Raw genomic sequence first — 72,089 nt, forward strand, 5'->3', positions numbered from 1 at the left:
ATTTCAGTTAGTTATGTCAAAAGTTTTAATAAAAAAAAAAACTATTAATTATTACTCATTAAATTTTTTAGTTTATATAAATTAGCCAATTTGCATAAAAAATTCGCTTATTTTGGGCTTTTGCAAAATGGGGCCACCTTTTTCATTTTTGCAGATTCGGTCCGCTTTTTTCGCCCCCTGACCAAAATGCCCCTCGTATACAGTAGCCTCCTGCGTATTTCTTGACATACGTATACTACCCTGTCCTACGGTCTGGCGCGCATTACATGCGCCGCTTCCGCCTTACGCAACCTCGCTCATTTTTCGAAATCCGGACCACATCCGCCCCTCTATTCGCCGGCCCCGCTGTTTGCCGTTCGGTTTTAAGACTTTAAGACAATTTCTCAAGCTAAATGACAAAAACTGCACGCTCCGCAACAGGGATTTACAAACAAAGGCGGGGGATAACCTTATTTATGACCTCCATACTTAGATCGAGATATTGGACATAGAATGCCAATCTTTAAAATGTTAGTGCAACGCCAAGGAGCAACGCTAGGAAAAATGGTGCAACCGACCTTCTAACAGTGCATCGCTAGGCTCGCTCCAGTGCAACCTCGCCATAACCAGTCAAAATTTTACTTTCTCTAGTTCATAATATAATCTGAAGTTAAAAGTGCAAATGCAAGGCGTCCCCTCCAAATGCAGGCGAAGCGTCGGCGGCGCAAGACGGTCAGCTGCGGGGCAGGACGGTTGACGATGTGCGAGATAACTGCTAAACGATTGAAGATAATAAGAGTCGGCATCCAAGGAAGCTCGGCAGCGGGGCAGGACGATCACCGACGGGGTCCGGAGTTCGAGAGGCTCGACATAACGGTTAAACGATTGTGTAAAGTTTTCTCATAAAAGATCACGCGTTCTTTTAACTAGATAATAAGTCCACAGTTAAACGCGAATAATAGTGCAAGATAGTGTTAATAACAGAACAATAGTTTACAAAAGAGTGCAACGAAGCTTGTAAGAGTGCAATACGGAATTAATAACAGTGTAATGAATTTAAAAACGAGTGCAACGAAGCTTGTAAGAGTACAATACGGTAGTAATACCAGTGTAATGGTTTGAAAAAGATTGATACTAAGCTTTTAACGTGGCGTTCGAAAGGTGCAACATAACGCCTGATTTTTTAAAGAAGATAATAGTCAGACATCTCTTTAAAATCATACTTCCTTGTACAACATTAAACGACAATTATAGTGCAACGCAAGGTGGGGTAAAAGAGCGAACGTAATAATAGTGCAATTGTTTGAAGGAAATTATGCAACGATTAGTCTAGCAGTGTAAATTTCGACTCTCAATTGGTGATAACATTATATTAAGAGTAAAAGAAGACTGTAAGTGATGCACTTTTTGATCAAAATAGTGCAAGATTCTTAAATAAAACATGTAACAAAAAAATAGTAGTGAAAATTTTTCTCAGTATTTAGTGATAACATCAACATAATTGTATAAATACGTCCCAAATTGATATTACACTATCATAAAAACAGTGCTACATTGTTTGAAAAATAGTATAACAAATTCGCAAGTAGCCCATTAGTCTGGGATCAAGTATTACATTTCTTTTGATGCAAATTACACGATTTTAAATGGTAGCAGACTGTTTGGATTCATTAATTGAAAGTCTGGTGGAGGAAAAAGGAAGGGTCATGATTAATTAATTGGAGATAGAGAGATGAGAATTATAGATGATAGTTGGATCATATAGATGCATTAATTGGAAGTTTGGTGGAGGGATGCGAAAGAGCTAAATGCTGGTGACGGGGAAGGAGAACTTACTACGCAAAAAAAAAAAAAAAAAAAAAAAAAAAAGGGGATTTATATAAGTTAGATGGCATGTCTTGCCTTTCCTCAATTATTTTCTGAAAAACCATATTATGGAAGATTTTGAAATACTCTTTCAAATGACAATTTCAACTAATAAATAGAATTGGTATTGCATATTGCATATGCTATTTAGTTGCCACAACATGAGTAAAATATGGTGGGTACAATTTGGAACGATATCTATCCATTTGTCCCATTAAATGCTCCTATATTTCTATATCTATATTTTATAAGGAGGCAAAGTATAGATTTTTAAATAACAGGAAAGGGAAGTGAAAAATCAGGTTTTGACATGGGGGTTTTATGTAATTTAGCCATAGATAAATTCAAGTGTAAACTATTGTCGCATTTTTCAATTTTGCAGATTCGGTCCGAATTTTCAACAAACTGACCAAAATACCTTTATTTCTTTTTCTCTCTTCTTTTTTTCTCATTTTTTTTTCTCTTCGAAGAAGCAGTGGAGGCGAAGGCGGCGCCTTTGCCCCGCGCACTCTCACCCTCGACTGCGCCCGCACCCCCCGCCCTCCTCGCCTCCGACCCTGCCGAGGCCACAACGCTACTTTCTTTTTTTTTCTCTCCGACCCCCTTCCACCGCCTCCGCGGCCCTTCGCAATGGTAACGAAGACGGCAACACGTTTTCTTCCTCTACCTTCGCCCTTCATCTCTACTGCAGCAGATTTTGCACCCACCAAACCCACTTCTGAGAACCCGCCGTCCACACTATCACCGCTGATGACAAAGAGGAAGCGTTTCTCGTCGCCAAAAAGGTCGCCAGTGAGGGAGGGGGCACGCGGCCCACCCGCCTACCCCAGAGGGCGGTGGCGAATGCGGCTGCAACGATGTAGGAGGCAAGGAGGGCGAGAAGTGCACAGGAGCATCTCTAGATTAGCACTTTTGTTTGTTTAAAACAAAAAAAAAAATAACTAAAGGCCAAAAACTAGAGATAATGAAAAATCAGAGAAGAAGGAAGCAAAAGATAAAGTAACACTGTTAAGATAAAATTGCACTGTTTTAAAAGAACGTTACACTATTATGGACGTAAGTTGCACTATTTGAGATGTACCTTTTAATATGAAAGTTACACTCTTTAAATGAAAATTGCATTCTTTGGGAGATATTTATACTGTTTCTCTTCTTATTGCACTCTTTGAGATGCAAATTGCGTACTTTAAGATAAAAGTTACACTCTTTAAACAAAAATTATATTCTTTGAGAGATATTTATACTATTTCTCCTCTTAAAGGGTACAATTTATATCTCAAAGAGTGCAACAAGAGGAGAAACAGTATAAATATTTCTCAAATATGCAACTTTCATTTAAAGAGTATAACTTTCATCTTAAAGGATACAGTTTATATTTCAAAAAGTACAACTTTCGTCCATAATAGTACAACGTTCTTTTAAAACAGTATAATTTAATCTTAACAGTGCAACTTTATCTTCTTCTTCCTTTTTCTCTGATTTTCTTCATTATTCTCTAGCTTTGGCCTTTTTTTTGTTTTAAACAAACAAAGGTGCTAATCCAGAGATGCTCCTGTGCGGTCCTCGTCCTCTTCGCCTCCGACACCGCCGAGGCCGTGCTTGCCGCCGCCCTCTGGGGTAGGCGGGTGGGCCGCGTGCCCTCTCCCTCGCTGGCGAGCTTTTTGTAGCCGAGAAGTGCTTCCTCTTTATCGTCGATGGCGGTGGTTGGGATGCAGGTTCCCAGAAGTGGATTTGGTGAGTGCAAAATCTGCTGCAGTAAGGTGGAGGGCGAAGCTGGAGGAAGAGCACGCGTTGCCATCCCTTTTACCATCGGGAAGGGCCGCGGAGGTGGTGGAGGGTCGGAGAAAAAAAAAAAAAAAGGTAGCGACGCGGCCTAGGCAGGGTTGGAGGCGAGGAGAGCGGGGGGTGCAGGTGCAGTCGAGGGCAAGGGTGCGCAGGGCAGAGGCAAGGCGGCCACCTCCACCTCCGTAGCCTCTTCGGATAAAAGGCCCCCTCCACCTCCGATGCCTCTTCAGATAAAAAAAAAAAAAAGAACGAGAGAAAAAAAACGGAGAGAGAAAAAGGAATAAGGATGTTTCAGTCAGTTTGCTGAAAATTCGGACCTAATCTACAAAATCGAAAAATGTGGCCCAATTTTGCAAAAGCTCAAAATTTTGGATTTTTTATGCAAATTGGCCTAATATTTTTGCAATTTTCTTCACCGTCGGCAAGTAGTCTCTTTCTTGATATTGTCCTATTTTTTAATTAGGGAAAACTTCAAATACCACCCCTGTAGTTTCGCACTTTTTCACTTTAATTAGTACCCTGCGGTTTAAAGTGTATCAATTAAGTACCCTGTGGTTTCTCACTTTCTCACTTTAGTACCATGTGGTGTAAAGTGCGTCAATTTAGTACCCTGTGGTTTCATTTTTCTCTTTTTGTCGGCTTCTCTGTTAATATTCCGTTAAATTATATACAAAAAAACTTCAGATAACCTACCTAGGTTTATTAAATATTTAATTTAGTACCCTTTAGTTTTAACTTTGTCACTGATTTTTGTTCCTCCATTAATATTTTGATAAATTATATACAAAAAACTTCAAATACCCTACCTAGGTTTATCGAATATTCACTTTGGTACCCTTTAATTTTAACTCTGTCACTGATTTAACGAAAAATTTTAGTGAAATGGAAAATAAAAAGAGAAAAATGAAATCACAAGGTACTAACTTGATATATACTTTAAACCACAAGGTACTAAAGTGAGAAAGTGCGAAACCACAGGGGCTAACTTCATACACTTTAAACCATAGAATACTAAAATGAAAAGTGTAAAACCACGGGAAGGGTATTTGAAGTTAACCTTTTTAATTATACCACCTTCGCTATCTACTATCATTTTTCTAAATAGGATTTGATTCATTACGTGCAATGTGGATTTTTAGTAATTGATTGATATTTAATATAGGGTATTTGAAGTTTACCTTTTTAATTATACCACCTTTGCTATCTACTATCATTTTTCTAAATAGGATTTGATTCATTACGTGCAATGTGGATTTTTAGTAATGGATTTTTAGTAATTGATTGATATTTAATAGAAACGAGAAGTAAAGGTAACTTTTATTTCAAGGTAAATTCTTATGCATCAACTATGTCTTAGTTACAATATTTTCGATCCTTGCCTTTCACTCTACTAAAATAAATTTTAATATTCATATATAGAGCAAGGCTGTTGTATTCTTAGGAGCCGTTTTTGGTGATAAAAATTTTTGAATCGACGATCAGTTTCGTTAGATTTGATTTAACATATTTGAAGTATCTAGAGAATATATTTTGTTATTTTTTGATATCAATTACCTAATGATCCAAAAGGTTCAAAATCAACGGCTTAAAATAAAATTCTAAAAAAAAAATAGTGATATAGCACTAAAATTTTGGATCAGAGATATTGAACTTACTATAGATAGTATAAAGAATCTTTTGTCAAAATTTCATCTGATTTAGATATTTCTATACCGTTAAACTTAGAAACGACATACACCAACCAATAAAAATTATTGATTTCAAACTCACTCAATCGTTAGGTAAATGATATCGAAAAATCATAAAAATTATTTTCTTGGTACTTCAAATATGCTAGATTAAGTCTAATGGTGCCAATTATTGATTCGAAAATTCTATCATCGAAAACGGTTTAGGAGCATGGAGGCCTCTGTGCTCCTAAGAGCACACGGCCCTACTCTTCATGAGCACGGCTGTTGTACTCTTAGGAGCACGGAAGCCTCTGTGCTCCAAAGCCTTTTTGGTGATGAAATTTTCGAATCGACGATCGGCTCCGTTAGACTTAATCTAACATATATGAAGTATCTATAGAAAAATTTTGTGATTTTCGATATCAATTATCTAGCGATCCAAAGGGCTCAAAATCAATGGCTGAAAATAAAAAATTCACAAAAAATAGTGATATAACACTAAAATTTATAATCAGAGATATTGATCTTACTGTAGATAGTACAAAAAATTTCTATCAAAATTTTATCTAATTTAAATACTTCTATATCGTTAAACTTGGAAGCAGCAGACACCAACCATTAATAATTGATTGATACTAAAAAATAAAGTTAAATTTAATACAGGAATATTTGTAGGTTATAGTTAATAATTGCTTCATATAGAGTAGTGGAATGAATTTGCTTATAGATTCTTTCTAAAATAAAAAAGGAAAAAGATAAAAGTACTGTTTTAAATAGCGGATGTTACGGCCGCTATAGTGGTTTTAATTAGGGATGCTACTGGGACGGATCTGGGGGGTAAATCCAGAGACGGAAGGGGCTTCCCACCTCCCACCCTCTTTTCTTGGTGGGCCGGGAAAGATTTGAGATGGATTGGATTTTGTTATATTTTTTACCCCTCACTTACCACTCCATTCGCGACATGTTAGGGTGGAGCAAGTTTTTGCCAATTTTTGACAAATTAGAACGAATCAAAAGAAAAAAAAGAATCCCCCCGCCTCCCATTCTATTTCTTAGCAAATCAGGGCGGATTCAAGGTAGATTATCTTTTTATTTTCTTTAGCACCCACTTACCGGCCCATTCAGAGCAAATCGAGCCAAGATCTCCACCAAGCCTGTTCCGTTTGCATCCCTAATTTTTGTTAAAAATAAAATATAGTGGAATGGGATCATAGCTATTGCAGGAAAAAAAAAAGAAGGTGGGGGGGGGGGGGTCCAATTTAGACCTCAATCCTCAATTTTCCAAAAATTTTGATAGGTTTTTTTAAATTCTAAAATTGCTAAAATCTTAAAAAATTGTCTTAATAGAAGAAATAAGTACTATCGGAGGAATTATTCAATCCTGTTTCTTACAGAGAAATAATAAAATAACAATTTTATTCATCTATGGAGAAAAGCAACATTATGACAATACAGGTTTATTTGTGTCCATTAAAGATCACTGCGGCTATGAAGGATCACAATAGTAATGAGAAACACTACTTGGAATATATGAATATAGAGAAATTGAAATGGTTAGTTTTTCCATAATAACTAATATCTTATTATTATTATCATCTTAAATACAAATGCAGCTATGAATATAACCATTTAAATAAATTATTATGAATCCCGCTATGGGTTCATAGCCGCAACTACATTTCCACAAAAACTGTGAAAAAGAAACTTTGAAAAACATATGTATCAGATACATCTGGCTCAGATGCATCCATAATTGCTAGAAATCACTAAACTTGCTTTTAGATTTGAACTAACTGATATCTAACGGTGACAAAGAGTAAGATGCATCACATAGATTTTTTTTTTCTTTTCTTTTCTCAAACTCACTACTTAATAGAGCTATAGTGGTAATAATAAGGATAGCTATATGTAACTCAGAAGTCACAAAATTGTCAAATTTTGCCGGGCTTTTTTATAGAGTAATCTTTTAAAATTTTATTATTTACAAAATAACCTTGTCAAAATTATATTTAAAAAATTAATCTCTTAACAAAGACGGTGAATGATTCACCGCTTTCATAAAGAGTCTAATTTCTCAAAAAAAATGGCGAATCATTCACTACCTTTCCTCTTTCTATAATCCAAACAATCACATAAATATTTCAACAAATCACATATAATCTTAACAACCTTAAATTTCTAATAATCTATTCATACAATCCTAACAATCAAAAAGATCCTAATAATCTATCCATACAATCGTAATAATCAAACATCACATATAATCTTAACAAATTGAAAATCCTAATAATATATCCATATAATCCTAACAATCAAAAAAATTTTACTAATCAATCCATACAATCCTAACAATCAAAAAAATTTTACTAATCAATCCATACAATTCTAACAATCAAACAAAAATTCTAATATTCCACACACAATCCTACCAATCTCGCTTTTTTTATTTCCCGTATAATCTACGTACAATTTTAACAATCTCATTTTTTTTTTCTCTTTCTCAAAAAATTATGAAGAAGGCGGTGAATCATTCACCGCCTTTAAAAAACCTTAGAGACTTTCAGAATGCAGTGAATGATTCACCACGTTTTGAAAGTTAATTTGCCAAATACAAATCTGATAGAATTATTTCACAAATTATAAAATTTTAGATGGTTATTTTGTAAAAAAGTCCAATTTTGCCATACACTTGATCGCAACACTGCCTTCGGAGTAACTCACTTACGACAAAAGAGGAAAGCATAACAATCACCTCAGCTGGCAAGATATATCCAATATTACTTCGTTCAATAGATAAAAAATTTATAGACAAGGCATGAGAGATCAAGATCAAGATCAAGCTTCCTATGTGCAAATTCAATTACAAAACATGTCTTAGCGACAAAAGTTAATTCTGCAAGTCTACACCATTCTCTACAATTTGAATAAGACATGCCTGGTTCAAGTATCACCATCACTATCAAAAGAAAAAAAAGGAAAAAACATGTCAGGATTGAATTCTGCTCTTTGGACTAAAACCTGACTACTCTTTCATTTTAAACAGCCAAGCAGCATAGTACAGGGACGGTAATTTCTTGCAATCATGATTTCTTACAATGGAATGGCTTATGTTCTCTCTTGTATGTTACAATCAGTCTCCTATCCACAAGAATAGCTACATTGCCATTGATGAGGCTGGAAATAGCCTATCCAACAGGGTATAAATTCCTCCACCCAGTAAGAGCGCCCCGCTGCAAAAGAAAAGCAGTGTGAACCCATGCTTTTTCAGCAACTAAACATTCATAGAAAAATTGATAGGTAGAGAAAAATAGGAAAAAGAACTATTAGCTAATAGGCTGCAAATTGCATCAAAGAACTCTGACGATTTTTCACTTCATCTGGATGGTAATACAGTAAATTTATATGCGGGTTAAAAAATTTCTTCGCCTGAGTGCAATCTGACAGGTTCCTAAGGTTAAAGCTATCAAAGGTCAAATAAACAATTAATGTAAATAACTAAGCTCTTTTAAAAGCACCAAGTCATTGGTGCTTGTAGGTTTTTAGCCCTTGGATTAAGAAATGTGCGGTTAGGATGATAGTAGTGCCCTAGGGTTGAGTAAGTGGTTAGTTGAATAATATGATCTAACAAATGGAAATAGCTAAAGGAGTAGATCTAACGGCAAAAAAGTTACAAGCACCCAAGTGCTTTGTGCTTCTAAAAGCACCATACCCGGACTCTTGATGTAAACTGTGTATATGAGCAACAGGGCCATGGTAACGCAATATTCTTCATTCCAAATACTGTAATTTTGGTTGCAGAGTACAATTATTTTGGCTAAATGAAAGGACCAAAATATGTCTAGAGTCATATTCAGTTAATCTTCTCAGCATTGCACTTCTAGAATAATCCATCATGTAGAATCTGCAATTTCAGTTCAATTAAACCAAAAGCTTTGTACAATCAAACGTCTTTAGAATATATCCAAGCAAAGATGTTAAAAGTATACAGCACAATTTTACTAGCGCCCAGAGATAAAATTTAGTGAAACATAATGATGGACATGCACGCCAAACTTCAGTTAAAGGTTCTACCATAAAGCAGAATATGGCAATAAATATTCTATCACAAGATAAAACAGCATGTGACTCAAAACTTGTACTACAAGAATTCATGATGTTGGAGTTTTGTCTTGCAAATGCGATCTCAAACTCATTACCTAATCAAAAAAGGGAAAAATACGCTCAATCTATGTTTTCTCTTCTCCTATGTTGACTATGCACCCTTAACAGAGCTTAATTTGTCTTTTCATGAAATTTTCGGTTTCAAATCTGGATTTAAATGCATTGTAGCCCCTAAACCCAAGATTAAGTTGATTTACTTTTTCGCTAGTCCGACTTTGGTTTTTGAATCCATAACTGAGAATTTGATGACGAGAGATTACAGTCATGCATATACTCCTGCTATATAACGTATATATCACGTCCGTCATTGTTAAGCTTTTAAAGCCCAAAAATGAAACCAAATAAACAGTCAATAAGTAAGACTGATATATAATGTTCGAAGCAAGATTATGTAATTGTTTGAATTTTATTACCTTATAGGGTTTATCCAAGCTGAAAATCTTCGAAAGGAAAGCAAGCTCTGCATAAGACAAGAACATCATAAATGATAACACAAGAATGTAAGCAACTTTTTCAATAGTATAATGTTAATTTAATATTAAGTTCACTATTTCCAATCCTTCCAATTAGGTTAAATTATAGTTGTTAAAAAGCTTTCTGGGGATCTAAACCTGCAATGCACCAGCAAAAGATGCTGCAACCAGAAGAGGCGCGACATATCCAGTTGTATATGTCAACAACAAGCTTCCTCCAACAACTGGATCCTGACAAAATATTTTCAATTAAAATAACATTTTTAACAAAGAGAATCCTGTCTAACGAAATGAAAGAAAATATAAAGCTGTAACTGTTTAATCTTGTTTCAAGAACCATAAGTATGTCAAAAAAAAAACATGTACATAAACAAATAGAAATCAAGAGGAATCATGGCATAGAATAGTAGCTCGTCAAAAATGAAAAATATAGTTACATGAGTAGTAAGCAAATTATGCTGCAACAACCTACTTACATAAAGCTTATCAATTACTCACAAACTGTAGATATTAGTACAGCCTTTTAGTTTTTGGTATAAGTTTATATTTTGTAATTTGCATGGGGCAGTTAGCAGTCAATGGTTTAAATTCATCTCCATTCTTAGGAGAGCCTATATTCAATTCTTCCTTAGCTTCATCCAATCTCTGTTATGAATTCATGAAGTTACTAGAATTAACAGATGATAGAGGTTAACAAAAAGAACAATATTAGAATAGACAGAAGACAAGGGCACATGAAAAACATAGATAATTACACATGCAGCAAAAATAAAATAACAACCATAGGCCAGAGAATAACATGACAAAGAACCTGAGTATATGATGTTCTTAGGATGAAATGATAGAAATAAAAGCATATTTCTGCTGTCTACTAATATTGTACTCCTTATTAATATTAAAGGAATTCCACCATAACAAAGATAAAGATTCAAAACATAGAAAAGATGACAATGATTTATCATTTATATTTTCATACCCTTGAAGTTGCCACATATCCGAGAAGAGTAGCAAGAACGGGTGTACTACAAGGCGATGCTGCTAATGCAAATGTAAGTCCAGCCAGATATGCTTGCACACCTGAGTCAAGTTCTCACAATAAAATAGTATAACATATATAAAGAAAAACTGCATTCATAAGGAAAGCTATGATATTGTATTGTCAGAAGAACTAGAGGAGAATTTCATTACTTGAAGGGAAGTTAGCTGCAGCTGCACGTGGGTCATAATTGTTGAAGAATGACGGGAGTTGTAATTCAATTATCTGAAGATTAAATCATCACGACCATTAGCTTCCTTTGTAATTTTTCATTTGTACCCCATATAGTCATCATATTTGGTCCGGTGTTCGCGGTAATGCTAACCATGCCAGTTATAAATTATTGTCTTGTACAGGTTATATCCAGTATGGCAAAATCTTGAACCTCTGTTAACCAGATTTTTTATTACCCAAATTTTCAGTTTCAATTATCGGTTCAAATCAGTTCGGGTTTCGGTTAGCTAGTTTTAAGTACAATCAGACTATTGTCATACTCCTAATCTAATTATGTAAATAAAATGTAATATCACAAAATATTCACATTAAAACTACAAAGCATCAACACTAACATTCTAATAAAATAAAAATATAAATCAAATCAAACTAACTAATATGTATGAGAAATTATAAAGGATTATTTTATTATTTTGGATGCGTGCTTGTATCCAAAATAACAAGATGTATATTCGATTCGGTTCGGTTTACCAGTTTTTTTTTCTTTTTTGGAAAGGCCAAAACCGTAACCATATCAGAAAATCGGTTTTTCAAAATCAGTGAACTGTATATTGGTTTTTCAGTTCAGTCAAACAATTTTTCGGTACAGTTTTTTGCCGGTAAAATTTGGTATTCAGTTTCGTAGGTAGAAATGGACACCTCTCTAATCATCCTAATTGATGTAGTCTCATACGCTGCTAGCTGTATTAAGGCAGCAGAATTACTGTGCCGATGCACGAAGAAATATAGTTAGCAAAAGGCGATAGAGAAGGTTCAAAGCGAAGTTGCTAGCTATTTTCATTTGAAGAACTGTGTAGGGAAGAGGCTGGGCTTTTGAAGTAAAACCTATGAAAAACAAGATATTGAATCAGTTAAGATATCAAGATGCAATCTCCCAAAGGGAAGTTTAAGACTGTATTACAGACTATATTCTCTGACTCAAAGAACATGACAGGCTCAGTCAAGACATTACTTACTAGCTTCTACTAATAGTTTAGTCTCAGTAGTCCGTAGCATTTGGGCTGCATTGCTACAGGCTTGAAACCACAATACCTGCTCGAAAGGCTGCTCAAGAGACATCTCTTTGGTAGAATTTTTCAAGTTTTCAAGCCTCAGAAGCAAAGTTGGACAGAAATCCACCGGATACAGAAAGTAGTTTATATCAAGTCCAATCAAGGTCATGTATCTAAACAAATTCTTGATCCCTAACAGGTGGTAAGCTAGTTTTTCCAATGCCTACTAGGGAAGAAAAGAAAGCTATAGTTAACAAAAGACTCTACTCCTATGCAGATATGTTGAGAAGAACATGCCCAAAACAAAAAAACATCTATATCAATTAATAATTTCATCAACAATTCATGTGCATTTCAAATAATAAAAGAAAAGAAAATATTTTTAAATAAAATAAATGTAAACGAAAAAAAAGTTAGAAAAGGAAAAGCTATTTCAAGAATACATGCTTATGATCACTTTACAGTCGGTCAATTACCTCTAAAAGATTTAAGCCCATAACAACAGCCAACCCCGAAGCAACCAAAGGAAGTCCTTGCCCTACTTGTCCATAGGCTTTCCCAGCAAATGAAGCAGCAATGCCTAGGATGGCTAATGTTGTCGCCAATCCTAATGAAAAGGCCAGTGAATTTCCTATAACCTAACAGACAGAAAAAATATTAACCAAGTATTATCCTCCTCATATATTGAATATTCTCTAAGGACACTATTTTTTCAATATTATTAATCAATCAGATGTGAGAATGCATACTGAACAACTGAGTGCATATAAAATACCCTTTGAACAAGGATTTTATGTTTAATTGTGCTATGGTCTTGTGTGAGTACCAAAAGTCATGATTCCAAGGAGGAGAAAATTTTGATAGATATGGCATCCTATAATCTATGATTCCTTCTCATGCATTTTAATACATACGCATAATGAAAAGCAGCCACATAGAAATTGTTGAGAAAACTAGAGTCAATACTCCTATTATGATACGAATCAGATAAAAGGTATTGGCTATATGTGTCCCATTTCAGTCACTACATAAAATGTTTGTCCACACAAATCAAATGTATAGCATTTATATAGACAATTAGTTGTCACATGGAGTTGCTTTATGTCAGATCTGAGTCCTGAAGGATTATGGAATTGCGAAATGTATATGCTGGTTATTATTTTTAATGTTCTTTTACGTAGATCATATTCCTCAGCAGAAGTCAGAGCTTCCTCCACTAGGTGATTTGAGTGATACCTCAGCTCGACTTTTTCCCGAACCAAAAGCTCCTGAAATATTTCCAAAATAAGTATGCAGCAGCCAATATATACATTTGTCAGCATAAATCTGCATTAGCTAAATCAATTACATGCATCAACTATAAAATCATCTCTCTACCTATATAGCCTAGAGTAAGGGGCAAAACACTCAATGTACAAGGGGATAGACTAGTAACAAGTCCTGCACCAAAAATAACTGCCACGCTGTAGAAGACAAGAAATAAAGCAAGAACTAAAGTTACATATCAAGATGTAAAGAAAAGCAAATATTGTAAAACAATATCAAACCTAGTAAAACTGAGAGCAGACAACTGATTCTGAACAGCTTCATTGGCTTGCTGTCCAGCCGAATATAGCAAACCCCCAAACCAATCTCCAAGGTTTAAATCAGCCAAAATGGGTATTGAGGCATCATCCTGGTTCAGAAGAGGAAAGATAAACTTTAACTCTGGAATAAATTGCTATTGTCTTAGAACATAGTTTGGCAGATTTACAAGTTCTCATGCAAAGGAGAGAAGTGTTTTGTTTTCTTATATTATAACATAGTTTGGCAGATTTACAAGTTCTCATCCAAAGGACAACCGAATGGCCAAAGGCCAATCCTACATCATTCTATCCTCCAAAAATACAAAAGAACTATCCCAACAACCAAACAAAAGACCTTGAATACCCACAGAAAGAACACTTACACCTATACTCTCATCTACGTACAACTTATATGCCTCTATATTATTACATTGACCCAAGGTCCCAGAAACAGCTTCAAGCCCCCCTATGCGTGAGCTTTGGAGTTTGGATTTGACATAAGCTGAGAGTAACAATTTCTTTAAGCGTCTCTTTGTAAGGAGGATTATTACTATCTTTTATTTCTTCCCATTACTTCAGTACGGATTTGGCAACTTCCTGCTCATGTTTTTACTTTTGTAGGAAGGTTCTTCTATTTCTCTCAAGCCATATTATTCAGCAAACAATTCCATAACCAGGTCCCCTGCCTTTCTTGTAGTACACCAGATTTTTAATATATAAACAAGTGTAAATAAAAATAGTGTGAGATACTATTTTTATTGGACTTAGAGAAGTAAAACATAATTCAGAAATAATTTGTGGTGAAATTGGAATAAAAAAGGAGATTTGAAAATTTTTTATAAGGAACAGGACTTATATTTCAGTTGAAAAATTCACAGTGATGAAAAATTATGAAACTTTGGAAAGTTGATTATTCTATTTTTCTGAAATCAGATTTAAAGTTTTCTGTTATTTGGATACCCAAGCAGTGAAAAACGAAGCCTAACAGCAATCTATTAAAATTTTTGTCGGCGGGACCTTCGGTAAGAAAAAATAGTACAAAATTGAAAACTTAAGATAAATTACTGCTAACTAACTATCATTGAGCTTGTACGTCAAATTTGGGCTCAAACGGACATTTAGAAGGCTTCAATTTGACGTGTTATATTAGAACTGGGCTAAACTATAAGTTGCAATTGCCCGAGGGTTTCTCAACATATTGTTACAATGTAATAGTTGACAAAGGGGCTCCTTCTCTATTCTTCTTCTCCTTCTCCTTCTCCTTCGTATGTTCTAGAAAAAGAAAGGAAGAGAGGAAGAGGGATTGTAGGAGATTCGAGAAGGCGATCGACAAGCGCGCATGATTTTCTGTCACATTAGATTAGAGGTTGGTACTAAAATATTATATATTTGGATTCGGATTTTCGAGGTATAAATTTTATGATGGGATTTTGATAGTACTTGCTAGGAGAGGGGATTTTGATGGGTTTTTAGTGAAATTGAGGTTACTAATCGGATTTATGCATGATTTAGGAGCCGGATTTTCGTGAAATTTGCCGTGGGATTTTACGAGCAAATTGTGGTTGTTGTGGCTTCCGTACGAACAGGAGACGCAACAGAGCACCTCATGGTGCATCGTCCATTTCTCACCTAGAATTAGCGCTTGAGGTGGGTTCTATGTTGCCGAAAACAACATATTACCCTTTATGTGCATATTATATTATTGTTGTGTACTTGGATGGTTGGAATAGTGATTGATAGTAGGAGGGTTATGATCATGCATGCTTGGGCAATTATGATATCCTTTATCATTTCCTTATTCTCTTAATCATACATTTAGTTGCATGCTTGTTTTTGGGTAATCTGACTCTTGAGGGCATTATTATGATAGCAGTCATAGCATGTGGGTAGTTCTTGATATATATCAAAGCCTGATGTTAGCATGTAGATATTTGATAACGCATAAGAGAGAGCTTATGCCTATTTAATTGCATGTGGGATTATATGATTGCTTGGTTGTGTTGATGATAGTACTAGGAGGATATATGTATGTATTTATGGGCTTTATATGATGGTATTTGACAGTATGGGTTTTATGTAAATCTTGGATGCTTCATGATCAAGGGACCTATAGGATTTATTTATTGCTTAGTCTATATGGGTTTCATTTACTATGCACGTTAGAATGCGAGTCTTGGACTATTGGGAACATGTGGTTATGTAGGGATAACTTATATTGTGTAAGGTACCGTCATTAGGTGAGATATGTATACTTACTAGGATTCCCTCTAACGATAGAACCCAGACAACTTATTAATTTTAGAAGGGAAGAGCACCTAAGTAGAGTTACTTCCGAGTCTGGGGTAGCTTAGCTAAAGTATTAATTCTTGAACCCAAAAGGAAAAAGATTGCATCTAAAACTGTACATGTTGTTTTCATTCGATATTCCCTATATAGCAATACCTATAGATTCCGAGTGACTAACTTTGATTGAATCTACAGATGCAACCTTCTTTGAAAACATCTTTCCTTTCAAAACCCGTACCTCTAGATCAATCCCTAATTATCAGCCTACCATTGATCAGGCGTCTATATCTGATCACATACATGTGTCCAATTTATCATATAGTTTAGATCCTGTAGAACCTAATCTACCAGCCTAATTAAGGAGAAGCAAGAGAACTCGTGTTGAGAATAACTTTGGTGAAAATTTCTTTACTTTCTTAGTTGTAAGTACTCCAGAAGCTTCTTTTTCGAAGAAGACTATAAACAGTGAAATCGAGTCAATTATTAGTAATAACACTTGGATTTTACGGATTTACCTCCTGAAAAAAAAAAATTCATAGAATGTAAGTGGATCTTTAGAAAGAAGCTCAAGACTGATAGATCAGTAGAGAACTACAAGGCGAGGCTTGTTGCTCAAGATTTTGGGCAAAAAATTGATATTGATTATTTCGACGCTTCTGCTCCTGTTGCTCATATTGCTACTATGCATGGCCTTCTTGCATTAACATCCATTCATACATTCTTGATTCATCATATGGATGTCAAGAGCGCTTTTGATTTTGAAAAAAATCTATATGACCAAAGGTTTTTCTGTGTCAGGTCAAGAAAATAAGGTGTGAATTAGCTCATTCTTTATATGGACTAAAACAAGCACCTAAGAGTGTAAGAGAAATTCAATAGTGTTATTGCATCATATGGATTTCCGACGAATGATTTTGACAACTGTCTCTATTTCAAGAGATAATCGTTTTATTCTTCTTTACCTCTATGTTGATGATATCCTAATCCTTGCTCATGATCTTGATCTGATTAACTAAGTCCTTATCGAACCATTTTGATATAAAGGATCTTGGTGAAGTAGATGTGATTTTAGGAATGAAGATTATTAGATCATCTGTATATGTTCTGTTGATCCAATCTCATTATACCCAAATAGTTCTTGATAAATTTGGATATTCTGATTGCTCTCCTATTTTCACTTCTTTTGATTCTAGTATTCAGCTTGTAAAGAATACTGGTAATCCTGTGAATCAGGAGAGATATGCCCAGATCATTGATTCTCTGATGTACCTAACCAATAAAACTAGACCTGGTATTGCTTATGCCATATTGAGATTGAGTTGATATACTAGTAACCCTAGAATGACTCATTGGATTGCTCTGGAAAGAATATTTCATTATCTTAAAGGTATTCTCTCTTACGCTCTCAGATTTGTTAGCTATCTTGCTGTAATTGAGGGATACAGCGATGCCAACTGGATTTCTGATTCTTTGGATATTAAACCCACTTCTGGTTTATCCGTTTATGTCTTTACTCTTGGTGGTAGTGCACTAAGTGCAGTTTCTTCCCAATTCACCAAACAGACCATCATAGCTAGAAGCACCATAGAGACCGAGTTGGTTGTTCTTGACACTAGTCTTGAGGCTGAGTGGCTCAAGAATCTATTGTTATCGATTCCTTTGATTTTCTTTTCTATTCCAACTAGTCGATGTGACTCTCAATCTGCAATAGTTTTTTGTAAAAAGAAATTAGTAAACTCTAAGGCTAGCAAACATACTAAGTTAAGACAAAAAGTCTGTTAGATGGTTATCTTCTCATAATATTTTTTTTTTAGTTTTATCATATCTGAGCAGAACCTCATAGATTCCTTGACGAAAGGTTTGAATAGGACGAAAGCCCCGGAGTCATCGAGGGGGATGGGACTTTGCCCATAAAGGGCCTTCCCGTAGTGGGAATCCAATCTTTGTGATAGGAGACCACTTGAAGAAGGTTCAATGTGATAAAACAAGTTATATTCGCCAAGGAGCACTTTCTATAGTTTATATAGAAAATCTTTAGCTCCAATCCCATTCCTATGGTGAATAGTGCTTTGTGTAGTGGTTGAGTTAGAACTTTTAGCTCTTAAATGGGATCCAAGACGATAATTTTCACAAGAAATGACTCTACCCACATCCCTGGAGGAGGCCATCTATATGAAAGCATCCATATATGATCGCAGCTATGCGATGTAAGCTATTTATCCATAGAAACTCTTATGAAAAATCAAAAAACTCTACATGGCGATTAATACACAAACTCGCAACGAAAAATTTTGTATTGTGTATGTGGTAGCTGAAGTCAGGGCGAAAGGAACGTAGTTCAAGACCTGATTCACTCCAATTCCTTCTGATAAAAGCTGCTTACACTAAGTGGGGTTGTCTTTTAAAGACATCTCGTCTATTGCATAGTATAAACACCCAATAAATTTTTTTTTTAATTTGGATTTTAATTCTTGTTTGAAAATTTTGAGTCTTGCGGGGAATTGTTCTAGGAAAACTCAAAATGTTGAGTTATGAGTTTATTTTTATTTGTATTTAATATTTATTTAATATTTATTTAATATTTATCATTTATTATTATTCATTATTATTTATTATTTTATTTATTTGTTTGTTTATTTTCTTTCTTTGTACGAAAGAAAACCTAACCGGCTTTTTGTCATTCCATTTCTTTAGGCCACTTGAGGGAACGCGGGTCGAACGTTTTCTAACATTCAGCTCCCTCATCCTGTAACGACCCAGCCCACTAGCAACAATAACTCGTTGGGCCCAACCACCGGTCCAAAATACTTAAGCCCAATTATTATTACTAGTATCTAAGTCTCTTATATACCCAATCACATCCCCATTCCTATCCGATGTGGGATTATTGGGGTGTGACAGACTCCCCCCGTTAAGGCCCTGACGACCTCATCAGTCCAATCACACACACAGCTCAAGATCACCAGGCGATGTGAGACTCGTCTCGCTAGCCTTGTCATCCAGACCCTGACATAGCCAGTCACCTTGTCATACAGACTCCGGCATAGCCTATCACATTGTCTTTCAGACCCTAGCTCAGCCGAGACTCGCCACACATTTTCGGCTGGTGATTGATTCTGATACCAAATGTAACGACCCACCCCACTAGCAATAATAACTCGTTGGGCCCAAACACCGGCCCAAAATGCTTAAACTCAGTTATTATTATTAATGTCTAAGTCTCTTATATACCCAATCTCCCTCCGTTAAGGCCCTGACGTCGTCGTCAGTTCAATCACACACACAGTCCAAGATCACCAAGCGATATGAGACTCGTCTCGCTAGCGTTGTCATCCAGACCCTAGCATAACCGGTCATCTTGTCATTCAGAGTCCGGTATAGCCTATCACCTTGTCTTTCAGACCCTGGCTCAGCCGAGACTCGCCACACATTTCCGGCTGGTGAACTGGCTCTGATACCAAATATAACGACCCAGCCCACTAGCAACAATAACTCGTTGGGCCCAACCACCGGCCCAAAATGCTTAAGCCCAGTTATTATTACTAGTGTCTAAGTCTCTTATATACCCAATCACATTCCCATTCCTATCCGATGTGGGATTATTGGGGTGTGACACATCCCCATATATCTCCTCTTGTTCATACGAAGAGGAATGAAAGATATAGAAAGAAAAGAGATTTTCCTTTTCTCTCCATTCTCCACTGTTTTTCATATTCTCTTTATTTACTGGGTGTTGAAAAAAATTCCGTCAAACTCTGCCACGATCATGCTCGCTGGAGGAGAAATTCCGGTCATACTTTGGAGTAGTATTCTTGGTTAATCCGCACGAAGGATGGGATTACCCCTTAAGGCAATGCTACGCATGCTTCCGGATCAATCAAATATTCGGCTTTCTTTATCTACAATTTTTGAATTTTAGCGCTCATCTGTAAGTTTGATTTAATCTTTTTTCACTAATTAGATAATTTAATCACAATCGAATTTTCAGTACAATTTTTCTAACAGTTGTGATGTAGGAAATGAACTGGTACACTGGTTAAGGTTAATAACTAATCCCTCTAAGTCAATATTTCCCTTCAGGAGAGGGGTCGCATGCGTGACGCACGTGGTCCTCTCTGTATCGCCTTTAATTTGAGTTTACTCGGACATGCAGCGGACATGTGTTGTTCACACATCCTCTGCACATCCTGCATCAGACAAAGACGTGACTCCTTTTGGGGCTGTGTCCAAGTATCATAGGTTCCCACAGCCAAATTCTGTGGTCAGACGGTGACCCTCCAAAGATCAACGAAAAAAGAAAGAGCGTTAAACACAAGAAAATGATTTCTAATTGGCAATTAAAGAACAGTAAAAAGTACCAAGAAGCGTAGGGCATAAGCACTCACAAACAAATGTCCCATGGGCAAAGCGTTTCCTGCATCAGCAGCAACCAAGCTCCCCACTGGAAACAAACCAATTTCGAAAGAATCATATCACCAAACACCTTGAACGCATAAACCTCCTCCAACTAGTTAACGCTTCCAAAAGACTAAGTACTAATAATACCAAAACCACCTTTGAAAAATCTCAAAATATTGCACAATTCAAAGAATCCCAACAACCTGCCACTGCTGTAGTAAGCACAGAAAGCGGGATCTTCTGCTTCGCAACAGTCAATTTGCGCTCCACTCTCCCTGATGAGTAGGATTTTTGAGAAATTGATGTAACAATAACATAAATTACATTGAACAAGCAGTATCGAATGAGTGAGAGAGATGTGGTGTGAACCTACCGGGCAATTTTGTGGGGCATGCGGATTTGGATTGAGGGGGAAGGAGAGGCCTCCTCCAGCAGGAACAGATGCAGCGAGTGCTGCTGCTGCTGCTGCTCATTGCCGAAGTCGTCGTGGGATACATAAATTCTAGGGTTTCTCAGAAGCGCCGACGCAAAGGAAAGAGCGGATTAGAAGTACCAGGAAGTGTGGAAGAGCACGAAGGTTCCTGCAACAACAGCGAGAGAAGATCGGATGGATACGAATTCTTTTCATAAATAATCCTCCATATTTTTATAATTTTAAAAATAATCCTAACAAAATTTTATTTTGTAAAAGTATGCCACAAGGTACGCGTACACCAAATCAGAGTTTAAGATAGTGAACCATTCACCACATTCATTTATAGGATTATCCTCCATTAGGATTATCCTCCATTTGAAATTAGCATAAATACTACGAAAGTAAATGAATCACCGCCCACATATGCAGCATAGTTAGTTAATTCGGATTCGGCAAAAATTCGGTACGGATATAATTCGGATAGAATTCGTCTATTAATTTTTAAATTCGTTGAAAAATACGGTTAAAAAACGGATTCGCCAATTATTCGGATACGTGATTTATACGGATATTATACGTTCACTAATTAAAAATTCGGGATCAAAAATTCGGCTATTAAATTAAATTTTTTTTTTTCTCAAGTTTTATGCAATTAGTATAAATACTCATAATTCTTAAGAATATAAGAATAAAGAGCTACAAAATTAAGTTAATTAAGTAAAAAATTAGCAAACTGTATTATGTTCCAAAATAAATATATAATTAAGCAAATAGCAAACTCAAATCTGTATCTCCATATTGCTATTTCTCCAAATTTATCGGAAATTCCCAGTATTGCCAATTAACACCCATGTACCTTTGTTAAGTTTGCTAGATCTCCCTTGGTTTTTAATCAATGCATATGCTTGTGACTTTCAAACCTGCTGAGCATATCAAACCTTTTGAGGACTTAATTCTTAAAACCTTATTTGCTGATTATTCTTGTATGCTGGGCATATTCATGTATACTGTAGAGATTAAAGATAAAAAGGAAGTAATGAATCTTAACAAATGCATGTTTACAATGATGCTACATGTTGTAGTCATGGTCTTGTTACTGATCAAAACCATACAGTTAGTAATTAAGAGAAGATGAAATAAAGGAAAGAAAGAGAGAGAGAAACTAAAGCATAAAAATTCTTGTAAAGAACAACCCGATTACTGATCCATCGTTTGGAGAGCGGAAGCGGAAGCGGAAGCGGAAGAGGAAGAGGAAGAGGCGACGAGGAGGGTTCTGATTTCTGAAGAATGAAGAACCCGATCTTCGATGTGGCCACGCGGGGGCTTCCGATGGCTCGAAGGGAAGAGGAGGAAGGGAAGGGATGGGGCTGGGGTCGGCGGCAGGGGTGAAGGGTTAGGGCAAAACCCTTTTTCGGCTCTTCTTTCTCTTCTTTTTTTTTTTTTCTGTTTTGGGCCACCCATGAGGCCCGCGACCCGTCCGCGAGCCCGCTATCTGCAAGCCCACGGGGCCGATTTTTTCGGGCGACAAATTCGCGAATCGAGAATTATTCGCGAACAAGTACTTTTGACAAAAAAAACGCGATTTTTTTCGAATTTTTGGGAATAATACGTATACGGCTGTTAAATTCGTTTCTTCAAAAATTCGCGAATTAACTAACTATGATATGTAGTGAATCATTTATCGCCATATAAGCAGTAAATAATCCACCGCCTTACATGTCAATTCTGTGTAACGACCTGACCCACCAAATGTAACAACCCGACCTTGCAACAATAACTCGTTTGGCCCATACCACCAGCCCAAAATGCTTAAGCCCAGTTATTATGTCTACCCCAATCAAACTTATATACTCCCACATCTAGCCATAACTACCAGATGTGGGACTATTAGGGTGTCACACTCTGAGTCTATTTTTGTAAATATTAGTTTCATAGCTCTACTTTTAGAATAAACCTTTTGGATGAGGTTAGTAGGCTAAAATCTCCATTTTTAGGGGAAAAAAGTCACCAGGAGCGCCAGACACCAACACTTTTGTTGGAAACCGGGGCTGCTCATCTAAGTTTTTTTTTTTGCCAATTTGCATAAAAATCCATAAGTTTTGAGCTTTTGAAAAACTGTGCCACATTTTTCAATTTTGCAGATTCGATCCGAATTTTCAGCAAACTGACCAAAATACCCTTATACCTTTTTCTCTCTTTTTTTTTCCCTCGTTCTTTTTTTTTTCCTTCTCTTCGAAAAAGGCGGCGGAGGCGGAGGCGGAGGCAGAAACAATCTGCCTCGCCTATGTCCCTCACGCCCTCGCTCTCGCCTGCGCACCCCCCACTTCCTACCTTCTGACCCTTTCGAGGCCACGCCGCGACCCTCTTTTTTTTTTCTTTCCAACCCTCCTCCACCGCCTCCACAGTCTTCCGCAATGATAGCGAGGATGGTACCACGTCCTCTTCTTCCATCTTCGATCTTCATCTTCATTGCAGTAGATTTTCTACTTGTTAAACAAACCTGTCGTCCCCACTGTCGCCACCGGCGACGAAAAGGAAGTACTTCTCGAGGCTGAGAAGCACGCTGATGAGGAAGGAGGAGAAAAATAGTTACACTCCAACGAGGGCGGTGGCTGCGATAAAGGGCAAAGGAAAGGTCGTGATCAAAAAAAGATTGTAGAGAAAAAAAAAAGAATAATAAAAAATAAAAATAAAAAATATATTTTTCCAACAGAAATGATTAAAAATTATAGAAGAAGGAAGAAGAAGATGAAATTATATTGTTAAAATAAAGTTACACTATTTTAAAAAAAATTTGCACTGTTTTAAATAAAAGTTGCACTCTTTAAGACAAAAATTACACTCTTTGAGATGAGAGTTACACTCTTTAGGCGAAAACTGCACTCTTTGGGTAAAATTTACACCATTTTTCTTTCTCTTCTTCTTCATCCTCCTTCCCTATCCTCATTTGCCCACCACCGGAGAAGAAGTGCTCGTATCAAGGCGCGACGACGTCGAGAGGCATGCCCTCGTTCTCCACCGCCCTCGCCATGGAAGGCAGCGGAGGATGGTGACGAAGGCTACGGAGCCAGAGAAGCCGACGGGGATGTCGCGGGTGGGCTCACTCACCTCCTTCGCCATCGTCGACGCGGTGTCGTACCCGATGTAGCTCAGGTACTCCATGGCCGCCCCATTGAACATGCTGCCGATGCCATACAGCATGAACCCGCCCGCATCCTTTACCTGCCGTACAGGATGAACGCAATGTGTATCGTCATCAACACCATGTTCAGAACCGACTCTCTCGAAAAAAGAAAAAAAAAAGAGCCACCTTTGAACCAAAGTAACAGAGCGCAGCCACAGATCTCTTTAATATACAAAACTAAAAGGATTTTGACAAAAAACAAAAGAAACTCATTGTTAGATAATTTGTCAGAGAAATGGAGAAAAATAATGTGAAATTCGAATTACCCATATGCCCAATCAGAGGGAGCTAATAGGATCATAGAAAAAGGGGCCACCTTTGAACCAGAGAACCAGAGCAGGGTGTCAGGAATTAGAAATTTTCTCCGAGATTTTCCTTTGTAATCACCCAAACTCCAAAGCGGATATCTGTCAGAGGTTTTGCCTGGATCTTCTAGAAGCATCTCTGTAGACCTTGAGACTGATGGCGCGGGAAACGAGGAGTCTCTTAGAGTTTCTATGTTTCTAGAAGGCTTATTTATTAGGACTCTTGGCAACTCGTAGTCTTCCCTTTTGGCTTGTATCTTTATGCCACTTGGCATCTTTCCATTTGCTTTATAGGCGGCAAGTGGCCTTTAAATAGTTGTGGCCTCCACCCCCCTCAACTTAGAATCCTCATTTGTAATCTCTACTTCAAAGAAATAGAATAGCTTTATTCATCTCTCTCTTGTTCTTAGTCTAAAGCGAGCAAGTCCTAACTTAGCAAGCATAGAGGTAGGCTTGCCCATCTTCGAGCAGGAAGGCGGGCGTCACACGGGCTTTGCGAATAGAACCGCTAAGTCCGTGACAGTTGGTATCAGAGTCGGTTCGAGCAAGGAGCCATGTCGTCATCCGATGCGGGAGTTGTCGACGTTGGGGGTGACCTTCCAAAGCAGCCCTCCAAATGGAGCAAGAGCAGAGACACGCGAATCACGAGGGATTCTGCGTCGTTGGAGGACCGCCTTGCGCTGTTGGAGGACATAATATTGAAAATGGGTGAAAGGTACACCGAAATGGCTCATACCTTTAACTCTTTTAACGACGAGGTCTGTAGCATGGAGGAAAGCGTCGCTACTGCCATGGCGACCTTTCAAGGCAAATTTGAGAAGCTTCAGGGCAACATGACTCGTCGTGACGAGAAGCGAATGAACCTGATCAAGGAGCTCATTGCTCGAGTCGACGAGGTCGAGGACCTCAAGACGAGAGTAACTATCCTTGAGAAGGCACTAGCTTGAGGCATTGAGACGCAGAAGGAGTACACCCCAAAGATCCGCGTCCATGAACCCCAATGCTTCAAGAATACGCGCGATGAGAAGGAAATAGACAATTTCCTTTGGCACATGGAGCGCTATCTCAAGATGCTGCGGTTGGAGGACAAGGATGACAAGGTCCAGACCGCTTCCATGTACCTTGTCGACAACGCAATGCTGTGGTGGCTGCGGCATTTCGCAGAGGCCGCGAAGGGCCAATGCGAGCTAAAGACTTGGGAGGACTTCGTGCGCGAACTGAAGGCACAGTTCTACTTAGAGCACGTCGAGTATTTGGCGCGGAGACAACTTCGACGGCTCAAGCACATGGGAACCCTCAAGGAGTACGTCAAGGAGTACTCTAAGCTGATGCTTGCCATCACTAGCATGGCTGAGGAGGATAGACTATTCTTTTTCCTCAACGGTCTCCAACCATGGGCTAATAAGGAGCTCGTGGCGAGAGACGTCAAGGATGTAAGCTCCGCTATTGCTCTGGCCGAAAAACTGCCAGAGTATAAGAAGCCGAACTTTACTCGTGGCAAGCCACTTAAGGCGGGCAAGGCCAAAGATAGGGGAGACCGCCGCGAGCAGCGAGATCACAAGGGCCAAGAGAGAAAGGGCCCTCCGCAGAAGAAGATCTCTTGCTTCGTCTGCGGAGGTGATCATTGGACAAGAGATTGCCCAAAGAAGAAAATCGCCAATGCCATCAAAGCCGAGGAGGGCCAGGATCAAGCGGAGACAAAGATGCGCGCTGTGGCTTGTCAGCGCGATCTAGGGGTAGGCGAGCAGTAGCAAGTCGCTCAAGAAGAAGCTTCTGTTCGTGGATGTGACCCTCAATGGAAGGGGTACTCGAGCGCTCGTGGACACTGGAGCGACCTACAACTTCATCACCGAGTCTGAGGCAAAACAGCTGGGCCTCGCACTCGAGAAGGACACGAGCAAGATCAAGGCTGTCAACTCGGTGGCACAACTTGTCGCGAGGTTAGCCAAAGGGGTGACGATTGCTGTAGGACCCTAGACGGGTACAACAAACTTCACCGCCGCGACCATCGATGACTTCAAAGTCATCCTCAGCATTGACTTCCTCGCTTCATCGAAAGTGGTCCCGATGCCGCACCTCGGGGTCTTGAGCATTATGGAGGAGGCGACCCTGTGCATGGTCTTGGTGAGCCGCAGCGAGCCAGCGGCAACCCACACCCTCTCCGCTCTACAATTGTGGAAAGGGGTGAAGCGTGGAGAAATCACTTATCTTGCGGCCATCTACGAGGTGAGCGGAGATGACCTTAGGGAGGAGGGCCCTCCAGCAGTGATCGATGCAGTCCTGGGGGAGTTCAAGGACGTCATGCCTCAGGAGTTGCCCAGGAGACTTCCACCTAGGCAAGAGGTAGACCATGCGATTGAGCTCGAGCCAGGAGCTAAACCACCAGCGAAGACACCATACCGTATGGCCCCGCCAGAGCTCGAGGAGTTGCAACGTCAACTGAAAGACCTCCTCGATGCGAGCTTTATCAAGCCGTCAAAAGCACCCTACGGAGCACCAGTCTTGTTCCAAAGAAAGAGCGACGGAAGCCTGTGGCTCTGTATTGACTACAAAGCGCTCAACAAGGTGACGGTAAAGAATAAGTACCCTATTCCCCTAGTTGCTAATTTGTTCGAGTTCTTCACCAAATTGGACCTTCGCTCGGGGTACTACCAAATCAGGATTGCGGAGGGCGATGAGGAGAAAACGACATCCGTGACGAGATAGGGAGCCTATGAGTTCCTTGTCATGCCATTCGGTCTGTCGAATGAGCCGATGACCTTCTGCACCTTGATGAACAAGCTATTCTACCCCTATCTCGACCGCTTCGTTGTATTGTACCTCGACGACATCGTCGTGTACAGCAACACTTTGGAGGAGCACGTCGAGCACCTGCGGACGATCTTCCAAGTGCTGCGGAAAAACCAACTCTATGTCAAGAAGGAGAAGTGCACCTTTGCGAAAGAGGATGTGCACTTTCTTAGCCATTGGATAGGCTGAGGACAACTCCACATGGACCAGCAGAAAGTGCGGGCGATCTGCGAGTGGGAGGCGCCTACGAAGGTGTCCGAGCCATGATCCTTTCTCGGGCTCGTCAACTATTATCGCGGTTTCATCGTGGGCTACTCCGCTCGGGCACCGTTCACGAATTTATTGAAGAAAACCCACCCATGGGATTAGACCCCTCGGTGCGCGAAGGCATTCGAGGACTTGAAGCGGGCAGTGACAGAGGACCTAGTGCTGCGTTTTCCCGACTGCAGCCGCCCATTCAAGGTGCATACTGACGCCTCGGACTTCGCTATTGGCGGTGTCCTCATGCAGGACGGGCACGCCATCGCCTACGAGAGTCGCAAGCTCAACGACACTGAGCGACGATATACGGTGTAGGAGAAGGAGATGACCGCCGTAGTGCACTGCCTCAGGGCTTGGCGGCACTATCTCCTTGGAAGCAAGTTCATTGTGCGGATGGACAATGTCGCAACGAGCTACTTTCTCACTCAAAAGAAGCTGTCACCCAAGCAGGCGAGGTGGCAGGACTTACTGATGTACAAACCCAGGAAGGAGAACCATGTAGCTGACGCACTCAGTCGCAAGGCGGAATTAGCAGCGGTGTGCCAGCTCCAAGGCGCGATCAGGGAGCGAATCCGCGAAGGGACTTACGAAGACCTTATGGCCCAAGGACTCGTGCGACTTGTCAAGGAGGGCAAGGCACACCGGTTTTGGCTTAACGATGGGCTGCTCCTCACCAAGAGGCGTCGCGTCTATGTGCCTATGTGGGGCAATCTTCGTCGTGAGCTCATGAAGGAGTGTCATGACTCTAATTAGGCTGGACATCCAAGGCAGAAGCGGATCATGGCGCTACTCGAGGCCGCCTACTATTGACCTTACATGCACGACGACGTGGAGGCATACGTGTGGACCTGTCTTGTGTGTAAGCAAGACAAGGTGGAGCGCCAGAAGCCAGGGGGCCTCTTCGAGCCCTTGCCTACACCGACGCGTCCGTGGGAGAGTATTTTCATGGACTTTATCTCCACCTTGCCCAAGGTGGGGGCGTTGGGTCCATCATCGTGGTGGTGGACCAATTCTTCAAGTACGGGACCTTCATAGCGGCACTAGCGGATTGTATGGCGACAGAAGTGGTGCGACACTTCGTGAGCAATGTGGTGAAGCTTTGGGGCATCCCCGAAAGCATTGTGAGTGATCGCGACCCTAGGTTCACAGGCAAGTTCTGGACAGAGGTGTTTCGGATCTTGGAGCCAGAGTTGCTCTTCTTCACTAGCTTCCACCTGCAGGCGAATGGTTAGATGGAACTGGTGAACGCCTTACTGGAGGAGTACTTGCGACACTATGTCAATGCCAACCAGAAGGACTGGATGCATCATCTAGATGTAGCCCAGTTCTCCTACAATCTGCGACAGAGCGAGTCAACAAACCTTAGCCTGTTCGAACTGGCAACAAGGAAGCAACCACTCACTCCGCATTCTACTGCTGCGGGCGAGCAGGGCCGCAGCCCTATGGCCCTCCAATTCACCTCTCACTTGCAGGAGATAGGGGACGTTGCGAGGGCCTATGTCGAGAAAGCGGCCTGCCGAATGAAAAAAGTGGGCCGATACAAAGCGGCGACCCTTGGAGTTTGCCGAGGGGAACCGACTCCTGATCAAGCTGCAACCACAACAGTTCAAGGCTTTTCACAAAGTGCACCGTAGGCTTTTGCAAAAGTACGAAGAACCTTTCACTATCGTGAAGAGAGCGGGCAAGGCAGCCTACAAACTGCAACTCTCCGCCAACTTGAAAATTCATCATGTCTTTCACGCTAGCTGCCTGCGGCCCTACCATGAAGACGCTGAGGGCCCAAACAGAGGCGTGTCGCAACGTGCTCTCGCCACCATGACCACTGCCATCGACAAAGAGGTCGAAGCCTTGCTGGACACTCGCACCATTCGGCGTCGCGGAGTCCCGAGGAGCGTCGAGTACCTTGTCAAGTGGAAGAACCTCCCGCATGGCGAAGCAAGCTGGGAGAAGGCTGACACTCTCTGGAAGTATCATAAGCTGATCGATGACTTCGAACACCAGCGCGCGACGAGGGTGTCTGCGCATTAGGTGGGGGAGGTTGTCAGGACTTAGAAATTTTCTCCAAGATTTTTCTTTGCAATCACCCAAACTCCAAAGCTGATATCTATCGAAGGTTTTGCCTGGATCTTCTAGAAGCATCTCTGCGGACCTCGAGATTGATGGCGCGGGAACCGAGGAGTCTCTTAGAGTTTTTATGTTTCTAGAAGACTTATTTATTAGGACTCTTGGGAGCTCGTAGCCTCCCCTTTTGGCTTGTATCTTTATGCCACTTGGCATCTTTCCATTTGCTTTATGGGCGGCGAGTGGCCTTTAAATAGTTATGGCCTCCACCCCCTCAACTTAGAATCCTCATTTGTAATCTCTACTTCAAAGTAATTGAAGAGTTTTCTTCATCTCTCTCTTGTTCTTACTCTAGGGTGAGTAGGTCCTAACTTAGCAAGTAGAGAGGTAGGCTTGCCCATCTTCGAGCAGGAAGGCGGGCGTCGCACGGGCTTTGCGAACAGAATCGCTAAGTCCGTGACAAGGGGTTGTGTATTACACTTGTCGTGACCGACCATCAAAGTAGGAGCATAGTAATGAAAATTAAAATAAATTATTATTGACCCGGGTGAAGGATATGGACGTCGCAGCGGTTCTTGCGCATGGTGGAGGAGGAGGGCATGCCCCTCAATGTTGTCGCGCCCTGGTACAAGCACTTCTTCTCCAGCAGGAGGGGGGGTGAGGATGGAGAAAGGAGGAGAAAGAAGAAGAAGAGAAAGAGAAATGATATAAATTTCACCCAAAGATTGCAACTTTTGCCTAAAGAGTGTAATTCTCATTCAAAAGAGTGTAATTTTCATCTCAAAGAGTGCAACTTTTATTTAAATAGTATAATTTAATCTTATTTAAACAGTGTAATTTTATTGCAGTATTAAAATAAAATTACACTGTTTACAAATTTTTTGCATTATTTTAAATAAAAGTTGCACTTTTTGAGACACAAATTACACTCTTTGGGATCATATTTACACTTTAAGGACTAAATTACACTCTTTAGGTAAAATTTATACCATTTTTCTTTTTCTTTTTCTTCCTCCTTTTTTCTCTCATCCTCATCCTCATTCTCCTCCACCCCCATAAAAAAGGGTAGGAGGGGCGGTAGCCCAAGCGCACGTTGTCGGCGACGTCATCGCTAAACACGGCGGATGTGAACCCATTCGCCGCGACCATGCCGCCACCCGCTCCCACCGCTCTGCCGACTCCTCCGTTGGGCACGCCACCAGGTCTACCTCCACCTGCCCCACCGCTCGCTCCAACGCCAATCGCTCGTGATGGTGAGGTGCGGGGTGTCGTCGGTCGAGCGCGTGGCCAACGCCTCCAGCACCCAAATAGAGAAATGAAGAGGAAAAGTGAAGGGGAAAGATGAGGAGGAGGAAGAAGATGAGAGAAAGAAAATAGTGTAAATTGGAGGAAGTAGAGGAAGAAAAAAAGAAATAGTGTAAATTTCATCAAAATAATACAACTTTGTCCTAAAGAGTGTAAATTTGATCTTAAAGAGTATAATTTCTGTCTCAAAGAGTGCAACTTTCATTTAAAACAGTGAAAAAAAAATTTAAACAGTGTAATTTTATTTTCACAGTGCAATTTTATCTTCATCTTTTCTTCTTTTATAATTTTTTATCTTTATTTTTTTCTTCTTCCTTCTTCTATAATTTCTTTTGTCACGATTCTCCGCAAACGGCTACGGCGCCGGCGACAACGCTGCTAAGGACCCCCGGCTCCAAAGCTGCGGCGCCACAGCTACCTCCGCTGCGTCGTAGCGACCTCCGCGGCGTCGGCGGAAAGGCGGCAGAGAAGGCGGAGGAGGAGGGAGAGGGAGAGAGCTAGAAGGGTGGGGAAGGGCGAGAGAGGGTGAGAAAGGCGACGTCATCGGAGACGGTAGAGGATGGTCGAAGAGGGAAAAAAAAGAATCGCGATGTGGCCTCGGCAAGGTCAGAGGCAAGGAATGCGAAGGGTGCGCGGGTGAGGGCATGAGGGTGAAAGGTGAGGCAGGCCGTTTCCGCCTCTATCTCTGCCGCCGTTGTTTTCTTCGGAGAGAAAAAAATAAATGAGAGAAAAAAAACGAGAGAGAAAAAGTAATAAGGGTATTTTGGTCAGTTTGTTGAAAATTCGGACCAAAACTGTAAAATCAAAAAATGTGGCCTAGTTTTGCAAAAGCTCAAAATTTGTGGATTTTTTATGCAATTGGCCTTCTTCTTTTTTTAAGAAGTACAAGTAAAAATAGGTCAATTTGCATAAAAAAATTTACTAGTTTTGCATTTTTGCAAAACTAAACCGTTTTCTGAATTTTGTAGATTTGGTCCTAATTTTTCGCTATTTGACGAAAATACTCCCATCCTTGTCTGCCTTACTCATCTTGTGAAGACTGTGATTTTTATTTTCTATGTATGCTTGATATCTTTTTAAATGTTATTGTGTGTATTTTAATTTTATGTTGCCCGTCAAATTTCAGTGAAAAATGATTTAAAATAAAGTTTTTACGCGATTATTACTTTTCACTTAAAGTGAATAGTAACTCGTGTTTCCGGCGATGACCGAGGAAAGAGATGGGCTTCGGGCGCGAATCGGACTCCGTTCTGGGTGATCCAATAGCTCATATTCATGGTCCGACTGTGCCGGAACCAATGGCACTAACGGATTTTATGTTCGGTGCACGGTTTGCGAGAAAATAGGTTTTTATCGCTGTGAGGGCTTTTACTTCACATTGAATTTGCTTTTTCGTCGCGATCGGCGCTCTGTTTTGCGTGGAATCTTATAAGCGGGGATCTTTCTGTGAGAGAAAGCTGTCGGAGAGGGATTGGAACGCAATTTTTGAGAGTTGAGGGAGTTTTGGTGATTATTCCCAAGACTTTTGGGAATATATGTTTAATGTATAGATTTGGGGTTTTTGGGAAGCCAACCCTAGGCTATCTTCCTCCCCTTCCCTTGTCCACCTGAGAGAGGGCCCTGCTGCCGCCATCGTCAGCCGCCGGAGAAGAAGAAGCAACTTCTTCTTTTTCTTCTCTCTCTCTTTTTGGTGCTGTGAAAGGAGGGGGAGCCCAAGCCCCCCTGTTTGCGTGCCGCTGGCCCCCGGGACGGTCGTCGTCGTCCTCCCGGACTCCAACAACCCTTACCTGGCGCCCCCGTGCCTCGCCTGAGTCGTTGCTGCCGCGGGTTTCTCCTTTCGAGTAGCTCGGGCCGAGGTAAACCGAGCCTTCTCCAGCCATGGCTGCCACCTCTGCCAACCCCCGGCGCCGTGGCTGCCGCCTCTGCCAACCTCCGGCGCCGCCTCCTCCAGCCTCAGATGACTCGCCGCCGCTGCCTCGTTGCTTCGCCGCCGCCGCCGACGTCAAGCCACCCGAGCCGAGACCTCTTCTTTTGCTGGCTGCCTTTTTTGTTTCGCCGCTGCCACGGCTTCCTGCTGCCAGCCAGGGGGAGCATGAGGCTGCCCTGCCCCTCTGTATCCAACTCTGGCCGGCGCGCGTGCCGCTATGCTGGCGGTGGTCGACCGGAGGTGGGTTGATCCCTGTATGGCTGACCTAAGGCTCAAATGTGGCCATGTTGCTATTTCGGCCATCTAGAGCCATCTTGAACCTTCAAAAAGTGAGCATGTCGTGCTCACCACGGATGTTCCTGGGAAAGCTTCGTTTCATTGCGGTGCCATCATTGCTCCCAGTGGACTTACTTCGAAGCACTTGTCATTGCTTCGACGCGCTCCTCGACCGTCGATTGCACTCCGGACAGCGAGCACGAGCTTCATCTCATCGAGACGAATCAAATTGGATGGTTGGTTCGATTTGTTGTAACGCAGATTGGGGTCTGGTCAGCGTCCCTTGCCTTGCAGGAGCTAGACGTGGCGACGGACACAAGTGGGTACTCTATTCCATACTTTGAGCTCTTCGCCACATGACTTCGACTCTTACTCTACTTAGTATACTCTCTCGTTTGCCATGACATAGAAGTTGAGCGGTAGTGACACTTGCATTTATATTCCTGTTGACCAGAGTGGTCGGTTCCCCTCTACCTTTGTCGTTGTTGATCTGAGAGGTCGGTTCTCGTGGATACACCCTAGTTGACCAGAGTGGTCGGTTCTCCTATATTTTTAGTGTTGTCGACCTCATACTTTCTTGTTGACCTGAGTGGTCGGTACTTGCATACTTGAGAGGATGTTGAGCTTGTCCATCCTAGTTGGCTTGAGTGGTCGATGCTTGTGTTCCTGTACAACTTAGATGACCTGTTAGTCGGTGTGCCCCGAGGGACGGTGATTGTCGGCCATTCACCAATGGTTGGCCATTGATCTTATTCGTATCGATCACCATGCTTCACAGTATTTCATGAATACCAGCAGTCTGATTCCCCGCATGAGAGTATTCTTTTTCAAAAAAGTGGTTGGTTGCCAACTCCTGAGCCCAGCGGCCATTTGCTAGGGTTATATGCCAGACAGAGCGGTTGTGATTTGCCTGAGGTCCTTAACCGACACAACGGTATAGATTGGGTATACTTGTGCTATCAGTTGCAATTGACGCATAGTCATTTCTCTATCTTCCTTATGGTAGCGGTTATTCATACCATTATTACGGTTGTTTCCAGTTCAGTTATTATTCTATTGCACTAGTTTAACTATTGATTATAATTGATCGTCGCTTTATTATCTCATTTTACAGTAGTAGCTTCTTTGGTGATTACCGGTGGATATTATTCATTGTCATCATGCCCGATTTACTTGTTACTACTGCTGTTTACCCATCCTTTTGCCGATGGGTACAGTTTGCCTTCGTCGCCTTGTGGTGCCCATTGGGAGGGGGAGACTTGTTTACATGTTCTTATCCCCCACTTTTCCAAGTAGCTTGGGCGGTGAGGGTTGGGACGGTGCGTGAGGACGTAGATAATGGGCTTGTGATATAGGTCCCGACTTACGGTATCATCTTTGGATTCTTCTCATATTTTATACATATCAGTAGATAGACATTGTTGATAGTTCAGATTCTACCCCTTTCCACCTGATAGTAGGTGGTTCAGTTGGTGTTTTATACTTGCGGGTTTTGGATGATGTATTTATGTGTTTTGGATACTCATGGTTTTGATCATTCGTGATTTTTGAACACATGTGGTTTTGGATTCAGATTTCTACCGATGGTTTTCTAACCCTCGTGGTAGGCATTTTTAAAATAATGGTTTCCATGTGAAAAACGTTTTTAAATGACTTTTTCGAGGTTTTACGCAAAATTAGAATTTCAAAGTGAAACCTTCATGTGGAAGGCGCTTTCAACTAGTAGGAATGAATGTGAAATTGATGTGGAATGGTTGTGACTAAGGATGGCTAGTTGTATGATGTGATATGATAATATTTGTGACTCGTGATTGTTGTTTGTGTGGGTAGAGGTCATGGTTGACAATTGTACATATGCCACGTCGTACAAATACAGAGGAATTATGTCCGGTTGTTTCGAAAATTTTTTGTATTTGTGGCGGGTCTATTGCACCTTTAGGGGTCAAGGTTTTAATTAAAAAAAATGGACAGTTTTCTGCTTATTCTGATTTATAAAGATAGTCCGATTTCGAATTGGCTTTCAATATGGGCCCCCGGGGCGTGACACGTATCCCCTCAGATACGTCTACTGTACTGTACAGCGCCTGGGCGAGCATTAAATGCGGTCCCGCCAGGTTACGCAACCTCCTAGTCTTTGGAATTCAAACCAAATTGCTTGTGCTATTCGCTAGCTCCGATGTTTATTGTTCGACTTTTCCAAAATAAATATTTTGAAGCTATATTAGATAGAAAACGCGTGGCAACAAGCATAATGGTGTAACGCGAAGGAAAACGGTGCAACAACACCCCAAACAGTGCAGTACGCGAAAAATTCTAGAATGCAACGAGTATATTAGTGACGTGGCGTAACAAACCAATCAAATTAATCCTTTTAAGAATATATGTCCCATCATGATTGTAAAAAAATATTTTTATCGTACTTTTGTTTGAAAAGAAGGAATGTGATTGGCTTGTTATTGATGACGTGGTGCAAGTGTGACAGTGTAGAATTCCTCGCAGTACGCACCTCATACCAGTGCAACTCTTTCCGTTTATAGTGCAATGTAGTGTCAACCAATGCAATATAACACTCCCCCGTCAGTCAATTTTCTTCTGCTCTTCCAACTATCCCCTTTCCTATCAGTCAACCAGTGCAATATGACATTCCCTATTTGGAAGGGAATGTTTTCCTATTTTGGAAGGATATTGCACTCTTTCTTCTTTTCTTATTTTTTTTTTATATATTAGATAAGAATTTCGTTTCTCAAAAAAATGGTAGCTATAATAATAACTCGTCATTTATATATTTCAAGTCATTTAATATATATACTTTTTATGCATTTTGAAAGAGTGATAGTTTGGCCATCTTTTTAAAAATCGGATTGAATCTGCAAAATTCTAAAAGGTGGACTATATTTGCAAAAGTCGAAAATCAATAGATTTTTTTATAAAAAAAGGCCTTTTTTAATTATGGAAAAAAATTATATTGAAGCAAATGTAGTTGTTAAATAACTTATATTTATACTAGTTTAGGGGTCCCGTGTGATGCGGCGCGAAGATAATACAACGGTAAATTATTATAACTATTAATATTATTTTTTTTCTCTCTTATGCATTAATATTTTTAAATATTATTTATCTCAGTATTGAATAATTAAAAATAAAAAAATAAAAAAATGAAATTAAAGTATATTTCTTTCTAAAAATATTTAAACCTAATAAGTAAAATGAATAAATCAATTTAAAATAAAATGAAAACTCATTACAGTATTAAGAAAGATAATATTTTTCTATTATCAATAAATAAATAAAAATACAATAAAAAAATAAAAAATAAAAAAAATGTGTAAAGTACAATATTTTCGTACGTAATATTCAGGGACGAGGCCATGTATAGGCCCACAATGGCCATGGCCCCCCCAGATTTTTTAAAATTACAAAAAGATTTAGTATTAAGTTGTTGAACAAATTGAAATATAATAACTTTTGGGGACCAAAATGAAATTGTTTTGAAAATTAAAGGTTGCTTGTGGGCTATGCATGACGCATGCAGCAATGATGGCCAGCCCCTAGGCGCCACCTGCCTGCTCACCCGACGCCCGCCTCGGCGCTTCCTCCCACACCACAATCCACACGTAACCCCACACACACTCTCTCTCTCTCACAATAATCCACATTTCCACTCCCACTACGTAACCACACACACACACTCTCTCTCTCTTTCTCTCTTTCTCAGTTCCACACTTTCACTCCCTCTCCCAGGCTCAGAGCTCTCAAATTTCAATATCTCTCTAGCTCGCCGGACCGCCAGGCACCGGTCGCCGGTGGTGCTCGCCCGAATCGCCGGACCGCCCGGCGCCGGCCGCGGGCCGCCGGTGGTGCTTGCCCCTCACCTCTCGGGCTTGGCGCCTCGAACTACGCGGCTACACCTCTCCGGGCTTTCAGTTTCTCTTGAATAATTTATTGGTGTTATGTCATTGTGACTTGTGAGGTATGCCCTTGATTTATTTCTTGTTGTTTGTTCAAGCGTTCAACTATTTAAGTAATTATTAATTTATTAATATGCATGCTCTGATAGTATGATGCAGTGATGCTCAAATGAAATGTTCAATTCTAGTTCCAAAATGCATGCTCCAAAAGTACTATAGACTGTAGTAGATGTAGATCCAAAATTTTGAATTTGTATGAGTTTCTTCCTTATGATCAAGAGCTTTTTCTCTTCTCGACCAGCTATTAGTAAAATAATTAGTATTTGCAATTTATTTTTAAATTTCATTTTTTATATAGTTTTACATGATTTGCAAATTATCTTATATAAATTAGATCTTAATACTTGATTTTTTTGACATAATTTTTGTAGATATCTAGACCGTTATTGTTTTAATGGGAAAGACAACTACACTCGATTCTTTTTTTAAAAGAAAAAATATTGAAAACTCGGAAGCTAATAAACAAGAAGATATTTATAGAGATGAGGCTATGGGTTCCCAAAGTTGTCGTTTGAAATCTCCAAGAATAGAAGTTAAAGAGGCTAATAACATGTCTTTTGAGCGTAATCCTGGATTACGACCTCAAATTTGGAATTATCCTGTAGAACAACGTGATGAAGTTCGACGAGCATATATAATCAATGGTCTATATCAACCGAGACTTTTGGAATATCCAAAAAGTGGGCCTCCTTCTCATCAACGTTGCTTTCAACCTTCATGGTTTGAATCATTCAAATCGTGGTTAGAATATTCTCCAATCAAAGATGCCGCATTTTATTTACCGTGCTTTCTTTTTAACAAACCACATGGGCATTCTTCACAAAATGCCTTCACTGTTGACGGTTTCATAATTGGAAGAAAGTGAAAGATGGAAAAAGATGTGTTTTTCTAAATCATATAGGTAGAGAACCAAACTCGCCTCATAAAGTTGCCGAAAAAGCTTGCGAAAACTTGATGAAACAATCTCAACATATTCAAAATGTGCTTCATAGACATACATCACAACAAAAGGCAGACAATCATTTACGCCTTAAAGTATCAATAATTGCAGTTAGATATCTTACTTTTCAAGGATGTGCTATGAGAGGTCGGGACGAAAGTAAAGAGTCTATTTATCAGGGTAATTTTCTAGAAATGTTGAAGGTGTTCTCTTTTCTTAATGAAGATATTGCAAAGGTTATTTTAGAAAATGCTCTGCAAAATGCTTCTTATATTTCGTCAGATACGCAAAAAGAAATTTGCAAGTTCTAGCGGAGAAAGTAAGAAGAAAAATTCTAGATGAAATTGGCGACTTGAAATTTTCTATAATGGTTGATGAAGCTCGCGATGAGTCAAAAAAGGAGCAGTTAGCTATCATTTTGAGATTTGTTGATGTACAAGGTTTTGTTCAGGAATGATTTTTTGGTCTTATTCACATCTCGGATACTAAAGCATTAACCATGAAAAATGCAATTTATTCCGTTCTTTCTCATTATAGTCTTGATGTTCAAAATATTCGTGGCCAAGGTTATGACGGGGCGAGTAATATGAGAGGTGAATGGAATGGATTACAAGCATTAATTTCTAATGATTGTCCCTATGCTTACTATATCCATTGTTTAGCCCATCGTCTCCGATTGGCTTTGGTTGCGGCATCTAAAGATATTCTTGAGGTTTATGAATTTTACTCAAAATTAAGTACTATTGTCAACATTGTTGGATCTTCTACCAAGCGAAATGATGAACTGAAAAAGCTTCATAGTATTGAAATTGCAGAACTGATTGAAAACAATGAGCTTAAGACAGGAACTGAACTCAATCAAGTTGGCACGTTGCAAAGGGCTGGTGATACTCGTTGGAGTTCACACTTCAAATCTATTACAAGTTTGCTAAGAATGTTTAAGGCAACATGTACAGTTTTAGAGAATATTATTGATGAAGGATCCAATGCATTTCAACGTGGTGAAGCACATTTAGCTCATAAGGCAATGACATCTTTTGAATTTGTGTTCATCTTACATCTCATGAAAGAAATAACGGAGGTGATCTATATTTTTTGTCAACATTTGCAACGTAAATCTCAAGATATTCTTAATGCTATGCATCTTGTGGCATCAACAAAATCACTTATTCAAAAGCTTAGAGATGAAGGATGGGATTCTCTTTTTGACAAAATAAAGTTATTTTGGCGAAGTATGACATAGAAGTTCCAATTATGTCTGCTCCTTACGTGGGAAGAGAAGGTCGTGCTCGCCGTCAACGAGACCATATTACACTTAGAGCATCACTATCGAGTTGATATTTTTAATGGTGTAATAGATTGTCAATTGCAAGAATTAAATACAAGATTTAGTGACAATATGATTGAATTACTCACTCTAAGTTGTGCTTTGGATCCTAAAGATGGTTGCAAATCTTTTAATATTGATGACATTTGTAATCTTGCGGAAATGTATTATCCTCAAGATTTTAGTGAGTTTGAAAGAGATGGGTTGAAAATAGAGCTTCGTCATTATGAATTTGAAATTTTTTGCGACATTCCGACTTGCAAAAATTGACAACTATTTCTGAATTATGTCAATAGTCGGTGGCAACAAGAAAGTCAGAAATATATCCACTTCTCTACCGATTAGTTAAACTTGTATTACTTCTTCCAGTTTCAACTATAACTACTTAACGGGCATTTTCCGCAATGAGTATTATCAAAACCGATCTCCGGAATAAGATGGATGATGACTTTCTTATTAATTCTTTGATCATGTATATTGAAAGAGAAATTGCCGAGACGTTTACTATTGATTCAATCATTGATGGATTTCGTGACCTGAAGGAGCGCCGAGCACTATTCTAATTTTTGTATGGTAAGTAAAATTTTTTAAATTTTATTTTGTATTTTTATACTTCAAATTTTTATTATATATAGTTTGCTTTATTAATATGTTTTGCATAATATATTTTTGGCCCCCGCCAGAATTAAATCCTGGCTTCGTCCCTGCACTCGGTGCAACAATATTCTATGTGACTCGTCCCCGTCTAGCTGCCTCTCTCACTCTAGAGTTCGCCGCATCTACTCCCTCTCCAACCCAACCCTCTCACATGCTGGCTCCTCCATTCCATCTCTTTATTAGATCTTAGCCGCCGCCCACTTCTTCCTCTCCCTTATTAGCCGTTACATATTTAGCTACCTTTTATGATATATATTTGTTCACACATTTTGATTTATTTTTTCTTTTTCTTTTTCTCTCTATGCTTTTTGCTTATAGATAATATGTTTGAGTAATTAATACAAGCAACATTCCACGATATGCTTGCTTACAATTTAATCAGTTAATTTGCAAATAATTTGTGAATTATTAGAAAACTGAATAAAATAGTCTTTTATATATATATTTTTAAAAAATTTAAATAAAAAAATATATTTTTTAATTTAAAGTTTTTACTCGTAAGATGGTCGTACGCTCGTCTCCCACCCTCTCTCAAAAAGAAAAAAAAAAAAAAAAAAAAAAAAAAAACTCCTCGCTCGAAACTATTTGCCCTAGCTCTCGCCACCCCGCGCCGCTCGCCATCGGAAGTTCGGATTCTGCAGAACCCTCCCCGCCCCGGGCCGCGCACCGCTCGCCATTGGAAGCCCCCGCGAGGCCGAGCTCTGCTCGCCGTCGGAAGTTCGGAACCCCCCCTTCCCCCGGCCGCGCGCCGCTTTGCCGTCGGAACCCGCGCCGCTCGCAATCTGGTTCCGACACTACTAGTACTATTTTATTCTCTGTTTTTCATGATTTTACTTCTTGTTATGGGTAAACAACTCGTACCATTTAATGAGGATAATTTACACATATGACCAGCTTGCTTCGTAATTTTACTTAATCTGTTTAATTTTGTAGCTCTTTATTTTTATATTCTTAAGAATTATGAGTATTTATGCTAATAGTATAAATCTAAAGAAAAAAAGTTTAATTTAATAGCTGAATTTTTGATTCCGAATTTTTAATTGGTGAACGTATAATTTCCGTATAAATTGTCGTATCCGAATAATCGACCAATCCGTTTTTTAAGCCGTATTTTTCAATGAATTTAAAAATTGGGATATGAATTTTATTCTTATATGCCCTTACCGAATTTTTGCCGAATCCGAATTAACTAACTATGGTTTAGATGCACATTGGAGATTTTATAATTAACATTGCTTCGAAAGTGGCTTTAAAATGGTTAATCAAATCTGACTTGGGGCAGAGAAATTGGCTAACCGGTTTGCCCGACCTTTGCTTGCCGGTTTGGAACTGGAACCGGAAATCCAGTTTCCAGTAGAGTGGGTTGCAAGACCGGTTCCGGTTTTGCCTGAACCAGTTAAGATCGCTTCGAGACAAAAATTCTGAAACCAGTCTGGTTAACGGGACCGGGAATTGGCATGTGCTTACAACTTAGTTGTTTGATAACATCTCACTAGTATTAAAATAATGATAAAAGTGTATCCAAACTTGCGTAAGAGTAGTTGCTTATCTTCCTGAAACCAGAAATAACAATCTAAGGATAAAACACTTGGATCCACCCAATCAACTTCAGCTTTCCCAACAGACCTTTATAATTACTGAACAAAACCTTATGATCCAACACCTGAAGGAAAACATTGAAGCATATGTACTTTATCGTCTAATCAAGAAATAAATTTATAGTGAAAGCCTTGTGCCACAGAAATTCAGGCACCTTGCAATAGCTATGAATTCCTTCCAATATGCACCAGAGTGTAACCACGGAAATAAACTTTCAAATTTCAATATCACTCTCTAGTGGAAATTTCATGAATGTACGGAATATAGAAAACCTAAACCATTTGCTAACATCAAGTAGGCTCAGTTCATCTGAGTGATCCTTGGAGTTGTCAGTCTAATTGGTGTCATATCGACCAAAAAGATTTAGATAAATTTTTCTATCAGTACGGGAGAGAAGCTGATCCCAACATTTTACAGCCCACCAGTTTCTTGAGTAATTTTACAGCCCACTAGTTTTTTGAGTAATTTTATAGCCCACTAGTTTTTTTAGTAATTTTATAGCCCACCAGTTTCCCGAGTAACTACATCGAAATGATTATATCATTTAAGCCATTGGTAAAAACAATATATACATTCATGAGTAGAGGAAAATCCCTAATATCTTAGATCCAATCCATCTTTTAATAATATATGTATTAAACAAAGTAGAAGAATATCTATCCCAAGTCATCTCTACTGGAACTGTGAAATAGGCTTATTTTTCTCATATTTTCTATACAATTTTGCACAAGCAGGTAGTTTTAATTATCTCAAAAGTGCATAAAGAGACTGATTTCTTCTAAACGAATTAAAATCTCCACCAAGTAAGCTTTATATTCCAAGCTAGCAGCAAACCAACTTGACATGACCAACCAATGACTTATTGATAGGTTTTGTTACTAAAAAGGATTTCCGTGAGTTCTGACATAGTCAAATTTTCAATATACAATAGAAACTTGATACTATGCACTTCTATTAAGCTTTCTTTGTAGGGGCTTTGCTATGTTAAAGAAATTATGTTTGGTAATTTAGAGAGTTGAATTATCACTTTAATTAGATTTATGATTGCAGAAAATGGTGTCAAAAATATAGTTTAGTTTCAAAACACTCAGCCAATATGTCTAAATTCCAATGTTGATGAAAGTCCTAATTATAAAAGTTATATCTACATGCTGGTGAGAATCCTAATAAGAAAATCCGAATAAGAACGACTCTTAACAGGTTCATGATTAATACAATTTATAAACTTATGAATGGGAACCAATAAAGCTGCTTTACATCCCACGGAAAAAGTGGGACCTACCCTGAAGAAAAACGTAAAGCTACAGTAAAAAAGGCGGGGCTCACTTGCCTTTTTGCATGCGGTCCACGAGGTGGGCTTCACCTCATGGACCGCCTGAGAGAGAGAGTAGTGGACCTCTCTCTCACTCTTTGATCATGGTCCATCATAAAACGAATAAAATCATCCGTTTACGAACCTTTCCCAAAAAATCGGAATAAAACGCGAATTTTTCTGCTGCTCAAAGTATTCGCGAGCAAAACGGCTTAGCTGAATTATATTTGGAAAAATTTGGAGTAGGCGACTGCAAAACGATGAAATTTCTCGAAAAAAATCGGATTGGGCGGCTGCGGAAAGATGAAATTTCTCGGACTGGTGTTGTGTGACCATCGCTCCGCAGATCTGTGCATCTCCACCCGAGCAGTCGACCAACCCTACCTATTCGATTTTGAAAAAAACATGAAGATGGAGGAGCGACAGGGAAGAAGAAAAGAAGAGGGGTGAGGAACGAAAAATCGCGGCGTAGGGGCGGAGGATAAAAACGCGGTCCATGAGGCTGAGGGCAGCCTCGTGGATCGCGTGGAGTGGTGGACCTCTCACTCCCTCCCCCTTCGATATATTATATATATATATATATATATATATATATATANCTTTTATATATAATATAGATATATTATTTTATAATTTTTTATTTTTATGTCCTTAAGAATAATAATTATTTATGATAATAGCATAAATTTAAAGAAAAATTTTAATTTAGTAAACGAATTTTTATTCCGAATTTTTAAATGATAAATATAAAATTCTCATATAAATTGCATATACGAATTATTGACGACTTCGATTTTTTAAACTGTATTTTCAACGAATTTAAAAATCAAGATACAAATTTTATTCGTATTATATCCGTACCGAATTTTTACCGTATCCGAATTAACGAACTATGGATTATATTATTATATATATATAATTTTACTTTTTTTATTTGTAAATTCTACGCTGATGATAATAGAAAAATATTATGCATTTTTTTTAATATTACAATGAGCTTTTTTTAAAAATTTTAAACTGGTTTATTTATTTTAGTTATTTAGTTTAGATATTTTTAGAAAGAAATATACTTTAGTTTTATTCTTTAATTTTTAATTGTTCAATAGTGCTTGCCGCATTGCGCGGTTTCTTAACTAGTATATTATAATAGAGGGACAAATGATAATATAATATAATATAATAATGTTTAATAATAAATAATAAATAAAAGTAACTATGATATATTATATGTTATTATATATAAGAATATAAGATTAGCATAAACAAAATTTTTTATATAGGGTTAATTGCATACAGGTCCCTGCAAATATTGTGAATTGCAGATATATCCCTGCAAAATTCAACTTTCATAAGTTATCTCTGCAAAAGTCCTAATGTATTCAGATATGTCTCTGCAGTTAGAATCCATTAAAAAAATTTAGTTAACCGCAGTTAAAATACTTAACCATAGTTAATTAATGAGGTAAATTGACAATTTTACCCTTTTTCTTCTTTCTCTTCCTCTTCCTTTTCTGCTCCTTCTTCTTCTTCTTCTTCTTCTTCGTATCCTCCTTTTCCTCCTCTTTTTCTCTTCCTTTTTTTTCCTTTTCCTTTTCTTTCTTCGAATCGGCCACACCTTCACCCTCCGCCTCGTCGTTGCGGGCTTCAACCTCATCCTCGTCAGCCGCAACTCTGACAAGCTCCGCGACGTCGCCGTCCACTTCGGCAACCCGAAAAGAAAAAGAGGAAATGGGACATTTGTGAGGGCATTTTTGCAAACATATACCAGCTGGAGCTTTTGGAATGACATTTGTGAGGGCAAAAATGTCATTTCACGAACCTACTGTTAAAAAATAAACAATTCTCTAACGGGTGCTAACCAGAGGGACGTATCTGAATACATTAGGACTTTTGAAGGGATGACTTATGAAAGTTGAACTTTGTAGGGATATATCTACAATTCACCATGTTTGCGGGGACTTGTATGCAATTTTATATATAAAGAGGAATGAAGCGTGAAATCTCCTTGTTCTATGTGTGTAACGACCTGATCTGCTAGCAATAATAACTCGTTGGGTTCAAACCACCGGCCCAAAATGCTTAAGCTTAGTTAGTATGTTTAGCCCAATTAAACTTATATACTCCCACATCTAGCCATAACTATCTGATGTGGGACTAGTTAGGTGTCACAAACTCCTCCCGTTTAGGCTCTGACGTCCTCGTCAGCCCTAAACACACACATAGCCCAAGATCACTAGGCGATGTGAGACTTGTCTCGCTAGCTTTTGTCATTCTGACTCTGACTTAGCCTGTTAATCACTGACTCTGGCTTAGTCTGTCATTCCGACCCTGGTTCAGCCAAGACTCATCTCTCGGCTGGTGAACTGGCTCTGATACCAAATGTAACGGCCCAGTCTACTAGCAATAATAACTCATTGAGCCCAAACCGCCAGCCCAAAATGCTGAAGCCCAGTTATTATGTCTAGCCCAATCAAGCTTATATACTCCCATATCTAGCCATAACTATCCGATGTGGGACTATTGAGGTGTCACAATGTGTTTCCAAGAACAACTCTTAACGGGTTGCTCTTGAACAACCTGCATTGACTAGAACCAAGTTTCTCCACTTTTTGATTGTGCTTGGGTGTTGACTGGGGGACATGGCCTTTATTACTGGGATATCCCTCAACCAAACAATGCCTATGATAGCTACTATATAGAACAAATACGTAACCGATAGTTGGCTTGACATTTTGAAGTAAAATGTAGATGTATTATAGTGTAATAAGGAGTACTAAAAATTTTAGGTTTAAGTACTCAAATTTTTGTAATAGCTTTACTTGCTGTTCTTGTGATACAATTTTCACATTGTCTTTTCTAATAATTTTTGCATACATAATAACTTTGCCCTCACTCAAATCTTTCATGTCAAAATTCTGTGTTGATAAACTTTTAACATATTAGATCATATTAGTGCTGCTTTCATATATTAATATATCATCCACATATAGACATATTACTACAACCCAGTGTTTTAAAAAGCGTGAGGCGCAGAAAGGCGCAAAGCCCATCTGGAGCCTAAGCGCGAGGCACACCATGAGGGACGCGCCTCAAGAAGGTGAGGCGCATATTTAATAAAAATAAAACATTCTTAACTAGCCTAGTTTAATTGATGTTCTATATAAAGATTCCAAAACAACCATAAAAAAGCAAAATAATCGTGAAAAAGCAAATCACATGCATAACTGTTCTCAAAGAGTCCAAAAAGGAAATTAAGAAGAGAATCAAATAAAGAATGCAAAAAGGGAATCACACACATGCAACTGAAAGTAAGAAACAGAAGAATTGTTGCGCACCAATTCAAAGAAATATGAAGTAAAAGAAAAAAACCTTATGAAAACATCAAATCCCATCAAAAGAACTAAAAAAAATTCAAGATAGAAATTTTTTTTTAGAGAATTGGAGTATAGAGACCACACCAAAATTGCTGTTGCTTACTATTGCGTTGCTGCCTACCGCTGCTACATTGTTGCCAACTTGCCATTGGAGAGAGATGGGAGGTGGGGAGAACAAAAGAGAGCGTACCGCTTCTGCATGTTGCCAACTTGCCATTGGAGAGAGACAAAAGGTGGGGAGAACAAGAGAGAAAGAGAACATGGAGAAAGGAGAAAAAGATTCTCATTAGGATTTTCTAAATCCTTTTATGGGTTAGAATATATTGATAATGTCACGCTCCGGGCCCACAGCAGAAGCCTTCGGGCATGCTAACAGATCCGCTACACGTGCAAGGACGCACCCCGCACACACGAAGCGTCCAAAACTCTGTCACAAGTAAGCAACAGACTTAGGAGTCAACAACTAAGCGCGTCCTAGGAATCCACAAACAAATAGGTACCAGGGTCTGAAAACTATAAAAGTTTTACAAGCACTATATATATATATATATACATCCACCAGCCATACAACTCTAGAATAAACCATAAATACATACAGAACTCCTTTACTGGCCTCACCAATTCATTCATGTACAGTGTGCTATAAATAATACCACTATTTGGGTCCTCTAGTAGTCGCTACCTCGGTTAGGAGAAGCTAACTATTACTCAGTCCTCTTAGCTCGATCAATATCTAGAGCTGAGGGCTTTGAAATAGAAAAACAACAAGGATAGAGCGTGAAAACTACTGAACAGTAGTCTCCAGTGGGTACAATCGACGACCACGATGACCTATCCACTATATCTACTAAGGGCAATAATAGTAAATAAACTGAGCAAATAACAGAAGATAATATTAAGCGGAAAAGAAGAATATTGTCATGACTCTAATCTAACAATTGGAAACAGTGAATTAGATATCATGCATCAACTATCATAGCAGATGGATATATGCAGTATAACTCAATCATATCGACCGGCTCATAAGTCTGGTCAAGCCTGCGTCTGCCTTATGTTCGGCACCATACTGACTCCTGATCCGCCAATATGCATGCTGCATATCTATAACAATTGCTAGCCTCCAGAGGGGCACTGGAGGGGCGCGACCCTAACGAGTATCATAATAACTCTATCAATCTCAATGTGGCTCATGCAGGCTATAGTTAATGTGATGATTAAAAATATCACTATATACTATCTGAGTGCGCTTGGCACAATCAAGTACATCTCACTACCCAATACTGCCGCACTGTCCCGCTACATTTTCACTATTTAGCGTACAACGATATACCTCCCGTATATAAATAAAACATGATCATAGCCAGTAGAATATCAATCATCTACAAATAACTCACGTGCTAATTAAGTGCCCACGTAACAAAATCATGCTGCTATTACCACAAGCATACTATTAGATAAATCAAAGAATTAAGCATGCGAAAAGACGGGATAGTTCACTGAGTTCGGTGAAATGGAACCAACCTAGATCACTACTCCAAGGAAGGTGAGAAGACATGCTCTACACCCTTCTTATTGAAAGCACTAAGAAATCTCACAAGAAATACCCAAAAAATCACTTCTAAAAATCAAGCATAAATCTACTGCTAAACCAAATTCACTAAAAATCCGAATAAACCAAAATACACCCAACACCTACCTCAAGTATTAGCACTGGAGAAGGACCAACTCAACTCCCTTCTCCTTGCTCAATAGAAACACTCCCCAGCTTCGAGTGATTCCAAAGTTCCCAGCGTACCAACAAGGAGGTAGACAATCACCCCTTGGCTCTCTCTCCGCCTGAGCTCTAACTACGCCAGGAAAGGAAAATGAGGAAGAAGAAGATGAGTAGAAAAACGCTTAGAGGGGCCTGGGTGTAAACAGGAAATGCGCCAAACACCTCTCTTCTATTTATAGACAGGAAGGAAAAATATCATAAAAGCCCTTAGAAACACAAATGAATCAACCTTAGCCCAAAAGCTGGGTTTTGGGCGCCCGGAGCCAACATTTTGGTGTTGGAGGCTGTCGTAACACTGTTCATTTGGGTGCGCCCAACTGCAATGGTACGCCCGAAGCCGTCGTAATAGTGCCCGGTCGGATTCGAGTGCCCGGACCTGCACCCCGATCCCTTGCCGAGTCACTCTGATAGTCACTTGCGCACCGCCATTGCCACATCAACCTCACCCACTCTCCAGGCTGCTATAGTAATAAATGGGTGCTTGGAATTCGGCTACAGTGCAACCGGATCCACCTACGACTCATTCAAGCATTCGCAAGTGGGGTTCAAAACTCTAACTCAGATTGCCACTTACGGGCACCCTAAACAAGATTCGGGCATCCGAAAAGGCACCAAAAATGTAGGCTTAGCTGAGTTTCGATTCCCGAGTCCGTTTTTGCAGCCATATTGTGTTAAAATGACTCCAACTCAGTCCAGCACTTCACAGATGTTCTGACCAACAACTCACACTATAACCTTGCCTACTCGCCAAAGTGCAGTACACTACAGATAAAATATGACACCCAAGAATCCAAACCCTAGACCTTTTTAACTTAAACATCACGAGGCGTGTGCCTTAACTACGCCTCGAGCCTTGCCCCTCGCCTAAGGCATGCACCTCAGAGCCTAGGTATTCACCTTAGGTTCTTCAAGGCGCTGAGGCCCACGCCTCGCACCTAGGCACCGAGTTGCGCCTTTTCAAACACTGGTACAACCTAATCACCTATTCTTTTACTATAAACACATTCATTGGTCATATTAGTTTCAAAACCATTTGAAATTATTAGATTATCAAATTTTTTTTAATGCTATTGTTTAGGAGCTTAAGGCCATACCAAAATCGACTTAATTTGTCTACTTTCTTGTCCTGAGATTAGAAATCCTTTTGATTGCACATTATAAATTTCTTCTTTAGTTTGGCATTAAAAAAATGCAAATTTTACGGCCGTTCTATGTGTAATTAATAAAATGATGGATTTTAGGGCTAATTGCATCTTAGTTATTGAAGTTTTAGCTTAGGGGCATAACGTCAAAATAATCGACTCCAGATTTTGGGTAATCTCTTTGCTACTCATCTAGCTTAATATTTCTTCACTGCATCATCAGGTCTTAATTTCTTTTTAAATATCCATTTACACCCTATTGGTTTATATACAGGTCAATAAATTAAACCCCATGTTTGATTTTTTTTTTCCCTAATTGATTCGTTTCCATTTCTCATATAGCTTCTTTCCAAAATTCAACGACTGTAGATTGCATAGTGTCCTCATTAGGTTAAGGGTGTATTGTCTATCAGCATTATATAAAAGTCTTCTCCAAAATTTCTAATAACTCTTGCTCTTTTACTTCTAGGTTCTAAAAGTCTTGTTGTTCATTTTCTTCTCAAAGCAAATTCCTGGATTTGCAATTTGAACGTTATGCTGTACATCATATTTATATTAGATTTATATGGAAATCTATCTTCAAAATAAATTGCATCTCTGGATTTTATTATTGTATTTTTTGCTGTTTTACTTTCATAATTCATTATTAAAATCTATCTGCATTACTATTTGTAGCATATCCTGTAAAATTTGCACCACAATTTTATTGCCTATTTTATTCCCTTTATTTTGAGGTATCTTTACTTTTACTAAACATCCCCACACTTTTAAGACAATTTAAATTAGGTTTTCTATTTTTTTGATAGCTCATAAAGGGGTACTCTATTTAAAATCATGGAGGTAAAAATTAATGCTTCCCCTACGAGTTCCTGAATACACCAAATTTAAAATAATTGAATTTAACACATCCATTCTTTATATTTTTTCTCACAGCTACTCCTTTTGATTGAGGTGAATGTGGAGTTGTAACCTCAAGTATGATGCCATACTCTTTACAAACTAATGTAACATTATTTATTTATTTATTTATTTTTTTTTTTTTGAGAAAAGCAATGTAACATTATTAGATGTGTATTCACCACCTCCATTGAATCTAAGAATATTTATTTATTTTTTGTTTGATTTTAAGCTAAAGTTTTGTATGTAGCAAACATAATTAATACTTCATCTTTAGTTTTCATTCAATATGCACAAGAATAGTTAGAAAAGCCATTTATAAATGTTGCAAAATATTTATTTCCTCCTCCAGACACTTGGTTTGAGCCACATTCATCACTCTGAAGCAATTCAAGTAAATCAGAGCTCTGCCTACACTTTTGATACGTTGATAGGGAAGTTTAACTTATACACAAATTTGACATTTGTGTTGACTCATTTCCATATTTAGAATTAAATCCAATTTAATTGTATTTCTGTTGATTTACAATTTATCTGTCCAAGTCTGGCATGCTAAATATGAAAAGAACACTCTACATTCAAAATTTGAGAATTTTCATTTACTTGGGATGAAACTACATTCAACTTGAATAAACCATTACAGAAAAATCCTCTCCAATTAGTAATTACAATTTCATTATATTAGAAAACTAACTTATATCCTCTTCATACAAGAAGAGATTCTTCTAGTCTCAGGTTCATAATAGACATTATATAGGATCAAGATCTTGCCGGAAGTCAGCTTCAAATAAATTCACCCAATTCCCAACACGTTTCCTGCAGCACATGTGCTCAAAGTCACAGCTCCTCAATTTGAGACCTGCAGGTGGAAAACCATGAGCCATTAGAATATGTATGTATGTTTGCTCCGGTGTCAATCCACCAGCCATTAGCATCTGTGGTCAAACTTATTTTTGAAATTAAGAAACAGACCTAAATGTTATTTCAATTGTACTGGGTCCAATAGTTTGCACATTACTCCGGATTGTTCAATTTTTGGTACTTAACCAATCAAAGCTCCCTACATCAGACAAGATAACACATCAACTAACTATAAGGACACCGTTTTAGGAGCCCTTATCGTGGGATTTCTCCCTCTCGCGGTGTTGTTTGTTACTCAGAGTGCTATTTAGGAGGTCCGCGGTCAAACCCCGCGTGTGTGCTTCAGAAATGAAAATATGAATCCCCGACTTCTCGGATAGTTTATGTATAGTATAGGTTCTTGGGGTGATTTTAAGAGTCAGGGGCATAACTTCGGAAACATTAATCCCTTTCATTTCTCCCCATTTCCTTTTCTTTCCCCGTCTCTTCCTCTTAGCCTCTACAGAGAAGCTGGCAGAGCCCTCAGCGCAAGAGTGGGAAAAAGAAGTCTCTACAAACCCTTCAATTACTGAAAATTTGTGTTTCTTTGTTATCCTGTGCTATTATTCGTATTCCCGAAGTCTTCAATAGAAGGCACTCATTTCTGCAAAATCTCACTACTCTTGAAGGTACAGATTGGACAATGCCAAAAGCAAGGGCAAAGAAGGTGAGTAATTACATCAATGGTTCTGGTACAAATTCCACATATCATTCGTTCATATAGGTTATCTCTCCGTGACCGTCCCCTTGCTCTGTGCATCATTTTTGAAATCTTGCAGGTTGGATTGAAGCGCATTGATGCTGCAATTGATGCTCTTGTTCCGTTGGGCTTCTCAAGAGAGGTTGTCTGCAAGACTATAAAAAATCTACTGAAGGTGATGTTCTATACACTTCTCGGCTGCTTGTATTGTTCAGTTTGGCATATGATAAGTGTTTCCTGGATCTAGGTTTACGGAGAGGATGGTTGGGTTTTTATTGAGGAGGCTTGCTACAAGACGGTGATTGAAGCTATCCTGGAAGAGCAAGTGGAAGAGACAAGAATGGTTATCACCTGTTTACCCTTTATCTTACTTACAACTGTTTTTTTTTGGTTGGATTTTTCCATTCTCTTTACCTGTATACTACTTCACCTATCTTTCTTGTTATTCTTCTGGTATTCTAGGTCGTTTTAGGGTTGCATGTCAAATAAATATAGAACCATCATAGATAGATTCTAAGCTACTATCTCCTTTCTGCTTTGATAATGAGTACGCTTACTGCACATATTTGAAATAATTTCTTGTGTGATATGGCTGACCTAATTGTCTAAGTAGATTAGCAAAATAAAACATTACTGCAAAATTAAATCCTTGTGAGAAGTTGTAGACATTTTAGGCGCTATAGATTTTTTTTAAAAAAGCTGAACATATTGCGTGCATATCTAGTGAGTTTCACCCAAAGTAAAAAAAGAACGGAGATTGGATAAAGGTTGATGGGCAATACATATCGAAGAGTATAGTCAATAGCTTAGGTCAATTGCACAAGATAACACGCTTATATATCTTCAGGTAAAAAAATATATATCTGCAGTATCCCTTGGCATACTTTCGTGCTGAAAATTGGACTATTAAGGCCTCTCATGAAAAACAAAGAAGCAATCCTAACTACAAGGTGTGTTGAGGGTTATGTTTGCTAATATAAGAAAAATAGTAAAAACTAAAGATAGCATCATCAATAATCTGTATTAGATAAAAAAGACAGTTTGAGTTTTCGAGATATTGTGGTTGTGTACAATGTAAAGATACTTTTCACCTTTTGAGTAGGTGATGTGAGTGATCAGATGTTATTGTACATTACCAGGAGAGATTTATCCACTAATATCACAAGGATTTAGGAGAAGAAATCATTAAGATAGGATTAAAAAGTAAAAGATGGTTAATATGTTTTAATCCAATTAAATTTAATTTGAATTATCATATGGTTGACTTATGTGGGCCCAGTTGAATTCACGAGTCGAGATTTTATATCTAGTGTTAAGTATAACGGTTGTATAAAGGCTCAAAATGATTGGCAGCAAAGCCCATAAGTATCCACATTATAGTTATAAACTTTCAAGAATACTTTTTGGTTCTGACAAGTTTCTCCGTAGTGTTTTCGAATAAGCAGAGATATAAGAAAGCTGTCTCTTAACCTAGTTAGATCACGCATGTGTACAAAGAAAAGATTTATTCATCTTGTACCTTTTTCAGTGTTTATTAATCAAGGGAAATACCAATTAATCCTACACTTAATAGACATATTCATTAGTTCTTGGAATCGTAGAGCAAATTAACCACAGTATCATTCCCCCTTCCCCTAAATATATTTTTTTCCAGAAAGTAGCACGTTACCCACTTCATTCATTCAGAAAATGAATTCTGCTACAGATGTTGAGGAACGAGGCCTCGAGTGAGTCAAACAGCTACAGGAGCAAAGAAAGAACTAAAGCAAAATAGAGAAAAAAAACAAAGAGGTTACTGCCCTCCCTTAAAAACATGTTACTGAGAGCTGCAAAACTCAGCTCATTCCCTTATCATTTCATGAATTCGTCTAATAGCCACTAAGGCGTCTAAAAATTGATTCCTAAAAATCACATTATTTCTTACTTGTCAAATCATCCACCAACAAGCCACCACACTAGCCAGGTCCTTCTCTGCTGCCCCTTAGGTGCTGTTTCCCAGCATATGTTCCCAAACCCTCCTAACTTCCACATATCTTAGGATAAATCTTCCTTCTAAGATATTGAGCATTAAATATTTGCTAAGAACGCATACCACGAGCAGATGATCGTCGGTTTCGAGTTCACTGCCGCACAAAACACACTGTTGGTTTCCGGATCAACCTCTTTTAAGCAGGTTGTCTACCATAGTTAGTCACTTCTTTAGAGCTAACTAGATAAAAATCTTAACTTCAGACGGTATTTTTAGTACCCAAACTTTCTATAGAAGGATGCCTGGAATGCCTCCATCATTGATCGACTTATACGCCGATTTAACGGTGAAACACAGCCTCGCATTCCATCTCCGCTGTATTTCATCAGGTTGATCAATGACGTGGCATCTTGAAGTAGCTCTCTTTGAGCTCTCTAATTCTGTTATCACCTCTAAGCAACCCAACCCTAATCCCTCTCAGGATCTTTCTCCATCTCCAACCTTGATAAGAGAAACACTCCTTAACTAGAACACCCTTCAAAGCTAAGTCGTAGATATCAGGAAAGAGCACCTTCAATGAGGCGTCACCACACCAACTATCCAACCATAAGTCAGTAGACTGCCCGTCTCCAAGAGCAAAACACATGCCACTTTTAAAAATATCCTTAGTAGATAACACACTCTTCCACCATTAACAAGTAGGTCAAAACATCCTCACTTCATCCAACGGTTTCCTCTTATTATAGTATAAGATTCTAATAAGGGTGTTCCAGTGGAGTTCCCGTTCTGTAAATAAGCGCCACCACCATTTAGAAACTAATGCATCATTCATTGAGGTGAGATCCTTCACCCCAAGCCCACATTCCTTTTTATCAACCTAAGAGCCTACCTTTGTGATCCTCCCTCCTGACTATTAACTCTTTTGACAAGACAATGTGTTTTTCCACTCCATTTATACGTTGAATCTCTTGCATAAGATCCGACTTTACTTTCATGAAGTCGTAAAAACTATGGTTACTCCATTCACGTATTCGTTTACGGCAGTGGCGTAGTTTGGTTGTGAATGTTAACACAGTAGCCCCACGGGTCTCCGTTTCCCTTCACCAAGCTGGAAGACTTGAGAGAAAATTCTCATTGTTCAAATGCATATCTTCATATCTAAAAACATGGCTCCCTATATTACCTCTAAGGAGAGTAGGGTCGGATAGTGATCCGAAGTAATTTTGGGGACCACCTCTACCTTCGAAAGTCGAAATTTCATGTCCCACTTGGTCGAAATGAGAGAATGGTCTAATTTTGCAAGAGTAGGGATACTCTGCATGCTCGACCAAGTGAAGGATTGATTAACCAAAGGCAAACTCAAAAGCGCGAGTTCCTGAATAAGATCGTTGAACATATGCTATTGTTCCACAATCTACCTCTACATTCATCCTGGGTTCTAGTAAAATTAAAATCACTGCAAACAACCCAGCAACCCTTACAAATATCCCGTGGAAGCAACAGTTCCGTGCAAAAGTCTTTCTTGCCCTCCCAAGCTGGTGGGCCATACACATTAGTGACATAGAAGCTTTCTCCGCCCCGAAGATGAGAAAGTTGGAGCGTGAGAGAAGTTTTTCTTGATCACCTCACTACAAGAGAAAACTCTCGAGCTCCAACAGGTAAGAAGTCCACTAGAAGCTCCATTTGCGCCAATGTAATAGCATCTATCAAAGAAGACAAACACTACGAAGAAAAGAGGGAGACAACACCCACTTTAGTCTCTTGCAAACATAGCACTGCATTTGTAAAACTAGACACCACACACTTGACGGCTCTTCTTTTAGAGGGTTCATTCAATCCCCTTACATTCCAACTACAAACACGAAACATAGAAAAAAGAGAAAACGTCCCAGCCAAAAGCTCAAAAAAAGAACACAGATCCTTCACTCACGCACTCCCATTGAGAAACTCCTTGAAGGACTTGGTGTCCTCGTCCCCCAAGCGAACCCAACACATCCCACTCTGTTTCTTGATTTTCTTTCTCCCATACTTGCGAAAAATATCTGTAACATCAGTCCCCCCTCCCTCTCTTTGCCGGGCTTTTCTCTCATGGCCTTGAAAGTTGTCAACTCACAAAAGTCCTTAGCTAATCGTGACTGACCCGTTGTGCAGATGCTAGTACCCTGGGTCCTAACTGTAGTATTGGGTCCATTTCTGCGACCGGTCTATAATCAGACACACGCTGTCCACCTAGTTCTTTAGGTTTGCCAACTAATTTTCTTTTTTGCCAACTCAGCATTGTGGTGGACAAAAATGAGGAACACAGTGATTCACCGCCTTTAGAAAGTGATGAATCATTCACTGTTTTCACGTTGTTATTTTTTTTTTATATAAGTTGGGAGGATTTTTGTGAGGTTGTTAGGATTGTATGTGGATTATTAAAATTTTTATATGATTGTTAGAATTGTATGGGTAGATTGTTGGAATTTTTTAGGTTGGTAGGATTGTACATGATTTGTTGTTGTTAGGATTTTATGTGGTTTGGTGAAATTTTTATGTAGTTATTATTAGGATTGTATATAGAAAATAGAAAGAAATGGTAATTAAGGAAAAGATAGTAAACAATTCACCGTCTTCTAAATATCATTAAAGATGGTAAACGATTCACCGTTTTCCAATTGTTTTTTCACCTCACTGCCGAGTTAGACAAAATAGGATCATTTGGCTCATTTGGCAAATTTTAAATTTTTAAAGGATTAAATTCAAAAAGGCCCGCTTCTGGCTTATTTTTTGAATTGTTGTTTAGAGTGCATGGTTTGTTTTGTTTTTGATTGTTGATCTTGTAGTACAATAAAGATGTTGTATTTGTTTCTGTGGCTAAGATTTCTCACATGTACTTTGGATAAGAGTAACGGTACATCTATTGCATTCAGGAGGAAGTAAAAGCTAATGACGGGACAGTGTCTGAAGAAGCAGATAATCCAGCTGTTGAGACTGGGGAGACGAGCCGTCAACCTGACACACCGCCTGTTGGTGGGTAGCTTCTTCATTTTCTAAAACTCACTGTAGTTCTTTGTTTGTTTTCTCTTCGCACGGTTAAATTCAGTGTGGCTGTCTGTAGTTCCTTGGTGAGCGGGATGTTAACCGGAAAGTGCTAATCCTGGCTCAGGTGAGGTGACGGAACAGGCGACGTTAAACCCAGTGATGACTGTTAACCAATCCTGCAACTCTACCATTCTTTCCAGACCAAGAAGGCCACCTTGCTATGGTTGGATCAGCGAGAGCGATGATGAGGAAGAGGACCCTCTAAGTGAGCCTCCTAACCTTCGGAAGCTGCCACCTGAAAACATTGAGAACTTTGGAAGTCCGCATCGCGAGGGCAAGCGGCCGACTAGATGGGATGTGAGGCCTACTGATGCATAAAATACTAGGCTTTCTATTTGTATCTGCATGGGTTTTGTAAATATGCAATCTGACAATGATCTTCTACTAACGTTAACAGAAATACGCAGGATTTTCACTGCGCGTGTAATGTTCAGAGCACAGAATCGGATGGTGCCCTGCCTCTCGTAATATGTTCTTCTTGTTACTGCAAACAGAAAAAGTAGTATATTTGTATGCATACTTTCTAACGCTAATTGGTAAGATAAAGTTGGGCCAAAAGCATATGGATATGTATTTTTATATTTTTCAGTGGGATTATAGCAAATATATTATAACTGATTTATTATAATATGCAGCGATATTATATACAAAAAATAAATTTTTTTATTGTATATTCTAACTGCATGTAATGCAATCTTCTGTTAATTCTCCAAGCATAGTCTAAAACCAAACCCCATGACTACTGAACGATTCATATAAAAGTATATGAATATGGAGCTATAAAGGAAAGAGTATACCCAACAGTAGAGCCACTAAGTAGCCAACTTCGCTGTATTTCGGCATGTTCATTGATGAAGCAATCTTTTTTGGCAATCTGTTTCGCAAGCCGGAAAGTTCCCCAAGTCGGTTGATCAAGTCAAATTTTGACCAAGTCAAAAGTCCAATAGACTAGCAACTTGGCTCTGAAAGTGACTCTTGATTGATAGATTCTTCAAGATCAAGCGATAGGTTGAGGAGGGATCCGCTTAACTAGATTTTTACTTAGTAAAACTTTTGAGATGAACCGAATATGAGAGTTTTATACAAAGTTGGCCGGAAACAAGAGCCAAAAGTAAACTAAACTAAACTCATAAATCTTTTGAAAGAAAGCTCCAAAAGTTACCGGAAAAGAGTGCGAGGGCCTAGGCTAAAACTAAAACTAAAATTACTTATAAAAAAAGCTTAAAAATGCAAAGAAAATTAAAATAAAGTAAAAAAATAATAGTCGAGAATTCAGAAAAAGGCCTTTACTGCAGGCAACTTTCTTCTATTTATAGGACTATCTTCGTATTCAATTGCCTTTATAGGACTATCTTCATGTTCAATTGCCCTATAGTTACCAAACAGTTGTTACTTTGTGGGAACTCCCCTGGCCCCTTCCTCTTTGGTTACCCAACTATATCTCATGCTTCCAACCGTTACCGCTCAAAATTTATTTGGTTTGGGATCACTTTTTCCGGCTTTTGACATGCATGTGTTACCTTCTTATTTGACCACGTGAGGTGTGCCGATTACCAGTTGGCACCATAATTTCATGCACAAAGAAAGCCCCCCTCGATAGTTTTCCGAACGAACATTCGGGTGGCTATCGTTGTCAACTTTACGGTCTCAATTGATCTCGTCCACTGGCTGTAAATTATCTTTTTATATTAATGTTGGCGCTAGTTAGGGGTGGAAACGAGCCGAGCTCGAGCGAGCTTACCTCGGCTCAAATTCGGCTTGAAATTAATTTCGAGCCTAAATTTAAGCTCAAGCTTGGAATGAAATTAATTCGAGCCGAGCTCGAGCGAGCCTAATTTCAAGTCGAGCGAGCTCGAGCCCTAAACGAGCCACTTGAAATTCTCAACATCATACGGTCAATAGTTTAATTTGTATAGAACATTATCTATANGCCAAAAGCATATATGGATATGTATTTTTATATTTTTCGGTGGGACTATAGCAAATATATCATAACTGATTTATTATAATATGCAGCGATATTATATACAAAAATAAATTTTTTTTATTGTATATTTTAACTGCATGTAATGCAATCTTCTGTTAATTCTCCAAGCATAGTCTAAAACCAAACCCCATGACTACTGAACGATTCATATAAAAGTATATGAATATGGAGCTATAAAGGAAAGAGTATACCCAACAGTAGAGCCACTAAGTAGCCAACTTCGCTGTATTTCGGCATGTTCATTGATGAAGCAATCTTTTTTGGCAATCTGTTTCCCAAGCCGGAAAGTTCCCCAAGTCGGTTGATCAAGTCAAATTTTGACCAAGTCCAAGAGACTAGCAACTTGGCTCTGAAAGTGACTCTTGATTGATAGATTCTTCAAGATCAAGCGATAGGTTGAGAAGGGATCCGCTCAACTAGATTTTTTACTTAGTAAAACTTTTGAGATGAGCCGAATATGAGAGTTTTATACAAAGTTCGCTGGAAACCAGAGCCAAAACTAAACTATACTAAACTCATTAATCTTTTGAAAGAAAGCTCAAAAAGTTACTGGAAAAGAGTGCGAGGGCCTAGGCTAAAACTAAGACTAAAATTACTCATAAAAAAAGCTGTAAAATGCAAAGAAAATTAAAATAAAGTAAAAAAAAAACAATAGTCGAGAATTCAGGAAAAGCTTTTTACTGCAGGCAACTTTCTTCTATTTATAGGACTATCTTCGTATTCAATTGCCTTTATAGGACTATCTTCATGTTCAATTGTCCTGTAGTTATCAAACAGTTGTTACTTTGTGGGAACTCCCCTGGCCCCTTTCTCTTTGGTTACACAACTATATCTCATGCTTCCAACCGTTCCCGCCAAAAATTTATTTGGTTTGGGATCACTTTTTCCGGCTTTTGACATGCATGTGTTACCTTCTTATTTGACCACGTGAGACGTGCCGATTACCAGTTGGCACTATAATTTCATGCACAAAGAAAGCCCCCCTCGATAGTTTTCCGAACGAACATTCGGGTGGCTATTGTTGTCAACTTTACGGTCTCAATTGATCTCGTCCACTGGCTGTAACTTATCTTTTTATATTAATGTTGGCGCTAGTATTAAAGACTTTTCAATAATAAACTCTTCATCTTCTCTTTGATACCTTTCTTAGACCTAGACTTCAATCTCTCTATACTCCTCTTTCATCTTCTTCCTTCTATTTAACACCTTCTCAAACCTAGTCTCGAGTCTCTTAGTTCCTCTTCCATCTTCTTTCCTATGGTTTCTATTAGGATTCTTCCCTTTGCTCAATATTCTAGAAAAGACTTTTGTCTAGTTTGGCCATTGGTGTCAATCTTATGGTCCTAATTAATCTCTTCCATTTGCTCTAGATTGTCTTTTCACATAAAAGTTGCCGTCCATATTAAAGACTTTTTTGACAGCAAACTCTTCATCTTCTCTTCGATACCCTTCTTAGACCTAGACTCTGGTCTCTCTATATTTCGCCTTCATCTTTTTCCAGCTCTTCGACACCCTTCTCAAACTAGGTCTTCGATCTCTCAATTCCTCTTTTATCTTCTTCCCTATGGCGTCTACTAGGATTCCTTCCTTTCCTTCACATATTAAAGTAGATTTTCATATACTTCGGCCATCGGATGAAGATTCTTTATGTCTGTCCTTTCTTGGTCAAAGGTATTCCTTTAACGGCCGATACTATCTATCTTCATTTTTGGGTATCCTCAAAGTCCTTCGAAAATAATCTTCGCACTTGGCCTACGAGCTCAGAGATCTATATTACTTGGCTTGATCGAGTTCAGGAAGTTTAAGACTCTCCGTTTTCCTAAACAGAGAAAAATGAGAGAAAAAGAAATATTTATAAAAGTAGAGGATTGTGCTTTTCTAAATTACATATTCTGTAATACTAGAAAATATATATAGTCCAAAAGACTTAAAAGAATTAGGTAGTGAAGAGCTCATACTTTTCCCATACCCGTAGGTACCCGTTTAATTACGCCCTCTTGTCACATTTGGGCCACTTTCGATTAAGCTGGTTGTAATCAAAATTTCTATTCTGCAAATAAACGAGTAAGATTGCTGCTAAATCGTTAATAGAATAGAAAAATTGAGAAGCTAACAAAATGAAGAGACATGCATGATAAAGCTCGAAATAAAAGATAAAAGGCTAAACTAATTGGTATCATTTTGTATTATTGTACATAACTGGTAAAAGGCATGCCTTATATGCATTATTAGAGTAGGATGTACTATAACCAATTGAATTTAATAGATTAGAACAATATATATATGTCGAGATCGATTGAAAAATGTAAGTATAAATAAATGTTTGAAGGTCAGCAATGTCAAGATTTATACAATTATTTTTCTTTTTTTTTTTTAGAATCCAAACATGATTTTACTCTTACCAAAATTTTAAGTCTGAATGTGAACTCTATGCTTACTCGAAGCTCCAACTTATAAAATACTAAAAAGAGAAAGAAATAAAAAAAATGTTAGAGAGGAGATACAGTTCGGAGTATTCACTATAAGAAATTTTAGATAAAAAGAAAATATGCATCTCTTTGTAGTGGATGATGTGGCATATATCAAGATGCTACTAATATTTATCAACAAGTATATAATAATGAGAAGACAAATTTAGGGTACATTTTGAAGTATTCAAAATATAAATGTTTCTTCAACCCTTTTTCTCGGACTTGAGCACAAGGGACAACGGGTTGCTGAAGTGTCGGTGTCCGTATCGACGTCGTTGTCGTTGGCTGTGGAGTTGGCCACAAAAATGATCGGAGCAACCAAACTATCCTTCTCCTACTTCCCCTTTTTTTCTTCTGTTTCTTCTTCTTATTATTCTTCTTTCTCTTTACTTTTTTTTCTTTTTTATTTTGGGTGGAATAGGCCAAAAATGGGTCAGAATTGGTCTTTCTTTGGGCTCTCTCTATTTTGGGTGGGCCCAACACTCTCTATAGAGAGAGAGAGGTACTTATGAGGCGGTTCAGCTTTCCTAAACATCTTCTATAGTCGATAACCTCTTTCTTTCTTCCACTCTCAATTTTTGGTTTTTGACTTCTAACACTTCTTTCTTCAAGTTGGGCCCTTTTTACACTGACTGTGTTTGACGTAACTGCCATCACCGGTCTTCATCCTTATGATACCATTATCTCCTTCGCCTTTAATCCTAATGGAGCATCTGAATTTGATGCGAGCTTGGATCCTAAGGCCAACCTTGCATGCACCAAATTCATGAAGAGATTCACTAGTCAATGTTGAGCATCTCGCAACCTGGTGGGTAAAAAAGAGCATATCGCCTTCTTATTTTATTGGATGTGTCACAACTTCTTCTGCACTCGGTCTTAAAAAATTAAATGGGATTTCATACCAATCATTGTCACATTAACCAATGGTGAGAAACTAGCTATCAGTTCTTATTTTTCATCCTTCCTATATCGATAGATTTTTGAATCCATCAAGCTGCTACATATGAAAGAAATTGGTGTAGTCATCAGCTCTGGCGAGGTTTTCTGGTTTCTCCAGATTTCTCTTCAATTGTATTTCCCTTTTCTCTTTTGAGCTTCTCTGGACTAGAGTTTCCTTGAGTAGTTTGACATTGATGGGCTTACACTAGGCTGTCCGAACTCTTTTACTGCTGAATAACTTTCCAAAATTTCATAATATTTCAAGATTTCAATTCAAAGAAGGCTCATCTCTTGGATTGCTAGGCTCCCTTGGATAATTGGGCAACTCGTCCGCATGGTTTAGAGAGTGCTTCAAGTACATCCGTAATAATGGGGATTCCGGTCCTAGGAGGTGATCAAGCACATCGAAGTACGATATTCTTTCTTGGCTGCTCATGACCTCCACATTGGCTTAAAGAGCTAATAGATATTAGCGCTTAGCACAAAAGTTTACTGCCCTTATTTTTCAACACCACAGTTTTTCTTAGTTCAAGTGCATCCGGCCCACCAAATTTTATTGCTGCCAACACTTTCCGAGCTCATCCAAACGCAAAGGGTGTTGTCAAGATTGACCGCATCTCAGCTATGGGGAAGCGTCTGAAACAAGACTTCGTCCTTGCCATTTTCCAACCGATCAAAAGAGCAACCTTTGATAAATTCTTCCGTTAGTCATGGAGGGACTTATGTAATATTTTCTTTTTTTTTTTTGTGTTATCACGGGAGAACTATCTTTGCAAGTTCAACTTCCAATCAGATTCCTTTCCGAAAAAAGAAAAAAAAGTATCTCTAAACTATTTTCTCAACTTCGGCTATTTGCATAATCTTTAATCTTTTGTTTTTCTCAGTCTCAGCTGGTCCATTCAAGGATAGCAAATTGTCGGTGACCCATATGAGAGTGAAGTCTCAGATGCTGACTTAGACGGAGAAAAGCTGCCCTTTTCAAACCTTTACCAGTAATTTTCTTGCATCTTTCTTTTGTTCTTCTCGTTAACCCTTTACCTATTTTTCTATTTTTAACCAATCAGCCATTAAAAATTTTTCCTTGCCGAGCTACTAAGCGCCTAATTGAAGAGAAGCAGCCAATCCAGAAGAAATTGAGAACTTAAACTGTCGATCCTTTGTCTGTTAGAGGGAGGAATTTCGGCCGTGAACAATAAGAGTCCAAACTCTTTTCAATTAGCTCCAAGATTGACACTGTTCTTGAAGTTGATGGATGAAGCCATTAGTCACTTAATAAACGTTCATTTTAAAATAAGTGTGTCCCTTCGTTTTCCTATAAATTGTATTTTCGTTTTCTTAAAATGAGTTATGGCAGTCTAGAATTGTGTGTCCCTTTTAGTATTTCTAAAAAGTGTCTTTTAGTTTCTCTATGAAATTAATGAGTGCATTAATGTAGAGAGAAGTTGAAAGGTCATTTAAGAGCCTATAAATATGTAAAAATTTCATGATGAAAGAAAGTTAAGTTGAGTTAAATTTTCTACTTTCATTTGAGAAGAAGGATTTCTTCTTATCTTGCTCCTATCTCTTAAGTAGATTTTCTACGAGAGAGTATTGCTCGACCATGGTGTTGGTGGATTCCGCATAGTGGTGAGTGTGCTCGAGTTCGGTGTGGTGGATTCTACGGCGGGTCGAGTGTTTATCCAGTTGTGTTTATTCTATTTTCACGTTCTCTCTAAGTTTCAGCGTCAGTTTGGTATCAGAGCCCTAGGTTCAAGATGGCTAACAACCGAAGTTATGGTCCTCCCGTGGAGGATCCCGCAATGCGTGAGCGTGATTTGCAGGATGTTGAAAGAGAAGATGGCTTGCAGAGACAAGTGCGAGTTCTTGAGGAGCAACTTGCTGGCTTTGAAGTTTTGGAACATGGCGACTCTCATCATGGTTCAGAGCAAGAAGATGAGGAGAAAATCAACCCATTTCATAATGCTCGTAGACGAGTACCAAGTGAGGAAGGTTCTCTGCATCAACAACCTCGGAGGAACAATGAGTTCAGCCAGGACCTCGGCATCAAAGTCAATATCCTAGAGTTCGAAGGAAGGATGCAATATGGTGAGTTTATTGATTGGTTTTACACTATGGAGCGGATATTTGAATATGAAGATGTACCCAAGCACTACAAAGTAAAGGTTGTGGCCATCAAGCTTAAAAAGCATGCATCTATTTGGTGGGAGCAACTCAAAATTCGACGAGCTCGCGAAGGAAAATAAAAAATACAAACTTGGGAGAAAATAAAGAAAGAACTCAAGAAGAAGTTTTTACTGGGGCACTATTATGCAAGATGCTTTCCTCAAGTTTCACCGCCTAAAACAAGAGAATCACTCTGTTGAGGAGTACTCGGAGGAGTTTGGTTGAGGAGTACTCGGAGGAGTTAGATCATTTTACGATGCGGTGCGGCATTTACGAACCGGAGGAGCAAGCCATCGTTTGTTACCTTTGTGGGCTTCGTCGTGCGATTTTCGACATCATTGACCTTCAACCTTATTGGACATATAATGACGTCTACAAGCTTGCGATTATGGTGGAGAGCAACTCAAGGAAAAGGAGGTGCGTTGGCCATCAAGTGCTAGTGGTAATCGATCCATAGGCCATGAGAACACTTCCAATCGGGGGAGTGCTTCTCAAACTTCTAAGTCCATATACCAAAAGTTTTATCCAAAGCAAGAGGCGATGGCTACTTCTAATGGTCCTAGTTTTTCAAACTCCAACGTGATGATGCTACAAATGTCAAGGTCTCGGATGCATTGCCTCTGAATGCCCGAATAGGAGAATTGTTACTCTATTGAATGAGACACCTGATGAAGAGGAAGGTCTCGAAACTACATCACCAGTGTATGATCAAGAAGTGGAAGAGGGAGATGAAGTCACTTATGGCGACGGAGGTGAGGCTCTTGTCATTCAGCAAGCCTTAAGCACTACACCTGTCAAGGAAGATGATTGGCTTTGTAACAATATTTTTCACACACGGTGCACTTCCTATCACAAGATACACAATGTTATTATAGATGGAGGTAGTTGTGAAATGTGGTTTCTACTACTATGGTAGAGAAGCTACAACTTCATGTAAAAAAAGTGTTGGAGAAAAACCGCAACGAAATTCGATTGTGACTAAATCTAACTAATTTAGTGATAAAATTAATAACATTCACTTACCAATAATCGCTAAATCCAAAAAGAATAAAAGTGTGGAAGTAGAATGCCAAATTAATTTGATCCGGAAGCGTGCGAAGCACTGCCCTAAGGCGTATTTCCGTCCTTCGTGCGGGATTAACCGAAAACACCGCCCCAAGATACGACAGGAACTCCTCCTCCTACAGACACGAACGCGGAAGAGGTTGACGAAGTTTCTTTCAACACCCAGCGATAAATAGAAGAAAATTAACTTATAAAGAGGGATCTCAAAGTAAAAATTCTATTCACTATTCTTCATGCATAAGATAATATATATCACTATCTACTGATCACAGTAGATGTATATATATAAATATATGCATAAAGGTTGTAGAGTTGAACGTTGGGAATCCCAACGTTCACTTCTGCTTAATTAATTTCAAGCAAAACGTCCGCAGATAATTAGTCCCCCACACGGAGCCGGACGTGCGCAACGTCCGCGCACATTGCGGACTAAATGAAAAACTCAATAAATATAATTATAATTAAAAATATAGAAAAATTAAAATTAAAAGAAGTAATTAATAATTAAAATAAGATATAGGATTTTGAATTTTCATCAACAAAAAGATCCCCAACCATATAAGCTCTCTTGGCTTAAGAAAGAAAATAATGTGCAAGTGGGGAAAAGATGCTTGGTTGGCTTCTCTATTGGCAAAAATTATAAGGATGAGGTGTGGTGTGATGTCATCCCTATGGATGCATGTCACTTACATCTTGAACATCCTTGGCAATATGATAGGAAAGTCATACATGATGGCTTTAAGAATACTTATACCTTTACCAAATATGGCATTAAAGTCACACTAGGTCCTACCAAACCTAAGCATTCATCCAAACTTTCTATAGAAAAGGATAAAAGCTTATGTTCTAAATCGCTATTTCTTAAGGAGTTGTCAGAATTCTCTGAGGCCTATGCTTTACTCTTCGTAGAGGACAATAAAATAGAGAATACAATACCTCTTATCATCGTACCTCTTATTCATGAATTTAAAGGTGTAATTATGGAGGAGATTCCACCCGGTCTTCCACCTATGCGGGAGATCCAACATTGTATCGACCTTGTGCTAGGCGCTGCTATACCCAATAAAGCAGCCTATTGAATGAGCCCAAAGGAAAACGAGGAGTTACAACAACAAGTTGAAGAGCTTATTCAAAATGAATTGGTGCGAGAAAGTATGAGCCCCTGTGCAGTGCTAGTGCAGGTGCTACTAGTGCCAAAGTAGGATGGATCTTGGTGTATGTGTGCGGATAGTAGAGCGGTCGACAAAATCACTATTAAGTACCACTTTCCTATTCCACGTCTCGACGATCGTCTTGACCAACTTCATGATACCTCGGTCTTCTCCACAGTTGATCTAAGGAGTGGCAACCATCAAATCAGTATGCGCCTCGGTAATGAATGAAAAATGGCTTTCAAGACGTGTGATGGACTCTACGAGTGGATGGCCATGCAATTCGGCCTTTCAAATGCTCTAAGCACTTTTATGCGGCTCAATTCTTCTTGTTTGCTTTGACGATATTTTGATCTACAGTAAAAGCATTGAGGAGCATATAACACATCTTCAACTAGTATTCCAAATTCTATGGGAGCACAAGCTATACGCCAACTTGAAGAAATGTGACTTTGTGAGAAATAGCCTAATCTTTTTGGGCTATGTTGTCTCGGCCGAAGGTATCAAGATGGATCCAACAAAGGTTGAGGCCATTGTTACGTGGCCTGAACCCACTTCACTTCATGACATTTGAAGCTTTCATGGCCTTACTTCTTTCTACCGGCGGTTCATCAAAGGGTTTAGCACCATCATCGCCCCCATCACTGATTGCTTGAAAGAATGATCTTTCAAATGGACGGATAATACAAAGAAGAGTTTTGAGCTTCTCAAAACAAAGATGATAGAAGCTCCTCTTCTTACGCTTCCCGACTTTGACAAAGTGTTCGAAGTGGAGTGCGACGCCTCAAATGTAGGAATCGGTGCAGTGCTTAGCCAAGAAGGTAAACCTCTTGCCTTCTTCAATGAAAAGTTGAATAATTCTCGGCAAAATTATTCTACCTATGACAAAGAATTTTATGCCATTGTTCGAGCTTTGGAGCATTTGCGCTACTATCTTATTTCTAAGGAGTTTGTTCTCTTTTCTGATTATAAGGCCTTAAAGTATATTCATGGCTAACACAAACTCAATAGGAGGCATGCTAAATGGGTAGAATTTTTACAAGCTTATACTTTTCACATTAAACATAAGGCGGGTAAGCAAAACAAAGTGGCAAATGCCTTCAGCAGAAGATATACTCTACTTTCAACCATGCAAGTGCAAGTTTTAGGCTTTGAGGTGCTCAAGGAGCTCTACGAGGATGATTCATATTTTGGCAAGGTATGGAAAGATTGTTCGAGTGGTTCTCACAACAAATTTATTCTGCATGATGGCTATCTTTTCAAAGGCAACCTTCTATGTATTCCTCAATATTCTCTACGTTATTTCATTATTAAAGAAGCCCATGAGGGAGGACTTAGTGGTCACTTTGGAAGAGACAAGACGGTAGCTTTGTTACAAAAGTATTTTATTGGCCACACCTATATAAAGATGTCTCTAACTATATTGCAAGGTGCAGAACTTGTCATATTGCTAAGAGCTATGTTCAAATACTAGCCTCTACACTCCATTGCCAGTTCTAAATGCGCCATGGTAGGATGTGAGTCTTGACTTCGTTTTGGGTCTACCGCGGACTCAACGACACAAGGACTCTATCATGGTGGTCGTTGATTGGTTCTCCAAAATGACACATTTTGTTCCATGTGCGAAGACGATGGATGCTACTTATATTGCCGACCTCTACTTCTGGGAGATTGTTAAGCACCATGGCATTCCAAAGACGATCACTTCTGACAGAGATCCAAAGTTCATTAGTCATTTTTGGGGTACTTTATGGAGAAAGTTGGGCACTACCCTCCAATTTAGCTCTTCCCATCATCCCCAAACCGATGGTTAAACAGAGGCTGTCAACCGAAGCTTAGGTAATCTTTTACGAAGTTTAGTAAGCAAGAATATTCAAAGTTTAGTAGGAAAGAATATTCGACAATGGGATCTAGTTTTGTCATAAGCTAAATTTGCCTACAATAGGTCATCTAGTCAAACAACTGGTGCAAGTCCATTTCAAGTGGTCTATGGTTGCAATCCCATTAGCCCGCTCGTCCTCTCTTCCCTCCCTACTGCTCATTATTTTAGCAGTGATGCTGATGAACAATCCAAGCAGATTAAGCAACTGCACGAGCAAGTTTGAGCTCGCATTATTAAGCACAATGAGAAGTATCAAAAGGCGGCCAACAAATATCGCAAACCAGCGGCCTTCAAAGAAAGAGATTTAGTATGGGTGCATCTTCATAAAGAGCACTTTCCACAAGGCCGACATGGCAAGCTTAAACCGAGAGAAGATGGACCATTCAAAGTGCTTAAGAGGATTGGAGCGAATGTCTACAAGATCGAGTTGCTCGGTGACTATAGTGTTTCGACGATTTTCAATGTTACAGATCTTTCACCGTATTATGAAGACGACCCGCATACTGAACTTAAGGACAAGTTCTTTTCAACTAGGAGAGAATGACACCATCCTTGAAGTTGATGGATGAAGCCATTAGTCACTTAATAATGTTTGTTTTAAAATAAGTGTGTTCCTTCGTTTTTCTATAAATTGCCTTTTTATTTTCTTAAAATGAGTTATGGCAGTCTAGAATTGTGTGTATTTTAGTATTCCTAAAAAGTGTTTTTTAGTTTCTCTATGAAATTAATGAGTGCATTAATGTATAGAGAAGTTGAAAGGTTATTTAAGAGCCTATAAATGTGTAATAATTTCATGATGAAAGAAAGTTTAGTTGAGTTTAATTTTTTACTTTTATTTGAGAAGAAGGATTTCTTCTTATCTTGCGCCTATCTCTCGGGTGGATTTTCTGTGAGAGAAGAGAGTTGCTCGACCATTGTGTTAGTAGATTCCATGTAGTGGTGAGTGTGCTCGAGTTTGGCGTAGTGGATTCTACGGCATGTTGAGTGTTTATTTGGTCGTGTTTGTTCTATCTTTGAGTTCTCTCTAAGTTTCGGCGTCAAAGATAAAAGTCAAACACAACAAGAAGAAGCTTCCAAACAAACTTCCACTGTAGCAAGCCAAGAACCATCTTTGAGGGAATTGGTGGTTCAACAACAAGAAAAGGAGGTTGAGAAATTCTAAGGGGCCGTTTGGTTAGATGTAATTATAAATGCAGTGTAGTTAGAGATGCATGCAATTGAAAATACATCAATTACAACTACATGAATCATGTTTGGTTGGATGTAGAGCGCTGCAAGTATAAATAATTTGTTTGGTTGCATACAGTTGAGAAATGATTTTTAAAATTTTATTATTTATAAATATGATGGTGAGATTACCTTCAATGTAAAAAAGGAAAATAATTTTTGTTTAAAAAATATTGAGGAGGTAAGCATACCTTTTGTTTAAAGTTACTCTCTCCAACTGCTGTAGTTGGAACTACGGCCAATTTGGGTGTAGTTCGAACTAGTGCAGTTGGGTCTCCTCCTGCGGTTCCTCCTGCAGCAGTTGGAGTTAAATACATCAACCAAACACGAAATTTGTATTTACATGCAGTTACAACTGCAGTGTAGTTGCAACTACATGCAACCAAACAACCCCTAAGTGAAGACAAAAGGAGGAGTCAAGAGGAAATAAAAAGGCAGAGCTTGGTAAAAACACAAGAGGAGCTCTGAAGAAGAGAGAAGTGGGCCCATTGCGATGCCTAAAAACAAAAAGAAAAGAAAAAAAAAGATTTGAGAGAAAAAAAAGAGAAAGAAAAAAAAAGAAAAAAGACAAAAAATGAGAAAGAAGAAGAATTAAAGAGAAAAAAAAGGAGGATAAAGAGAAAAAGGAGCAAGAAAGTAGAGAAAGCAAAGATCACGAAAGAAAGAGGAGATAAAGAAGAGAAAAAGATGAAGGAAGGAGAAGAAAAAAAGTAATGAGAGAAGGAAGAAAGAAAAACAACAGAAGAAGAATTGATAATGACGGAGTGAGAAGAGTCAAGAACAAAGATGGAAAAATAGCTGAACTACTCTTAAAGACTAATTCGGTAGTTGAAACCCGACCTTATGCCTAAGCTACAACTATATATCTCTTAACTTCGGGCTTGGTTCACAGGCACACGTTCTTCTTCGAGAAGAACTTTTTTATCCGAGCACAAGAAAGATTTCATTGCTACCATTCGCGAACTTGTTGTACGGAGTCCTTTAGTTAATGATGTCATGCCCCGAGTTCTAGGATTCCCCAGGATCGCCAACAGATCCGCCACATACACAGGTGGCCCTATGTACATGAAGCAAAAAGAAGAACTTGTAAACAATACAAGAACAACTTCTAGAGAGTAAAAGAGCTGGTAAAATAGAAATACGTAGTCAGATATACATACATGTAATCCAAGGTGTATAACAAAAACCCAAAAGTATAGTATCTCACAACATTCAATAGGTATAATAAAATACAACTGTATGTGCATGACTACAAAAACAACAACTGAATACAAAATAGTACTCCCCTAGCTCAACGACCGGGGTAGATAGGGATCTAGCTTGCCACTTCCTTACCTCGATCAGTAGAAGCAGCAACGACCGATGGTTCTGTAAGAAAAAGTAGCAATAATAGGTGTGAGAACTACTACAAAACAAAGTAGTTATCAAGGGGTACCATCGCCGATCCCAACGGCCTACCCACTAAGTCTACAAAACTAACAATAAGCTAGTAGGTGAAAGGATAGTAAAATAAGCTCGAAAAAACTCTACAGCTAAAATGTCACTACACTACCGCTACCCGTGTCTTGTTCTCAATAAACAGATATATGCATCACTAGCTACAAATAGTCACAACTGACCAAATCCCAAAGGATCGCCAACTGGCCAGTCCAGCCTGTGCCCAAACTACACCGCACACCACCCACGGGGGTGACCGGTCCAAGTAAAATAGTCCAAATTGGACTGTTGCGACATCAATACAAGAAAGCCAGACTCCGGAGCGGCACTCGAGAAGCGCGACCCCTACCGAGTATAGAAGCGTGTCTTTGTCGAGCTCAAACAGGCTTACACAGGTTGTAATCAATGCATATGCTCAAACGACTCGAAGAACCAAAGCTCGCGTGCCCTCGGCACACTTTGATGCAAACAGTGAGAATCTGGGTCCACCGTTAGTCTGGACGACACCTAACAATACGAAACAGCCTAAATACTGCTGTAAAAATGAGTCGACATTTTAGCACGAGCGTAATCTCAACCTACACTAGCCTAAGTATCTACGATGCACTAATAGTGGTGATACAAAAAAAAAACAGCTTTTGAAGCTAAATCTGTTAATTTTTTAAAAAGTGAGGTGTGTAGGTTTAGAGAGTTTTCTCCTATGTCAAATCCCAGTTCAACATATAAAATTTATCTAAAATCATTAGATTATGCTCCAAATTCAGATCTCATATAAAAACATGTAGATCCCTGAATTTGAGCTACTAACAGTAGACTATAATACAATTAGAAACATACTGAAATTCTCTATAACTTAGGAGGAATTCCGAAGTATTCAGTCAACATTAACCCACCTTGATAGCCACTCCAACTACGGCAAGAAGACGAACTAAGAGTTAATGGACCAAAACAACTCCAACTATGGCAAGAAACTAGGCTTTACCAATTCGGATCCTCCTGCAGCTTGTTCTGGGCATCCAGATCCTAAGCCCAGATCAACAACACACCTAATCCAAAACTACATGAAGTCAAGATGGAAATTAGCTCGGATTCTGGTTAAAAGTCAGAAGAACTTCACCAAACATACCTCTGCAGTGAAGAGGATTGAAGTAGACT

General features: G+C 38.9%; 2 protein-coding genes across 16 annotated transcripts; one reads left to right on the plus strand and one right to left on the minus strand.

The window, feature by feature from the left end:
• LOC109719240 (cytochrome c-type biogenesis ccda-like chloroplastic protein 2) lies at window positions 8,082–22,267 on the minus strand. Of its 11 annotated transcripts, none has more exons than XM_020245794.1 (13): window positions 22,054–22,266; window positions 20,815–21,026; window positions 20,593–20,720; window positions 20,406–20,488; window positions 13,744–13,871; window positions 13,574–13,659; window positions 13,433–13,464; window positions 12,673–12,834; window positions 11,123–11,195; window positions 10,911–11,011; window positions 10,073–10,165; window positions 9,875–9,921; window positions 8,082–8,530 (listed from the first exon to the last, which is right to left on the minus strand). In XM_020245794.1, exons 2-13 carry the CDS (start codon window positions 20,940–20,942, stop codon window positions 8,455–8,457), a joined length of 1,137 nt encoding a protein of 378 aa, XP_020101383.1. In that variant the 5' UTR covers window positions 20,943–21,026; window positions 22,054–22,266; the 3' UTR covers window positions 8,082–8,454. The 11 variants fall into 11 exon arrangements, 10 of the variants coding, with proteins under 10 accessions (XP_020101383.1, XP_020101382.1, XP_020101384.1 ...); XM_020245793.1 differs by having other exon boundaries at window positions 21,717–22,266; XR_002218655.1 differs by having other exon boundaries at window positions 10,073–10,158; window positions 20,815–22,267.
• Window positions 40,408–57,193, plus strand: LOC109719409. Of its 5 annotated transcripts, none has more exons than XM_020246070.1 (6): window positions 40,408–40,661; window positions 51,317–51,526; window positions 51,639–51,734; window positions 51,807–51,902; window positions 56,441–56,540; window positions 56,677–57,193. In XM_020246070.1, the coding sequence occupies exons 2-6, from the start codon at window positions 51,503–51,505 to the stop codon at window positions 56,928–56,930; spliced, it is 570 nt and encodes a 189-aa protein (XP_020101659.1). In that variant the 5' UTR covers window positions 40,408–40,661; window positions 51,317–51,502; the 3' UTR covers window positions 56,931–57,193. The 5 variants fall into 5 exon arrangements, with proteins under 5 accessions (XP_020101659.1, XP_020101661.1, XP_020101660.1 ...); XM_020246072.1 differs by having other exon boundaries at window positions 51,489–51,526; XM_020246071.1 differs by having other exon boundaries at window positions 40,408–40,646.

The sequence above is a fragment of the Ananas comosus genome, linkage group 13 (assembly GCF_001540865.1).
Source record: "Ananas comosus cultivar F153 linkage group 13, ASM154086v1, whole genome shotgun sequence".
Lineage (NCBI taxonomy): Eukaryota > Viridiplantae > Streptophyta > Magnoliopsida > Poales > Bromeliaceae > Ananas > Ananas comosus.

What these genes read in the sequence shown, in the direction of transcription:
- LOC109719240 (XM_020245794.1), bottom strand. Translation starts at nt 20,942, where the DNA reads ATGTATCCCACGACGACTTCGGCAATGAGCAGCAGCAGCAGCAGCACT. An exon ending in ATTTTTCAAAGGTGGTTTTG is followed by an intron (nt 20,489 to 20,592) that starts GTATTATTAGTA and finishes GTTTGTTTCCAG; the next exon opens with TGGGGAGCTTGGTTGCTGCT. An exon ending in TGCAGCTAACTTCCCTTCAA is followed by an intron (nt 11,012 to 11,122) that starts GTAATGAAATTC and finishes AACTTGACTCAG; the next exon opens with GTGTGCAAGCATATCTGGCT.
- LOC109719409 (XM_020246070.1), top strand. Translation starts at nt 51,503, where the DNA reads ATGCCAAAAGCAAGGGCAAAGAAG. An exon ending in CTATAAAAAATCTACTGAAG is followed by an intron (nt 51,735 to 51,806) that starts GTGATGTTCTAT and finishes TCCTGGATCTAG; the next exon opens with GTTTACGGAGAGGATGGTTG. An exon ending in ACCTGACACACCGCCTGTTG is followed by an intron (nt 56,541 to 56,676) that starts GTGGGTAGCTTC and finishes ATCCTGGCTCAG; the next exon opens with GTGAGGTGACGGAACAGGCG.